General features: G+C 35.8%; 2 protein-coding genes, 1 long non-coding RNA gene and 2 pseudogenes across 6 annotated transcripts; 3 read left to right on the top strand and 2 right to left on the bottom strand.

The window, feature by feature from the left end:
• The first annotated feature begins 4,082 nt into the window (after positions 1-4,082).
• Ube4a (Ubiquitination factor E4A) lies at positions 4,083-10,378 on the top strand. Its single transcript, XM_072894015.1, has 14 exons — positions 4,083-4,779; positions 4,903-5,295; positions 5,374-5,703; positions 6,143-6,336; positions 6,416-6,526; positions 6,604-6,801; positions 8,325-8,442; positions 8,515-8,691; positions 8,846-8,991; positions 9,095-9,244; positions 9,380-9,623; positions 9,690-9,852; positions 9,965-10,169; positions 10,237-10,378. Exons 1-14 carry the CDS (start codon positions 4,255-4,257, stop codon positions 10,376-10,378), a joined length of 3,096 nt encoding a protein of 1,031 aa, XP_072750116.1. The 5' UTR covers positions 4,083-4,254.
• On the bottom strand, positions 9,095-16,237 carry Aay (phosphoserine phosphatase). Of its 4 annotated transcripts, none has more exons than XM_072894017.1 (8): positions 15,833-16,235; positions 15,011-15,027; positions 13,652-13,807; positions 13,312-13,451; positions 13,065-13,199; positions 12,842-12,987; positions 12,609-12,770; positions 9,095-12,459 (listed from the first exon to the last, which is right to left on the bottom strand). In XM_072894017.1, exons 3-8 carry the CDS (start codon positions 13,661-13,663, stop codon positions 12,371-12,373), a joined length of 684 nt encoding a protein of 227 aa, XP_072750118.1. In that variant the 5' UTR covers positions 13,664-13,807; positions 15,011-15,027; positions 15,833-16,235; the 3' UTR covers positions 9,095-12,370. The 4 variants fall into 4 exon arrangements, with proteins under 4 accessions (XP_072750118.1, XP_072750119.1, XP_072750120.1 ...); XM_072894018.1 differs by having other exon boundaries at positions 13,672-13,807; positions 15,833-16,232; XM_072894019.1 differs by lacking the exon at positions 13,652-13,807 and having other exon boundaries at positions 15,833-16,233.
• A 2,645-nt stretch (positions 16,238-18,882) lies between these two features.
• On the top strand, positions 18,883-29,116 carry LOC140667065 (uncharacterized). Its single transcript, XR_012046934.1, has 3 exons — positions 18,883-19,039; positions 27,493-28,201; positions 28,287-29,116. It is a non-coding gene; the product is annotated as an uncharacterized lncRNA (long non-coding RNA).
• Positions 29,117-30,960: 1,844 nt separating this feature from the next.
• Positions 30,961-39,458, bottom strand: LOC140667184 (uncharacterized; annotated as a pseudogene).
• A 15,409-nt stretch (positions 39,459-54,867) lies between these two features.
• LOC140666895 (uncharacterized) lies at positions 54,868-57,829 on the top strand (annotated as a pseudogene).
• Positions 57,830-72,089: the final 14,260 nt, after the last annotated feature.

Raw genomic sequence — 72,089 nt, forward strand, 5'->3', positions numbered from 1 at the left:
ACTAACGCACATTGCATTGAGAATTAGGAATAAAGAATTAAAATAACGGAATATAAATATTAAACTCGTACTATCATGGCGGCATATTCCAAATCTTACTAAATCCCTCAGAAATACGAAGCCAATCTCTTTCATTAGATTGTTTTAAATAAATAGGTGACAATCTATTGATAATAACTGAGCATGTTTCAACAATTATAGCACGAACAGTTGATTCACCCACACGATGATGTTCAGTCGGACCTCTATCCTACGACCCTCTTATGCTACGAAACCTCTTGTCCTACGACAAAAAATCCTCTCATACTATGACCGCGAAAGGGGAATTATACCCCCACTCTCAAATTTTTGTCGTAGGATCAGATGAGGTTTAAGAGGAAGATTCCGGACCGAAAATGTCGTAGGATAAGAGATCCGACTGTAATGCAATGGAAAAAATTGATTCTCCACTAGCTATAAATCTAATAATAAATAAAATAAATATATATTAGTCAAACATGATTTTATTTTTACAAAGTATGTACATTAAGTTACAAAAAAATAGAACATTTTCAAAAGAAAATTAAAAAATATTAATTTTAAACATCTTAAAAGTGTATCTATTTTTTTTGTAAACTATTATTGTAGTAATACAAAATTTTAAAAAATTAAATATACCTTAGTGTAATTATTAAATAGTAGTGTGAAGAACATACTAACATCGAAGTTTAGAAAGAGATATAAAAATGAGTTTTTGTGTTGTGTATAAATGTAAAAATCGCAAACACAAAAATAAAAAAAATGTTGAAATAGAGATGGAACGTGTTCAAACATATATTTTATTTTATTTACCCTTTTATAAAAATTAAGTGCTAATATATATTAGAATAATAATCTACCCAGGTAGCACTGTTCGTTTTATAAACGTTTTCTAAACGTATCTAATACGAAAAGATACGTTTAGAAAACGTTTATTAAACGAACATGTGCTACTTGGGTATATAACATATATATATATATAGAATATTTTATAAAATATTTATTTAATAATAATATATACAATAAAAGATATAAAAATATTTAAAATGTGATTGTATCAGTGGGTCTAAATTTTTTTCGTATTATAATTTTTTTACGTTATATTTTTCTTGATTAGAAAAACTATTTGATTTTTTTAAAAATTACAAAAAAGACTTTATAATATTTATTATCATGTACAATATTTGAAATGACGCAAATAAAACATTTAATATATTAATTATAAATATTTTGATTAATAAAGTTAGGTTGAGAATCAGTAATTATATATAGAAAGCCAAACACATCCGATCGGTTACGAAAATGGCCGACCTGGCACCGATGCCCCCTTTACCGCGATTATCAGATGCCCCTTGTAAAACGCTCTGTCTATAGAAGTCTATGGTATGTACTTCTAACACAGACTTCTATATAATACTAGACTGCTAACTCCTTATGTATAAAGCAGCTCTAATTTTATGTACAAACAAGTATGTATGACATCCCTTTCTGCGCATGCGCTGTGAAGGCGCGTGTTGCACGCATGTATATACATATTAAGTATGATAAACAAGTTTATATAAAAGATAACTGCACATTTGTATTTCATAATTTAATATTTATATTTCTTACTTTTTTTTTACTAACACGACATGTGTTCTGACAAGAATTAGAGACCGAAAGCAGGTTAGAAGTACATGTACTGATCATAATGGCGTCGACACATGTCAGCGCATGCACAGAAAGGGTCACCTTAGCGCTAATAGTATCTCCCCGAACGCGCTCTTCTCATATGTATAGTGTGTGGTGGCTATAATTTTAAAGTAACAAAAAATTATGATTCTTTTTTTAAAAATGCTAATCAGCTTGTCATCTCAGAAAATAATACCATTTTGAGAAGAAATATTTTTTATTGTATTATATACTATATGTATGATCACAATTATTTTCAGTCAAATTTTTTAAACAGTTCTTTTGATTTTTTGAAAAAATTTATGATTCTGTTTTTAAAAATGCTAACCAGCTTATCTCGGAAAATATGATCTTGAGAATATACATATATACAGGGTGTCCCAGAACAACCTTCCGTCCGTAAAATAACGTATTCCTGACACAATTTTAAGACAATTTTTCCTTTACCAAAGTTTGATTTGAAGCTTAGTTTTTGAGTTATAAGCAAAAATAATTAGCAAATCACACGTCGAGTACAGAAGGCAGATAGGAACGGCACACCGCGAGCGCGGGCGCAGCTGACCGTTCGACGAGTGATTACCGCCGCATGAGTCGGACGGTCAGCTGCGCCCGCGCTCGCGGTGCGCCGCGCCGCTCCTGCCTGCCTTCTATACTCGACGCGTGATTTGCTAACTATTTTTGCTTATAACACAAAAACTACGCTTCAAATCAAATTTTGGTAAAGGAAAAATTGTCTTAGAATTGTGTCAGAAATACGTCATTTTACGGACGGAAGATTCTTCTGGGACACCCTGTATATTGCAAAATTTATAACTTCTTCTATTACTTTCTTCTTTTATCATTTTATTATTTCACACTCGTAGTCACTACTCTAATTTGCTCATGTAACAAAAGATTAATTGCTTGTGATTGATTACATACCTCACTCGCGCATGTGCAGCTTAGGCTGAAATCACATGGTACGAAATAGAAGCATAGTATAACTAGTAGGGGCACTCCGAGCTTTTTCGGGGTTTGTGTCGATCCGTTCTGCGCATCCGCTATGTTTTTGGAAGGAACCAATCAGACAATTGTTGGATAGTGTGAAATCTGTGAGAGTGCATCACAGAGGTAACACTATAATATATTTGTGAATATAAAACTATAAATTATTTTTATTTCTTTTATTTTTTACATAATTTTGTAACTTTTTTTAATTTTTTAAAATTTATAAAATTTTTATACATTCTTTTCACGGCATAAATGTAATGCAGATTCCTTGAGCGATTGATACGCCACTGAATATTAGTCCAAAAACATGGCGAAATACCACGTGATCAAAGACAAAAAATCAAAGTGCCGACAAAGAGCGCGTTCGCGGAGACACTATTAGCACTAACAGTGTTATTCTATCATTGTTCAACTTTTAATGAGTAACAAAGATAGAATGACACTGTTAGCGCTAATAATGTCTCCCCGAACGCGCCCAAAGAGTGCCCTACTAGTTATACTATGATAGAAGTACGGAATAGATAGTGCGTCATAGAAACAACCAAGTAGAGATTTGCCGCAGTGTCTATTTAAGCTCTGATTGGCTGTTTCTATGCCATACCCTCTATTTCGTACTTCTATTTACACATGTCGATATCGAGAAAAAATATCGAATATGAATATATTCATCAATTTAAAAAATATTTATGTTAATATCGAATAAATACTCAATACATCAAATAAAATATCGAATAATCGATATTTTTTATAAAAGTTATAAAAAACTGTATTATGAACATTTTATTATAACTTTTATAATAATTAATTTATAATAATTTTTTATAATAAGAAATGTAAGAAAGTATTTTATTTTATTAAAATTAATTTATTAAAGTAAAAATATATTTCAAATCGCCTTACGCAATCAAGCTAAATAAAAATATATTTAGCATACATTAAAGCATATAATTAGAAATATTGCATATAAGTATTCCATATAAGTATTGTATAAAATCACAGAACAAAAATCACATTATGAAAATAATTATGCATATTTTTTGCACTAGAATTTAATTTGTACTCGATATATAATATATATATACTACAATACTACTGTACAATAGAGCATAGACCTAAAGGTCTATGCAATAGAATAGTTAAAAAGACTGCAAATTGATTGGCTAAACATTTCTCGGATTGAGGACACGGACTTTGGACCGAACTCTAACACGTTAAAACTGGGCTACACTTTTAAAAAATATTCATTTTTTATGACTTGTTTAAATAGTTCAAAAGTATTCATTCGATAATTTATTCATATTTTTTTTATATCGAAGTGTAAGAAATATCGAATATTCGATAATATCGAATGTCGATAAACATCTCTACTTCTATTCCGCACTATGTGATTTCACCTCTATTTTTATCCACGCCGAAATTACCAGAGTTGCGCTACTGTATATACTGTGTATATGGTATATACCAGAAATATTGTGAATCGTGAAATAGCTTTTGAAACAATGATGAAAAGTGTTAATTTGCTTGTAGTTTAATTATGTTAGTTACGGAAATCTTGTTCTAAAAAAGAATTCAACAATGTGTGACAATATAAAAGATAATCCGTTCATTGGATTGTTTTCCACGGATAATGATGCTGTCTCATTCTCTTCTCAACATCAGACGATTGATGATGAAAGTAACAATACTAATTATATGAGCAAATTGTTGGCCACGACTAATAATAAATCTGAAAAGACAGAATCCAAAATTTTAGATGACAAAGTTAATCAGCTCGTGGCACATGTATTTGGTTTAACGCTCCATCGAGATAATTATGCACAAGGATCTCTGGTGTTCATAGAAGCTGATTCAATTGAACATGCTGTCTTTGAGCGTTTAATGCTGTCAGATCTTAAATCTACAGTACAAAATATTGTACAAGATCTTGATGGCCACATTTTTCAGACAGAGGTCATAACTTACCTTTATGAATGCTATTGTCGATTAAAACATTATCAGATTACCAGTGACTTGAAACATACTATAAGAAACGCCTGCCAAATTGTACTGAGAAATGTCAACACAGCTTTACAAGAACCAGATTTATTCCAATGTCAAGAGGTATATTTTCTTGATAATTCAATATAATTCTATAAAAACCTTTTTTTTAAAACCTATTACTGTTACAACAAGATATATTAGCAGGATATATATTATAATAATTATGTATTATCATTTGTCCAGGTTTACAATCAGTTTGTTGCTTTATTTATGGGTGATATATCAGAATCAGATTTACCATTATTTGTTAATGATATAATAGAAGAATTGATAGCAGCAAATAGAGAAAGTGATGTAGAAGATATAATTATAAAGTCATTTGCTCCTGTTCTTGATATTATTAAAAAAAAAGCAGATCATAGTAATTTGTTTACTTTTCGTCAACAGTGGTTTGTTTTACTGCATATATTTTCTACTATTGAACCATTGGCAAAATTGATAATTTATCATAGCAGACCAAAAAATAATCAAGGTTGCGCATATTCGGATACATTATTAGGTACATTCTTCAGTATAAGCTGCTTACCAAAAACACCTAAAGATCCATATGATATGTTTGATAAACCTATACGGCAAGTACGACAATTTTTTTACTAGTAGAATAAGATTTTAAATTATAAAATTTTTGCTTTATACATTATTGAAATAACACAGCCAAATACACTCATAATGGAAGGTACCATATGGACAGCTATGAATAGTCTGAATGAACAGTTACACAAGGTTTTTCATTCTTTACTGAAGTGTTCGACAGAAGTTCGTCATTTAACTTTGCAATGGCTGAGTAATTGCCTTCATACAAATGCAAATAGAGGAAAATTTTGGAATTCTCATATGGAAGTAGGACTACTTGGAGTATTGTGCGTGTCGGATGGTTTCATGCTGAATGTGGGCAATGTATTGCTACGTCTTTGTCAACCATTTTGTGTCAAATTTAATGATACTAAAATACCAAAAATAGATCCTACATATTGTTGTGCTGAGGTTGGTTTTTTAAAAGCTTAAGAAAGACTGCATATGATATTTATGTACACTGATACCTCATAATAGCAAATCCAAATAAATGGATGAAATGATATTATTATGGTCTTGAATTTCATACTTTGAGAGTAAAATGGGGATAATTTCATTATTACATTCAGAACCCTGAACCTCGCGCTATTAAAAGGTTACAATGTATAATGATTAGTGCCACAGGCACTAGTTTAAATATTGAATCTATAATATATATATATATATATTATATATATATATATTATATATATATATTATATATATATATATATATATATATATATATATATATACACTGATTTAAGTAAATAGTGTTACTAACTAGTGTTACATATATTTACATTCTTTTATATATATATATATATAAGAATAAATATTTAATTAGTGCTACTATATATATTTACATTAGGCAAAGGATGAAGCTGAGAGTTTACAACGTGGTATACATATGAAAGAATTGAGTTCAGAAACTTGTTTGATACCAACTCCAGAAGGAGAGAGTCGACAAGTAGCGGATTTATTTGGATTTACAACAGAATGTTTTTTCCTTACACATCGTGCTTTAGATCTTGGCCACAGAGTTATACTCGACAAATTTTTAAGGTATAAAGAAATAATTACTTCCTGCAATTTTTTAAATAGTAATACATTGTAAAAAATTTTGTCATTTTTAATTCTGTAGAACAAATCAAGATTTAGCTAGGATACAAAGAGCTTACAATGATGCTCGTTTTGGTGGTAGTTCAGAAGTGGTGGAACTCATAACGCAGCGAATGGAGACCGAGATGATGAAGTATATACAACCACATTAATACATACATTTTTTATTTTTTTCCCATACATTATCATAATTTGTGTTATACTATACAGGTACTTGTCTCTTAAAGCGAGCCTTCTAGTACCAGAAATGTTGGAACACTTGGCAAAATTTCACGCAATGACAGCATTTTGGTTAATACAAGTAAATTTACATGTTGTAACTGAAAAAGAAAACATGCAAAGCTTTGCGCCAAAGCGATATATACCTGTTACATTCCCATTACCAAAGACTGTTCCGATTACACTAAGGTACTATATATATATACAGCAGGGTGGCCTATTTTAAACAATACGGTCAATTTTCTCGTAAACTAAGCGAAATATCGAAAAATGGTTCAGACATGTGTTGCATAGTTTCGAAGGGGCTATAAGATGATGCCATTGGTTTGATCTTGGATAATTATTTGAAGGTCACCTCAATATTTTTAAATGGCACGCTCTATTTTTTATTACATATTCTTGTAGCTTACCTCGAGAGCTTTCCAAAACACTTATGATAAAGTATTTTTCATTAAGTATTTTTTGAGTTATGAGACTCGAAAGTTGCAATATTTTGACATAAAATACAAGATATCTCGTAAAATATTCATTTTTCGATTATCTTACTCTAATACTTTTATACGCAGAATAATGAGACGAATCAATTGGTGTAAAGAAAACACATAATTATGTTAAAGTAAAAATGTGTAACTGAATGTGCTAGTTGCAAATTCAGATTTTTTCTTAAAGATAACTATGTGTTTTCTTTACACCAATTGATTCGTCTCATTATTCTATGTATAAAAGTATTAGGGTAAGATAATCGAAAAATGAATATTTTACGAGATATCTTGTATTTTATATCAAAATATTGCAACTTTCAAGTCTCATAACTAAAAAAATACTTAATGAAAAATACTTTATCATAAGTGTTTTGGAAAACTCTCGAGGTAAGCTACAAGAATATTATAAGTTAGAGATTAAAGTCGCTAGTATTTAATTATAAACAACGGGTTAATTAAAACGACCTGACTAGCCAAAATCATTCAATTTATTCACACGACGTTTCGACCATATGGTTGTGGTCCTTTTCAAGTGTAAACGTAAATTAAGAAAGAGAAGAAAGAATCCAATGAGACATGTTTAAAAGTAGAACTTAATTATGGAACAATTAAATATGTCACTTAGTTAAAATCAACGGTTATTAAATTTGAGATAAACACAAACAACGAGACACGTCATGTCAGCATGAGTTTTTTAAACGAAACTGTCCTACACAGTCCTAGACAGTTTCGTTTAAAAACTCATGCTGACATGACATGTCTCGTTGTTTGTGTTTATCTCAAATTTAATAACCGTTGATTTTAACTAAGTGACATATTTAATTGTTCCATAATTAAGTTCTACTTTTAAACATGTCCCATTGGATTCTTTCTTCTCTTTCTTAATTTACGTTTACACTTGAAAAGGACCACAACCATATGATCGAAACGTCGTGTGAATAAATTGAATGATTTTGGTTAGTCAGGTCGTTTTAATTAACCCGTTGTCTACAAGAATATGTAATAAAAAATAAGGGGTGCCATTTAAAAAAATTGAGGTGACCTTTACGTGACCTTCAAATGATTATCCAAAATCAAACCAATGGCACCATCTTATAGCCCCTTCGAAACCATGTCTGAACCATTTTTCGATATTTCCCTTAGTTTACGAGAAAATTGACCATATTGTTTCAAATGGACCATCCTGTATATACTGTAAATATAACAATGAACTTAAGTTTATTTTCACAGATGCATTCCCGAATTCGTAATAGAAAACACTATTGGATTCTTATGTTTTTTACGTCGCTTTAGTCCAAATACATTTGAAGAGCAGGGTTCCAGTTTTCTAAATCCGATTTTGACAGAAGTAAGTAAAGACTGAAAATGAGTTGTACATCATCTTTGTGCGATTATTAAGTTTATACATCGATTCCTTTAGATTATAGTTTTGATGGAGTCTCAACATCGTTTGTACAATCCACATTTACGTGCTCGTTTAGCCGAAAGTCTGGAGGCACTTTTGCCGACTGTAGATGAGAGTATTGTTCCAGCAATACCCAACTTAGGAACATTCCATAGGGAACAGTTATTTCTCTTTCATCCACACAAACAACAGGTGAGCAGAATTGTATGTAGAGTTCATTAATAAAAGATGCAATTAATGCCTCTCTTTCTTTCTCTCTCTCTCTCTCTCTCTCTCTCTCTCTCTCTCTCTCTCTCTCTCTCTATCTTTTCTCTCTCTCTCTATATATATATTGATTTTGAAATAGATAATCCCTAATTTGCTACATGTATTTGTAAGCATCGAAATGACAGGGCAAAGTGTACAATTTGAACAAAAATTCAACTATCGTCGTCCGATGTATATTGTAATGGATTACCTATGGAAGCTCGATGAGTATCGTAATAATTTTATGTGAGTAAAATTATGATGTTTAATCATTATATTTTCATTCTATATTCATAAAATTCAACATCAGAGAGATAAAGCATTTTATTTAATTATAATAATACGTCAGTACTTTAGCTAAAGAAGCGGAAAATAACATGGAAGCAGTTCAGCCACCACTATTCTTACGTTTCATTAATTTATTAATGAATGACGCTGTATTTCTTCTGGATGAGGCCTTGTCAAATATGGCACAGTTAAAACAAATGCTTCAAGCTAGGTATTGCTAAAATTCCATGATGGGATTTTTTCTATTGTACATTATCTTTTCTGAAGTATGCTATAATATAATCTAAAATGCTTTATAAAATATCTGCATTAAATAAGTATATGGCTCTATTTTTTATAAATACAGGGAAAACGGAGAGTGGAATAAATTGCCACCAAATGAACGCGAACAGCAGGCAGGCTATCTTCAACACATTGGTATGATTGCTCGCTTTGATAACATTCTGGGCAGAAAAACTATACAAACAATAAAAATGTTGACTACCGAAATAAAATCAATCTTTTGCCATCCAACCATGGTGGATCGTATTGCTTCTATGCTTAATTATTTATTATTGCAATTGGTGGGCCCAAATAAAAAAAATCTCAAGGTAATTTTAAAAGATTTGTAAATATCATTAAAAATGATGTCACATTATCATAATTTCGCTATCTAGGTGAACGATCAAAAAGAATATGCATTTAATCCAGCAAATTTGGTGCTGAATATATGCGAGATCTACATTAATTTGAGTAAAAACGAAAGCTTTACATTGGCCGTGTCACAAGATGGACGTTCTTACAGCCCGGAACTTTTTAAACTTGCTGACAATGTGCTTGGTAAGCATTTCTACACTTTCTTAATTTTATCTGTAATTTATCTGCTGGCGACTAAAAATGGCGAGTAAAAATGTAAAAATATATTTAAAAAACAAATAAATACGTCATATAGTTCGTATTGGTGGTGTGGGAATCTTGGGAGATTTGGATCAATTTGCAAAGAGTGTGGAAAAGGCTGCAAATCAAAAGCGAGAGGAAGATGAAATTTTGATCGGTATTCCCGACGAATTTCTGGATCCAATTATGTCAACTGTTATGACAGATCCTGTAATTTTACCATCGTCAAAAATAACTATTGATCGTCAAACTATAGCAAGGTTAATATACGAAATATTAAAATAAAATATTAACGTATAAAATATTATATATGTCAATATATTTCAGACATTTACTGAGTGATCAAACTGATCCTTTTAATCGATCTCCTCTTACTATGGATATGATAAAATCAAATGTCGAACTTCAACAGAAGATACAAAAGTGGATTTCGCAAAAAAAACAAGAAAAATTAAGTGTTAATACATAATTTATCGTCAATTATCACATTATGGAACAATATATATTAAAACATATGTGATCTTGGAGATCAACATTATAAGACATCAAAACAAAACATATCGATGATAACTAAAAGATTGTTGAAGAAAATCCGATTTTACGGCAATCATCAGTTTGAATTGATAAAAAATAAAACTTATATATGTATTTCATTGCCTTTTATATCGTTGCATTGGGATTTTATCGTTCGCTGATGTTCGATTTGTTGATAATATTAGATAACTTTGTATACAAGCTTGGCAATGTAATTATGTACAGAGTTGTAAACTATATATATATATATATATATATATATATATATATATATATATATATATATATATAGAGAGAGAGAGAGAGAGAGAGAATTTAAAATTACAATAGCAATTCATGATTGATATAAAATGTTATATATATAGATGTCACATAAAGAAATTGCTATATCAAAAGTTATTGTTTATCATATTTCATGTACTATAAATAGAATAAAATATATTGTTTATAAATAATGTTCTTTAAATTATGTTCAACTTTAATTTATATAGTTTAATTCCTAAGCACACTTTGTTCACGATAATTTTTTTAACTCGAGATTCTTGATTTCTCACTGATATTAAATTATACAATCAAAAGAAATTGTATGAAATTTTTTCCATTTAAATGTATTAAAGTAAATTATATATATGCACGCATTTGTACATGAATTACAACTAAAGTTTTATCATAAGTCCAATTCATTTTCAGAAAAATGTAAAACACAAGTTTAATTATACATATAGCTTTATTAACCCTTTTTTCGTAGTCTTTTTATTGTTTTAACTACTTTTTTTTATCAACAAATACCGGATTTTTTGTTTCAACAAAGTCTCTAAAACATCAATAAGTGTAAAAAAATATGAACAGTCATTAATTGTTAATTGCAAAAATACCATATATAAACAAACAGTCAAAGTACTTTTTTACAAAAAAATGCATTTTCTACTAATCTATTATGACAATAAATACGGAAATTTTTTTATAATCTTAGTACACTCTAAAGTATTTCTCAGAATTTTTTTAGAATTTTTCACTGTGTTGTTTTTGTTAAATCCTTTTTTGATAAAAAATATATAAAAAACAATATTTTCTGTTCTAAATTGAAAGTAACAGTTGTATTCTTTTTTAAATTTTTTCTCTGGAGGTTTTTTTAGATCGCAGAATCTGAATCTAAAGGAAAAAAAATTTAATTTCCAAAATTTAATATAGGGATCCAATATGGCGGAAGTAAAATTTTGAAAATCTCGTTTGCCATATTGGATCCGCCATCTTGAATTTTAAAAATCTGACAACGGATTCGTAATCAACGACCCCAAAAACTCTTATATACCAAATTTTATAAAATACTGACAATTAGAAAAATTCGTGACTCAAAGGGTTAAAGCAAAATAAAAAATTAGTTTTTGTAATAAATATTTTATGAATTTATACTGCATATTTTTGAAACTTTATGTAGTTATGTCTTTTTTTATATTAATCCATTTATTTCATACATGTATATATATGTACATACATACACACACTATATTTACATATTATGTATATTATGTATATATACAATATATATATATACATACATACATACATACATACATACATACATACATACTAACACACACAACTTAACAAAAGGTCCGAGCACACCCTGTTTTCTAAATTAAAAATTAGACAATGAATAATAAAAATATAAAAAAAATAGGTTTGCACAGACAAAATAAATTTATACAATAAAAAGTAGTCATATGCAAGCCACCACTGGACATTGCAGTACGTTTCTTATTAAATTTATATTACGTCAAAAAATCTTACATTAAGACGAATGTTTCCAGTCCTCTTTTGAGACTTTCTTCATTAAATTTCTTTGTATTCCTTTTTCGTTCAACACAATTTTCGAGTGTGCTTAGACTTTATTCAAGTATATACAAAGACATATTCTATTTTACACTTATAAACTTCTCCTAAGATCATCAAAGTTTATCACAAACCATTCTGCATGTGATTTTACACTTTCCCGAATGACATTACCACCAAATCCTGTATAAACAAATAAATATTGAATATGAATTTATTTGTGTTTATTGTGTAATTAGTTATTTCAGTATAAAATATTTTTAAACATTTCTGGAAGATTCTAAAATAAAGCAGTTTTTGAAAAAAAATTCCTAAATGAACATTCTACATACCTATAAATGCATCTGCTGGTGGTGATGCTTCTAAATCTGTTGAACCATCACCAATGTGTACAACAGTTTTATATCCTCTTGTTTCTTTAAGATGCTGTATTACTTCTGCTTTGCCACCACTTCTAGATGTTGGTTGATTCTCATCAAATCCAGCATATTCTCCTAAGCATATAGTTATGTGTATATATATTTTTTAAGAAATTATTATATATATATTATATATATAGTCTTACCTGTGAAATAAAATTTCAACCTATTAGCATAAATATTCTCAGATGGTATTTTTAATTTGGTAGCAACTGGCAAAATAAGACAGTGGAAACCGCCAGAGATAAGAAATACATCTTTCCCACGAGTTTGTAAATCTGATATCAATTCTCTGAAATATCAATACAACGTATAATATATTAAACTGATATTTGTTTTCATATTAAATTTAAAAAATAAATGTCTTACTTGATACCATTCGTTAATTTAGATTTATGTGTATCCAAGAACTCTTTCACTTGAGTTAAACTTGGATTTATTATCTGCAATCTCATTGACAAAGATTGCTGGAAAGTCATATCACCTTGCATTGCCTGCTTTGTCCTAAAAAATGTCGCATTAATATTTTGCATTAGACGAAAGATTTGGAATCCATGTTATAGCACTATGAACAAAATTGAATCGTGAAATATAATCAATCAAAAGAAACACATACAATTCACAGATCTCTTCTCCTTTTCCACAAAAATTTGCAAGTTCATCAATGCCTTCTTCTCTAATGACAGTTGAATCAACATCAAAGGTCACAGCATCAGCAGCTTTCCATATGTTAATTATTTTGTCTAAATTTACCATCTGGAAAATATATGTTAAAATATTAATATAAAAAAAAAAATTATAAAAATATAGGATGAAAACACAAAACAATAAAAGACAGATGTAAGTAGTAGCTATAAGTTTTGCATTCTTCTTTTATAGTTTTTTCTTTAAAATAATAATTAAGATTTGATCAAAATTGTGAAAATATAATTTGTATACATACATATGCAACTTACATTCAGTTGCATACACTTACATTTACAGCTTGTCACGTATTGTCACGTGTCATATTACGATAGTCTCGTGCAGACTTGCAGATTGATCACGCGTACGCGTCAATTGTGACTCGTGAAATCCTCGATAAAAGTCGGTCATGCCGCAATAGCAATAACCTATTATCACTTTTACGTCATTATCATAAAAGATCATCAAAAGATCAAGTAATTATGCCGAAGTAAGCAAAAGCCTTCTCATTATTATCATTTTAGATACAATGAAATGCAAAGCTGCTATTTTTGCTAGTTTCTTTATTGCAATCGTAATTGTGTCAAAAACGAGAATTATATAACCTTTTATCAAAGATCGTACGATACATTTACGGCTATTTATTAATCAATAAATTCAAAAAATTTTCGTTATATTTTATTAGTCTATATTATTACATATAAAAACGTGAAGAAATTAATTTACTTCAACGCAAGAAAAACAAAAAAATTCATGTAATTTCTGATGACATACTTCAATATAGCTGTAGTAAGGAAAAAAACACGAAAAATAAAAGTCGAGCATAAACTGTGACAGAAAGAAAGATAGATCTACATAATTATAGACATACACTACTCATAAACGGACAAGACATAACACAACAAAGAAGATAACGATAATTAAGCAGGAACTGGATCAGCTACATCAAAGTTAATAAATCTATTTTGAAATTTATTTGACATCTACGTTTATTTAAAAAAGGATAGTGAGAGTTTCATTAAATAACTCTATATACTTTTACTCGTATACTTTTTGCAAATTGAATAGCAGTTATATTTCCTATGATTATGTACAAAACATATATATGAATACTATTTAATTAAATTCTCATTTGCGTCATGTGTGCATAAAATAAAATAAAGTACAATAATGTAAACCTAAATAAAAAAGTATAATAAATGTATAAAAATGAAAATTTAGTTACATATAAAAGAAAATATAATTAATATCATTAATAAACAAAAATGCATTTATTTATTTTTTTTAATTCGAATACTGTCAAAATTAATAAAAGACAGATTATATTTATGTGATTATACCTATACTTGCGGGATCACTTATTGTTAAAATAGAAACTGCACTTTTGACTATATGTTTTTTCGAAGCAAGTTATATAAACTATGTTCTTAACTATGCTATATTTTTTCAACTAATTAAATAAAAATAAATTTATTCAAGATATAGTACGCGCAACAAAAGTTATTATTCATCAAGAAAAAAATAAAATTCTTATCTAACTTAACATAAAAAAAATAATTTACACATAACACTTGCCAACTATAAAAAGATCTTAATCTAAACCTAAAAAAATTTAATGATAGAATGAATACCTGTTATCCGTTTTACTCTGAAAAAAATTATCACAATTAACTTTTAAAAATTATTAGATTAATTTATAGTTTATAGAATAAATAAGATAAAAATTTCGAAAAGACATTTCGATTAAATTTCGATTAACTTATTGATAATTAATTTTTATCAATAATATTGCAGTATTTTTTTAATATATGAGTAAAATTATTAGTATTTTATTGTTTTAACCGGGGAAAAAAGACTAAATTATAAATGACGAATTATGTATGTATATTAAAAATTTTGTTGTAAATAGTATTGTGCTGTTTGAATTAATCGAAGTAATAAAAAATGAAGACAAAAAAGACTAAGTATAACATCATTATATTTTTATAATTTTTATTTTTATTTATAGCGATAAACTTTGCTGCATTTATATTTTATGCGACTTTAAGTTTTGGTTCTTACCGTTTTTTGTCATGTTATTAATCGTTAATTATTTTTGTTAGATTAAAAAGGAAACAGAAATCGAAACGTTTGCTGACTTTATATTATAAATAATTATTGATGTAGTTTAGCTTTCTACCAATATATTTACATACACTATAATCTGAGATTGGTTTATACTTTATACTCGGTTTTTATCTTCATTTTTAATCGATCTAGTTCTAAAGATGAGTTGTATTCTGTTTGGAAATACATTTGTAGAAACTACAAATATATATTTTTATTTGATTTTACAATATTCGCGATTTAATACGGAAGTAAACCAATTGTGATAAAACTATGAAAGTCGAAATTTTCATTTGAGAGTTTTTAATTGAATACTACAAGATACAATCGCGAGAAAAGATAATTACCTTGTTTATACTGTAAAATCGGCAGACACGACGGAAGACAACGGTGAACAAACCAGAGCTAACTGCATGTAGCATCGTGCGAAACTAGAATTTATGGTCGTGAAGAAGAGGGCGGTGGAAGTCTGATGGCGGATTTATTACTCGGTCGACCGCAATTTCAAAAGTCGTTGCGTAATCGCATTATTATTTACGACCGCGACCGCCACGTTCAAGCTCATTGAAACTTATTTTTCTATTCATATGATGGATTCTCATCAATATGACAGACTTATTTGTTTTTTGCTGATAAAATTACATAGTAGTGACTTGGATATTTGCTGATAAAGTTACATAGTAGTGACTTGGGTATTTGCTGATAGACTTATCTATTGTCAATTGAGAATCTTGTGTTTATTCTAGAAAATTTGAATTTAAATATAAATTATTACATGGAGAAATAAAGTCTCTTTATCCAAATGTGCCTTTTATGCATTTTTTTATAAAAAAAATGAAACAAATATAAGATTATAACAAATACACGTATAATTATAATGTTGAGAGAATATGACACGTAGGCTGAGTTCGTTTTTGGCGCTCACGCGCTGTGTCATTCTATCTTTTTTTCTCATTATATGTCAAAAAAAGATAAAATGCTTCAGAGCGTCAATGCCTAAAATATAGCTATAGAAATAAATAAGCATCGAATCTCTTAATAAAAATATTATTGATTGTATCGAAATGATAATACTTGTACAAAATAGAACTGTTCAGTTGCATTACAATAAATTACAATTTTACAAGTTGCAACGGATTTATTACTGCAATGCAATATAAACGATATCATAGAAATATTGTAATTGCAATGGGATTAATAATATTGCACCAATATTTTAAAAAACTTAAAAACTGAAAAAATAACGCTATAATTTATGCTGAATTAAAAACAAAATGGTCAAATTCAACTTCATATATCTTTGCGAAAAATGGTCGTAGAGCGATATTTAAAAAATTTTAAACCTTAAAGAGATGCTGGACTACCGACCGAGTTCTAACCTAACATAACAATATATTTGTTTAATATAAAAGTTGCAATTTATACACATAAAATAGGTGGTTCCGGGACAGAATTGCATGAAAAAATATTTTTGAACTTTTAGAAATGAGCTTAGAAGCCTAGATAAAAAAAATTTCGTTGCAGAAAATGTTGTGCGGCAACTAATTCACTAATTCTGAAAAAAATGATTTATTAGAAATCATATTTTTATATCGGCATATAATTGAAAACAAACTGACTAAAAATACTTTCTTGTAAATATTTGTCATATTCATCAAATAAAACATTAATAATTCTGTTATATCTCTTTTCTCTACCTCTTCACAATATTACACGAAAAGATATATGAAACCACTGACAATGACATACTGGACATACTCTATAACATACTGGAGCGAGCCTTTCCTGTTTTAAACAAAGAACATCGTGTCCGTAAATTAAAAGAGAGACACATATAGCAGTGGTAGAGTCACTAGATTACAAAGTACCGCAATCAGGGGAAAAAAGCTGCCATTTTGGCTCCGCGTTACGCGGCCATTTTGATTGTATGAATGTATTATAACATAATATTTTGTAGGAAAGAAAGAAAATAAAACCATAAATTATTATGTGAATAAGTTTTTTAATTTATGTTTTTATTGGCTACAAACATTTTCATTACTACACTTCTGCTACTATAACTAATTGCATTTTTAAGGGGATACCGAACTCATTTTTTTTATCGACCGAACCGATTATTTTTTTGGCATCGAAATGTTGTTATTGGTTGTACAGAATAAAAAATCCTTTTCCACGATTAAAGTACACATAGAAATAATGCACGAACATTCCAATTTTTACGTAAAAGACGAAAAAAATTAAAATTTTGTTATCGACTTTTGACGTCATCTCATAACAACATTTATTTAATATAAAAGTTTAGCAGCTTATATGTACAAACTAAGAAATGTTCGTGCTAGTATAACGAATTTCGGTGCTCAAAAATTTTCGTGCATTTACACGTGCGAGATCGAGGCAAAAGGGTAAAATAGAGCCGTAGATTAGTTGCCTCATCTCGCGACGGCGCTACGATCTGATTCTTGTCGCGTATAGAGTATTAAGGCCGCCGCACACACTTTTACATAACGCATAATGCACATACATAAGGAAACTGATTGGTCTATAAACACATGTATAAGGAATTCAACCAATCGAATTCCTTATGTATATGCATTATGCGTTATGTAAAAGTGTGTGCGGCGGCTCTTATACGTCAGCATACATGTGCGTGTGTGTGTGTGTACATATACTGATATACATAGCATAAAAGTATAGATCGAACAATTGTCTTTGTTTGAAGAGTGGGGATAGGACTTACATAGAAAAAGACAGATTGAAAAGCGTGACCGTGAGTTCTCTCACTTGATCGTGCGTTCTCTCTCATTTGTTTGCCGAATGAGAGAAACGCGCGATATCAGTACGTGTGTACCGCTGAGTAAGTCGAGTCGTATGCTTATGCGTATACGGTGATGCCAAACCGGCTCACGGCCCGTATCCTCTACTACCCATGGAGTGCAACGAGCACACCGCGGATTTTGCGCAACTAATCACAAGTCTTTATTTCATAAGGGTTAAAATCACATTAAAATTTTTTTCATAGATTTTAACATCTTTAGTCAATATTTCCAATAAAAAACGTATTTTATTTAGTATTTATGTACATGATAATAAAAATGAATGACATAAACAATATTTAAAGGTCATTTTAGGGACGTACTATTCGTTCCGTGTTATACTTTTCCGCTCCATGGGTAGTTAGGGGTCAGGTTTCAACGCAACGAAAAACGCGGAACGCTCGTGATTGGTTCCGTTCTCGTTCCGCGTTACGCTATTCCGCTGCATGGGTTTGCAGCCTATGACGCACACACAAGCGCGAGCCGTTTACATGTGAGCTCAGCACGTGCGCGGCGCCACATATACACTCGCGCTTGTGTGTGCGTCATACGGAGAGTGAGCCACGCATCTGATTCGGCATCACTGATGCACGCTCTAATATCATTTAGTGTAGTTTTGTGTAGTGAAGTTATTTGTGTAGTGTTAGTTATTTGTTTCTAAAAAAATGGGTCAACAGCACGATTGGAAACATTTGTCTTCTGTCAACGTAGAATTTTCTTTAAGAAAGGCTAGATGAAAAGGTTAGTATTTTCATTTATATAAAAGGAAGGTAATTATTTACTATAGGGGAGACAGCTCCAATGACCCTGATCTTAGTTTTAGCCGTCGCTCGTTATTTCTTAAAAAGTTATTAACAAAGAAAGTTTGACAAATAGGATATTATTATTCGTTCGTAGGAGTACTTATATAATATCTTATATTGCATATTGTATAATTTTATTTAATTTATTTCGTTTATTCATTTACATTTTCACTTTGAGGATACTTAATAGCCATTACTTCGAAAAAAACATTTAATCGTTTTTCAAAATCAAATCTCTTTTTAAATATAAACTCTGCCAAATAATGATTAAAATGTTCCTCTTTACGACTATACTCTCAGTGAATAACAATACGAAAGGATACAGTTTATACACCCACACCCATATCCACCCTCCCCCCACACACACACGCACGCACGCACGCACGCTTACGCACACGCCTTCGGCCCCCCTCCCGACCCTTCCCCGTCCAACTCGCTTCGAATATACGTTGCAAGACAAAGCAAAGTTCACATGGTTAGGTTAGGTTATGTTAGTTTATGTTTATTATTTATTAAACCCATGTTTGCAACTTTCCACACGAAGCGAGGTGGAACAGGGTGGGTGCGAGAGGGGGGCCAAAGGCCCTTCCTTGCACCCCCCCGTGTGTGTGTGTGTGTGTATGTTATGAAAATATTCCTTGGTCCATATTTATATTATTCCATGCAAAATTTAAAGCACGCATTACTTAGGAGTGTACCTTCTACAAGATATATCAAGATCGTTATTAGCGAGGTGTCCCTTAAAGTAAATTTTTTTTACATGTATGTATCACTCCGCTCACGCGATTGATTTAATACACCTAAATAAATAAACCCACTTTATTAAATATATATGAGGTGTGAAAATTATGTTCTATTTATGAAACTTTCTTTGTTAATAACTTTTTAAGAAATAACGAGCGACGGCTAAAACCTTTTGAACATTACTCAGGACAGTGATCTTGACAATATATGTCAAGCTCAAGGTCATTGGAGCTGCCTCTCCTATAGTAAATAATTACCAATAGCAATTGTTTTAATGTTGTTATGTCATATGTTATTTATTATATTGTTATCCAATAATGTTGTCATATCGTTTTCGAATGAAAGATTTCATTACTCAGAGAGTGATCTTATTTTCCAATGAATTTATATTTTTGATCGAAAATGAATTTTGACTCATAAGTTATATATAAATAATATATAAATATAAAATATAATAATATATAATATTATTTAAATAATATAATATATCTAGAGAGAGTTATAATGTCCCATTTGACACACTTTCACTTTTATAAAGCACATGATTTTTTATTCTCTAATAATCAAATTATCAAAATAATAAAATAATGTTCTTGAAATTGTTCATTGATCAAATCCAAATATTTCTATTAACACAAGACGGATTTTTGACGTCATTAATTACACTTTTTGAGTGATGATTTGTATCATTTGAAAACGATAATATTTGGTAATTTGACTTCCATAAAGTTCATTAAAACATTAGTATTATGAAAATTGTTCTAGATTTTTTTTCAAATTATATCTTTAATTCCCCTGCGGTTTAACCCGAGTCTGACTCGGGGTAAGCGGACTGTGCCCAAACGATTAACGCCGAGTCAGACTCGGGGTAACATTTTCTTTCATAACTTAAGAACCAGACATCGTAGGAACATGAACCAAGGTGCAAATTAAAGCTAAAGAATTGTACTTTTCAGTAATTAGTTATATTAATGGTAAAAATTACTATTTGCAAAGTTGTGCTTATCTAAAAATTGTAAAAAATATGAATTTTTGAAAGGTACAAAAAAATGTAAAAAAGCAGTTATTAGTTACATATATTAAGGATCGACAGGACCGACAAGCAAACTCCGAATTGATATTGGAGACCTCGCGCGGTGGCAATGCGAAACTCTGGTTTCAAGATTGCCAACGCTTAAAAATGAAACCTGAGTTTCATGTATAGGTGCGTGTACGTATACGTACAAACACCACTGTATTGCTCGCGCGACACATATAAGATAGAAAAGGATCGCGCAATCGCGCTGTTCTTGTTCCTCCTCAAGCATATCGAATTATCGAGATGCCTGAAAATCCTTTCTGGCCTTTCATAATAGAAAGCAGTAATGCAACAAGATTAACGGGCGCCCAGTTTTTGTAAATTTTATATTTACATATGTAAATACCTGTATATATCTGTCCAAATTGTAAGTTAAAATTACATGTACGATAAAATATTGTATGATGATAAATAGTAAGAGTAGGATAATAAGTAACAAAATGAATTAATATACAATACGTAAAACACGGGCCCCTATTAGACTTGGCAATTTACTGCTTTTTCGTTATCAATATACTTTATGTATTATCTGCACGATAGAAAGACAAGAATAATACCTATATTTCACATTTACTTTTGATTATAATGATATTGTGTGCCAATATTTACTCCACTAATAGCGTTAAAATATTTATGAATAAAATATATATATAAATATATTATTGAGTACAATACATTACCTTTTTTTTTTAAGAGGAAAATGCTTTATGCATACTCCACCGGCCGTTCCGGAAGGGTTATGTGGGACTCGCACCCACTAAAAACCCCTTTCAGCGCTTATCTAACAAAATTTTTCGCGCTACTTCCCAAGCGATTCAGGATGTCATTGACCAATATAAATAAAAATTATAATTTTAAAAAATAAACTATTTTTAATTTAATTATAAAATATATTTATATAAAAATATTTTATATAACAATTTCATTTATTATCACTCAATGACACTCTTTCTTTTTCTGAGCCGCTTTCTGCGCTTCGATGACATACTGCGGTTCCTGAATTGACATATTTCTTTCCGCTCTACTATCAATTATTTCAGGAACCAGGCAGTCCTCGTAAAATCGTTTAAGCAGTGGTAACATTTTTGATTACCAAAATCTGTCATCACGCTCGACAAACGTATACTTCAATCCAAAGGGTGTCCACATAGCAAAAATACAATATTTTCTTTGCGTTATGTGGAGCTGCCCTTGTACTTGGAAGTAGTACGTATGTCTTTGATTCATACGAGTGTCATCCATTTTATCAAATATTCGATGAACATCTGCAATCTTATTGAGCATTGCATCGGTGGGGGACACTTGTCGTGCTGCATAAGGACATTTAATCTCAACGATAGTATCGTCTCCGATAATGCCGTCAGGCGTTGCAGCAAGATATGGAATTTCTTCATCAATAAATAATCCACAATCATTTATTTCTATTCCCAACTCCACCTGCAATTGCTCTCGTGCCATTATTTCTTTCTCTTTACCCCATTCAACAGCCGCATTCGTCAGTCGAGGAGGATAAAGAATTGCTTTAACAAGATTTTGGCATGAAGTTGTTTCTCTCCTGCTGCAAACTTTTTCAAAGTTTGAAGCAGTGAGGAGATTTCGCCGTATGTTGTGCCACTCCGGGTTTTTATGCTGACCCCGTGTAGCACATTCCAATACAGCACGATTGCATTGTTGATCTTTTAATATTTGATAATGGTTAGATCTCGGCTGTTCGTACATATGATCTTCTATATCTGGTCGTTCCGCGTTTGGTCCGTAATCTTTATCGGCCGTAAAAGTTTTAGCAAAATATTTTGATGTACAAATAGAGAGACTAATTCTTTTGCCGCATGCGCGCGTTGCTGATAATTTTTATTTTTTAAAATATTTCTATTTTCTATTATTAGCGTACATGCAGGTGATTCTTTACCCATTGCGTGACAAGTAGAACTCAATGCTTGCCAAGTATTGAATTGTACTACGGATGCTTTCACGCGGGCATAAGAACCTCTTCTTGCAAAATGAATACATTTGCCGCCAATGAATTTACTAATAATTCCATTGCAACTTTCCACGGAATTACTAGTAAATTGATATAGCAAACTATCAGCATTCTCTATAACACGTTTCATCGCAAATTCAATTTTTAATAATAATCCAGCCTTTTGTAATTGGGGCACAAGATTTTCTTCACCTTCTTTTCGTTCTCCAGTACAAAAATATTTAAGGGAAGAACAACCTTTATGCTCACCAAATACATGGCTGGGTATATTTATTAAATCTTTAATTAATCCTGCGACCTTTTGGCCCCGGGATCCTTTGCAATTTCGACGAAACGTTACAGCTTTTACTACAGCATTCCGAATTTTCATCACGCTGTTCGTAACTACTTTTTTTAATTTAGAGATATTTCTACTACCACTACTAACCGCTTCGCGTATTTTATTACACATATTGCGGAGAAGATGATTCGTGCATTCAATCTTCTCCACAATAATATTCGGGTACGGTGGAAAATCTTTCAATTTTTTCAATACATTACTATCTCCATCACCAATATATTTACTATAAATTAACTCATGCATGTCTATACTATGTCGGAAGCCTTCAAGTATTATGTCACTTTCCATACTGATAGAACTCTGATTACTTCTCCAGTTTTTATAACATTTATGATCTTTAGGCTTTAAACAAAGTTTTGATGCTCTTGCGCAAATAATACAATATTTATTTTTGACACCGACAAATAAAACTTTTTTGGAATAGTACCCTGTAATAATAGCTGCTCCGGATGGAGAATCATAACTACCACTGTGACAGGATCTCTTCATTCATGAGCCGTCTGTTATTATAGGTATATGTGGAATATCATCTATGACATCTCCTCTTTCAATTGCTAATTGTCTCTCCTCTTCACCAGCCAAGCGCATTTCTTCTTCTGCGGCGGCGGCGAAGGTTTCCGACATTTCATTATGATATTTAACATACGTTTTACTACTCATGCATGGAACATCCACAGCAGCAAGAAGTTCTTCAAGCTGCTTATGACCAGTCCCTGTCAATATAGTACCGCATACGGCACCTCTATTGACATCCAATATTCTATCATCTGTCGGTTCACTCCAGAAGTTATCTCTAAAGTGACATTCGACAAAAAATTGGGTTTTCAGACCGTGATGCATCGTTTTAGTTATTATAAGATCAGTAAAACGACATTCGCCGATCCAATGAGTGGACAGTCTCTGCAATTCAGCAAAAACATGCCCGAAATCGACGATACGTCGTCCATTAATCTCTGCAGGACACAAACGACCCGCGTCGATGTTCTCATCAACATGCAAAGTAATATTTTCGATATCTTCGATATCATCCATATTATTTTGCAAAGCAATATTTTCGATATCTTCGATATCATCCATATTATTTTGCAAAGCAATATTTTTGATATCTTCGATTATTCATTATATTGCTTTGCATTGTATTTTCTGATTCCATCATTGTGCATGCATCTACAGAATTTTCAAAAAATGTATTTAATAACTGTGTCGGATCATTATCTATCGCATTTCTATTATCCGTATATGCATGCGTTTTGTTCGACAAATTTACATTTTCACAAAATTCGCGAACGTCTGACACAGATCCGACAGAATCATTATCAAAAATATCAATGATTTTTTCTGATTGAATTTCCTGTGTCGCGCATACATCGACAGATAACTGAGAAAATGTGTCTGCAACAGATAATGATTGTGTTGTCAACACATCATTATGTGTCACATTTTTCCCATCTGTATCCTCGCATACATGCAATTGATGTGACGTACCTGGAATTTCGTCAACTCCTGATCTTTCAATGTTTTCTTCATCAAAGAAAGACTTATTTATTATTATATTAGTCATACGTCGGATACAATGCATTTTTTTTGACAAAGAAATGCGTCTCTCCGATATGACTTTTTTCTTATTAGTATATTTAGGCATAGCTTCAATGTAAAAACTGATAATACCGTGGTGCAAACTACACTCAACAATACTCGATACAATAGTGTTGTCATACGATGCTATGATTGTTTCATTATAGAAACGCATCAATCGTGACAAAACATTTTTAGTGGTTGCGGAATACATATTTCTAAACGATGTGTTGCACTCGAATTGTACTCATCGATATTACCTTAGTGTTTACATGATGGCGAATCGCGAGTATGGTAAGTAATTATTCTCTTTATTTATATGTATGTATATGTATATATATGCATTAATATACAAATATGTATGATTATAATTGTTAAAATATTGCAATGAAGCATATTAACATATGTATAAATGATGCATGAAATACTTTTATATATGAAATTTTTCTACTTTATAACCTCTATTTTTTGTCAACTATTATATACATATGCGTACATTAATATATGCATATATATAATACACATCATGTATAATTATATATATATATATAATTAAATATTTTTTTATTTGCAGAGCATGTACTTCAAGTGCCACCGCCCGGCCATGTACCGCCCGGCTACGTGCCGGCCGACGTGCCCCCCGGCTATGTGCCGTTCAACGTGCCGGGTCACGTGCCATAGCCCCTATTTGGGGGCCAAATACCGGCCATGATAATGGGCAATGTGCCACAGCCTCCCTGCATTTTTATGATGCAGGCCCAACACCAAGCATTGCTAATTGTATGTGTCAATACATTTAACGTAGTCAACATTAATTTATATATGTGCGCATATCCAATTAACTCTCTTTTTGTTTATGACAATTATATATATATAAATTTTTATTGCATTTAAATATTAATGAGTGCAACATTTATAAATTATACAGAATATTTTTTTTCAATGATAATTAAAAGCTAGAGAGAGATAAAAAATGTATTTTTTTATAATATGTAAATTTTTATAATTAAAAAAAATGAAAATTAATTTTCTTTTCTTATTTTTTCAGAGGGAACGGCGGCGGCATTATCAACAACGTCGTCGTGAGTGGCGGTAGCAACAACAACCGCAGCCGCTACAGCAACAACCGCAGCCGCCACAGCAACAACGGCAATGGCCGCCACAGCAACAACCGCACGGTCACCACCACCACCAACAACCTCGCAACTGCCGCCACTACCGCCAACACCTCCCAATTTCCCTCCTTATCAGAGAGGAAGGCGGGGACACAAAATAACTAGTATTTCGCGAAGAGAAAGGGGAAGGGGGGCCAAAACACAAATAATAAATTTAAATATTTATTAAATTTATATAAATAACTGTAAAAAACAAAATGTAAAAAGAAATATATATAAATATATATAAATAAATACATATATACATATATAAAAATCTTTTGTAGCGACCTGCGAACGATCCTACTCATTACAAATATCACGATTTTATTATGACTTTTTATATATTTTAGCCGTAATATTGTTCTTGCGAAATCATAGGTCGCATCGTACAGATGATATATATAATAAAATAATAAAATATTGATAGCGAAAAAGCAATAAAATGCCAAGTCTAACAGGCGCCCGTGTTCTACATACTATATGTTAGTTTACTTTGTTAGCAATTATTCTATTGTTATTATTCATCATCATCGAACAATATTTTATCGTATATATAATTTTAACTACACTTGGACATATATATACATATATGTACATATGCAAATATAAATTTCACAAAAAGTGGGCGCCCATTAGCCTTGTTACATTACTGCTTTCTGCCACGAGAGACCAGAAAGCATTTTCAGACCGTATTTTGACCGATATGTTAGAAGAAGAAGGACAGCGCGATCCTTTTCTCACGCGATGCTGCCAACATAATTTCTGTTAGCTGTACCTTAGGTGCAGATAGCGATATCCGCTTCTACAATATTTAGCTCATAAAGAAGTTATATTTCTTCGTGAAATTTTTTTTATATATTCTTTATATAATAACGCAGGTCGCGACAGAGCCAGATTTTGCATTTTTGATTCTAAAAAATTTATAATAAATTGATTTCGAATTCAAGGCGCAGCTACACCTTACCGCGGTAACTCGCGATCAGCAGTACATTTTTGGAAATTTTATTTCAATCTTTTTCTCAAAAAATCGCTCTTAGCGACCTGCGAAATATCCTACTGATTACGAATATCACAATTTTATTAAGATTCTCTTTGTATTTTGATTGTAATACTGTTTTTGCGAAACAGTAGTTCGCAGTCGGCCGATAGGAGTCTTCACAGTGCCTCTTGTCGATTCTTAACTAAGAATAATATTTTGGAAGTTTTTGAGCATCTAATTTTAAATTTGTGGCAAAATTCAAATGGCATAGCGATAAATAAGATAATATAACAAGTAATTAAAAATTAAACTAAATTATAATTATTATAGTTTATAGTGAAAACATATTTCTATCAAAACATTCTCAAAAATTTATAGAAACCTACAGAAACTGAGTTTCACGCAAATAGACACGTATTTTAAGATTTATTACTTTTAAATCCGCCATTTTGAATTTTTGTAATTTTGATCACAAATTTGAAATTAGCACCATCAAAACCTATTATATAACCTGAAAGTAAATATTTTTCTTCGCAGGAAAAATTCAACCATTTTAATACGATTTCTGTCATTAAATAGAGCCGCAAGAGGGTTAAAACAATTCCTAAATAAAAAGTATTAATAGTATATAAAGTCTATTATTAAAATGCGGTTTGTATGTGCACATTAGTTAAAAAATAATCCCAGAGGCGATTTATTCGTGAGCTGGTTGTAATATATTATATACCAGATGCGGTTTGCATGTGCGTACTGGTTAGAAAGAATCCCAGAGGTGATTTATTCGTGAGCTGGTTGTAATATTTCATACCAGATGTGGTTTGCATGTGACATTTTGCGCTGCAATTGTAAAGAACATTTTGTTTCCTCCCTCTATCGATACCGCGGCTATGAAATATAGTTGCGAGAGGGAAAAATTGCAAAAAAAGGAATTAACCAAAATGCTGAAAAAGGAGATTAAAACTTGCGGATTATTCTTTGACGTTAAAAATCAATGCTTGAGTGCTTCTCCTGACAAGCTCAGAGATAAAAATGGCTTAGTAGAAATAAAATGTCCTTTATCAGCTGAACATTTAACAGTGGAAGAGAGTATAAAGACGCTGTCTCAATTAAAAGGCGTTTCTGATAAGAAAAATCCAGATAAGATGAATCCAAAACATCGATTTTTCTATCAAATTCAAGGTCAGTTAAATATACACAGCGAGATTATTGTATTTTCACTGTGTGGACGCCAAGAAGCTTAATAAAAGTACGTGTTAATAGGGACAATGTATTTTTGAATGCTCAAATGGTGCCTTTTCTAAGACGTTTCTATCATGACTGTATGCTTTCAGAAATCTTGGATAGCCGTTATAACGGACATATGCCTATTAGAAACCTACAATATATAATAGATGCTCAAGAAGAAGTGTTGAAAAGAAAAGTTATCCGCAAACCAACTGCGCACAAAATAATGTAGATAACATAGATATCAAACAAGAAAATAAACGATTAAAACTGAACGTTGTGCAAACATATATGGTGAACATTGCTGCTGTTTCGGATACAAAGCAAGATAGTGATTGCATCTTACAAGGAAAGGGTTGGAAGTGTTCCTCCCGATTTTAATGAGCTTTGACTTGTAGTCTAGGTCAAAATAGGAGACACGTATTTTTTATAAGTGCCCATACGCCCGTTAAGGGGATGAAACACCCTCTTGAGAAAGATCGATTTTTACATTTCTGAGCGAATACTGTAGAAACAATAAAATATAAAAAAAAATGTTTCAAATAAAAGTTTTATAGTTTTTCATGTACTTTAAAACCGTGCAATCAGATTTTTTAAAAATGTTATATTTTTCGAAATTCCTCCCCCTCCCTTTCAATTTAAAAAAAATTTTAAAATTTGTCTTATAGCAAAACTTATAGCTCATTTAAAAACAAATTCAACCATATATGATAAAGTTGTATTCTAAAGTTGCATTTTTCAGAAATAAGCTAAAAATATCTATATATCACTATACGTGCGCTTTATCCGTTTCATGATACTCGCTATTCACAGCGACGGTTTTTTGTTTGCAAACTCACAGAGGCAACTATAAATTATCAATAAATAATTTATGAGAATATACATTTATAAATTATAGCAATTATATTTATATAATTTACAATTATATAATATACAGGGTGTCCCAGAACAACCTTCCATCCGTAAAATGACGTATTCCTGACACAATTTTAAGAAAATTTTTCCTTTACCAAAATTTGATTTGAAGCGTAGTTTTTGAGTTATAAGCAAAAATAGTTAGCAAATCACACGTCGAGTACAGAAGGCAGGCAGGAGCGGCGCGGCGCACCACGAGCGCGGGCGCAGCTGACCGTCCAACGAGTGATTACCGCCGCATGAGTCGCTAACTATTTTATCTTATAACATAAAATTGTGCTTTAAATAAAATGTTGGTAAAGAAGAAAATATCTTATAATTACGTCGGAATAAGGAATAAGTGTTCCTTAAAATAACGTCGGACACTGCGATTAGCTGATTGCTACACGCGATGTGTCTCTCAGCTGAGCCGGAAAATCACTATATCGATCGGTCTGAAGTCGTCGACGACAATGTCGATGATAATCGAAGGAGCGTTGCCGTCGCGGAGGCGGTTATTTCTCTTTCTCTTTCTTTCACTCACTCTGTCCCTTTCTTTTACGCACTCAGACATACACACATTGCGTGTAGCAATTAGCTGATCGCAGCGTCCGACGGCCGGCGATCCGGAACAACTTTTTATTATTAAAGTAACATTATTTTAAGGAACACTTATTCTTGACGTAATTATAAGACATTTTTTTCTTTACCAAAATTTTATTTAAAACATAATTTTATGTTATAAGATAAAATAGTTAGTGACTCATGCGGCGGTAATCACCCGTCGGGCGGTCAGCTGCGCCCGCGCTCGCGGTGCGCCGCGCCGCTCCTGCCTGCCTTCTGTACTCGACGTATGATTTGCTAACTATTTTTGCTTATAACTCAAAAACTACGCTTCAAATTAAATTTTGGTAAAGGAAATATTGTCTTAAAATTATGTCAGGAATACGTCATTTTACGGACGGAAGGTTGTTCTGGGACACCCATGTGTATTTATAAATAATTAATATATATGTTATGTAACAATAATTATATAATTTGCATTAGAAAAATAATGTTTTTATACATTAAAAGTAGAACTAGTCCAACAAGGAAAATCTTTGACGCGATGCGGAGGTTAATAGATTAAATGATTCAGTTCTATGAATAAACAGATGCGTTTACACAACTGTGAGATAAGTTGGTGCAATATAGTGTAGTAGGAGTCTTTGTCCGTCTCGTCAGGATGTGTTTGGTACGGATATATAGATTTATTAGTTCTCAACGTTTTAATGAATATGTGTATTTGCGAAACGAGTGCGATGATTTAATAATGGTGATGTTCTTCTCAATCTTCTTCTAACTCCAAAGTATTGCGAGAGAGCCCTGAATTCTGTGTATCGCCTCCTTATATACGATACAATCCTAGTCTTTTTTCCCCCCTTCAAAAATCGGGCCAATTACCTATCTATTTTAGATGTCAGTGCGTTGGTGGGGGTTGACACCTCCGCATTTCGACTTGCACGCTTGAGACAATCGGTTCGAACAAGAGCATGCGACCGCTAGGATCGAGATGTAAACATAAGGAGATATAGACAACAGTCGCACGACTACAATAGTTTTATTAACAACCGCGTGCAGCAAAACATGTATGCATTATTGTGTCGAAAATGTAAATAAAAAAAAATATGTAAATAGCAAGATAACATTCTTGCTCATATACATACATTACATACATGAAAAAGAAATAGAGTATTTTATTAATCAGATATTCTGTTTTATAATATTTAATTTCTTAAAGTATAAAGAAAAATGTAATACGCATTGTCTTAATAAATCATATGGAAATATTACATAAATATACATAAAATAGTGTACATAATTATTGCGTACAAGAATAACAAATATTCATGGTTCATATCGGTTACAAAGATGATGATCGTGAAAGAAATGATTTATACAAAGGGACTTTCTACACCATGCGCAGCCAATTACAGCAACTTCACCACAAATATCGCATGTTGGTTTTAAATTATTTTTGAAACAAAAATCTACTGGTGTATCAAATTCTTCTGGTCTCTTTTCTAAATAACCACTTTTATACCATGCATATTTGAATAAATTTTTAAACCTCAGTGAAGAAAATTAATTATGTGTTAATGATTGTAATTTTAAAATATTGTTTCTTGAATGAAGCTTGACCTCAAGATCTAAAAGCATGACGGTATCCGAAAAATGTTTAAGAAAATTTTTCCATAAACGAAAACCAAATTGTTCAAGCGCGCAGCGCAGCTTGAATGTTGCCATATTAAGGGGCTGTTTGGCGGCGCCACTAAGCTGTAGAGGGGCATTGAGAGGGCCCTACTGATCGCATAAAAGAGGGAGAAACGAAAGGCTTGCAGCCATTGTTCTTAGTCGAGTCGTTGAGTTCGTACGTTCGTCATAGTATAGTCGTTGTTGCGCAGTTTTCAGTCTCGTTATATCTTGTTGTCCGGTCTCTTTGTGCACAATCTTAATAGCATACAGGTGCTTTGCAGCACATAGATGCTTAACAGTATACTCAGATGCTTAACAGCATACACAAGGTTCACTGCAAAGAAAGGTATGGTAAACGGTAACAGGCGTTACCATAATAAAGAGAACGTGACGCACGATTAGTAAGCAAACAAAGGGAAGCTGACTGCTTACTAATTATTGACATGAGAAAGCTTACACTGCCGGCAAAGACTGTATTCTAAACATTGAGATGAGAACACTTTTGGTAAATCTTGGACGCAATTAAAACTATATGCGTATTCGTTTAGCTGCGCAGCAAGAATTTGGTAACGTATTTTGTAACTTGATATCCTTTACCACGATTTCATTGTATGTTGTTTTGATTTGAGAGCATAACCTTTCTTGTGTTTTTTCATGATATTGTCTCATATATATTTTTGTGATTATTTGAAAAGATTATTATTATTATTATCTTGTGTATGATACTTTTTCTTGTATATTTTATGTTTTGCTTATTATGTTATAATACTTTTCCTGTGTATCATATGTGTCGCTTATTATATTAAGATGTAAAATGAAACTGAGCCTCCGTCAGATTAATTATATTTAACTTTAAGTACTAATTTATTCTAAGACTAATATCAATATTATAATATAGTTTCCTTAAAATATATTGATATTTATATTAAAATTATAAGAATAGTATAAATAAAAGAAAAGGAATTTTAGTTTGTATCATAAAGAAATTAGATTAACTATTATTTTAATTACACACTGAAAGAAGTTAAATAAGAGTTACAATAAATCCGATTTGCGTTCACCTTTAAATAGACAGTCCTCTTAATACATGATCATTTATTTTTCATTTTGATATCTTTACAAATTTGTTCTAACAAAATACATCTAAAGGTTGTATTTTTCTCGTTGTTCCAGCTAGTATAGTTAACAAATTGATATTTTCTATAAAATCTGGTTGTTTCTTTGAATTATATCAGGATAATGACCAGTCCAAGAATCTAATAATAAAGTTGATTTTGGTCCAACATTTGGAAAAAACACTTTTTTTATCTCAAAATGATACGATCTTAATTTTCCAGATTTTGTTACCATGACAAAGATATTATCTTCTTTAAACATTGTTTCTTTTACCGTTGGACCAAATGTTCCAGTAGGTTCTTTTAAAACAATAAAAAGAGGCGATAATAATTTATCAGCTGAAACAATAGGTTATATAGTATAACTATGTGTAGTTGCTGATATGGATTGTACTATGCGTTCTATTTTTTTAGTGCCAATAAGTGACAGTGAACGACCGAAATGAAATTCTATTTGAAATCCACTTTGGTCCGAATTATACAGGGTGTCCGGTAATAATCGCCTCACCGTTCATATACAGGTAGAGCAGGTCAAACTGAGTAGAAAAGTCGTCTACCATTTTTCGATTTTCGAAATGATTATCGAAAAATTAATTAACAAAGATTGACAAATCTGGGCGAGTACAAGCGCGCGGCGAGAAGGCCCATCCTACTGCTACGCGATTACTAGGCGCTCATTGAATGATAGGAGGAGCAGTCTACGACTGGAAATAGATGCGTACGAGTAGCGCGCCTAGTAACCGCGTAGCGGTGGGACGGCCTTCTTGCCGCGCGCGCTTTACTCGCGCGGATTCACCGATATTTTTAAATTAATTTCTCGTTAATTATTTCGAAAATCGAAAAATGGTAGAGGACTTTTTTACTCAGTTTGACCTACTCTATCTGTATATGAGCGATGAGGCGATTATTACCGGACACCCTGTATACATTTTCAATTCCATATTGTATAATAAAATATTTCACATTTTCGATAAATGACTTGATTTGTGCTTCTAAATTTTTATTTGACGTTAAATGTTTTCTTGTTATAAATTTTGTAATTTTTCTAGATACGATATTATGTGCAAGCTTAAAATTTTTTATCCTTGATAATGATGTTGTAAACCCAGGTACATTTACTTCCTTCTGCGCTCGAAGAGCCCATCGAGCAATATCAATGTCATGAATAATTATTCCATTTTCAACGGCTTTATTGAATATATTTAACGTATATGTTGAAATTTTTTTCAGTTTATCAAATCTGCTGCCACCTTGATTTACCTGTTCTTCCTATTTTCTTGACGAAGTGACATGACTTTTCGAAATCTATATTTTACAATTCACTTTCTTGACTTTTTTGTCCCACTTCTCCAAAATTCTACAGCATTGTTTTATATTGTATTGGTATACAATCCGCAATACATGTAATTTTCTTTACAATATATGTGTCATCTTTTCTTTCTTCATCAATTACTCGTTCTACTTCGGGTATATCAAATGCGTTTTCAAAATCTAATGATACTTCTTCATCAATTTTATACGCTTCTTCATGCATTAATTTAAGCATATTTTCAATCTTATTTTTTGTTTCTATTTCTTCTCTAGTAACAGGACTTTTTGGGAAATCCATAGTAATAAAAACTGCGTACAGCAGCATTATTACGTTTCTTGGATTAAACATTATTCTCTAAAAAAATTAAAATTATATATATTTATTTTATAAATATTAGCAACAAAAATATTTTATTATTTAATGCGTATTAACACTTTGTTATAAGTGTTTTCCGAGTTTCATGAAAAATAGTACACTGTTTTATCACATAATTTATACTAATTTAAATAATTTAATAAAATATTAATTATAACTTAAATAAAACAAAATAGATAAACTTAAATTTTGAATAAAGTTTAAATATGTAAGAGCAAAAAACAATAAAAATTTTAAAAAATAAAAAAAATACATACATAATGTGCATACACGCAAGACAGAACTGCTGCTGAATTCAACTAAACTACTGCTTGCTTTGATGGATGCTTTTGTAGTGTGGCGATAGTATCACCACACATGCGCAACCGGCATTACACGGCCTACGTGCGCACGCGACGCAACTTCAAAGCGCGCCGCTACGTGGCGCAAGCACGGAGCCGGTCCTCGAGAATTCCGCGAACGGGCATATATAAGCCGCGCGCCGAGCCAGGGAAGGTAGAGCGCCGCGAGCAGTGAATGTAAGCACATCTCAGAGGAAGCTCTAATTCGTACGAGAAAACCTGAGACCTGACGTCTCGGAAGTGCCGGATTCCACGTCCGCTTCTCACGCCCCGATCACCCGGGCCTACGAGAAAACCGCAGGAAGCGTAGGACGTTTAGATAACGCAGCCACCAAGGAGAGTAAAATTCGCCCTCCTACCGTGGAAACTTACCAAGATCGAGCTGCTACGAGTTCCACGGACCAGACCACCGAGGGGCCTGCTGACGCCTTGGGATATTTGAGTGAGGAGGTACACCTCTCCATTCTATCGTGGAGAGTACCCGACGCTGCTGTCTTCACTTCCACCTTCACCGGGAAGACAACCTCGCGTGGACAAGGCCACGCAAACCCTACGCAGCCGTAGCACTCAGATCTCGACAGTAATGGTACGCGGCTCCCGGCTCCATATGAGGCACACACAAGCGCGAGCCTTGTAGGTGTGAGCTCGGCGCCTCGGCTAACTTTGGAGAGTAGAGAAGAAGAGATATATGTTTTTTGTTATCCTCTTCTCACTTTCTACCGAGTTCGCGAGGCAACGCGGCATCACACGACGTAGCTCACGGCTCGCTCTAAATCTTATGTCTGTTGTGCCACTATCTGAGCGACACAGGTTCAGGATTTGCCGGAAGGAACGGGCCAGAGGAGTTCCAAGACGTGAAGTGGAATGACTCAGTCGGATTTAGCAAATAAGCGTTCTTTAATTCTACAAGGTGGGGTTACACGACTCTCTTCGCTTTCTTGCTTGGTTGTCGGATATTCGCTTTATCACTGTTGATTTTTGGTTGTTCGGTATGGCACTTGATACTACTAACTTAATTTCGCAACTGCCCGCGTGTCTAAGCGCGGGCGGGTCTTTATCGTGCTGTGTACTTGCGCAAAATTCGTACGGGTCGTTTAACCTACATCGGGTGCAAGCGTAGCGAGTCCAAAGGTCGGAATTCTTTGCTTGCACCCTGTCGCAATTGTCGCAGTGTTCCGGTTTTCACAATCGTTCCGCGCGAGGATCGCTGTGTCATTAGTTCGCGCGGTCAATGCTCTGCATTCGCGGTATGTGGAGCTTCTCGCCTTATTTCACAATATTTCGGTTATAGCTTGGGCTATAACATCCCTTCCCCCTAGGGAAAAGAAAAGCTTACGGGTTTTTTTATACCCATAAATACATAGTTTATCTATACCCGTTTTACTCTATACATCTATTTAGTTGTATTTTTTACAGTTTGGTTGTCGCGTTAACCTATATAAAATATAAAATATAATTATCTTACAATTAGAATCGTGTACTTATGCTACGTTTTAATATTGGCTTTGGTGAGCCATATACGCGTGGTGTGTACACGCACCGGCATAAATGGTGTCCGTCGGTAAATGTGTGTATGTACGTACGTGTATGACAACCGAGAGTGTCACATATACATGCAGCGCGTACGTACGTGTCACTTGAAGCGTGGCGGAGTTCATGCAGCGGAGGAGAAAAAAGTGGGAGGCAATCCGATGTTGCATCCTTAGCGCAAGCCGCACGATCGAGAGAGAAAGCATGACAAGACGTGATGCCGATTAGTGGTGTCCTGTAGCACTGCCTCACTCACTCTATGCTTGAATGCAGGAGGAATGAGCGAGAGAGCTATAGGACACCGCGTTGTCTCTATATGCGTCTCGTTCACTCTCGCGCTTATGTCATGCTTTCTTTCTTATTCCTTCTAGAAACGTGGCTGAACTCTGCGCATCGAATGCCGGCATTCGTAAAATTATAATTATATTATATTAATATTAGAAGTTCGGTTTCATATATAGCAAAAAACATATGATTATTCTAATTAAATATTAATTTATTTATGATTGCGTATTTTTTTTTCTATTTATGTAAAAAAATTTGCTAAAAAATATATATATACATGTATCATTATGAGTAATTTTGAGATTCACTAGAACAGTAATTGTAAACTTGCATCCGTTTGTAATTAAATTTATAATTACATATAAATAAATGTGTAGAAATGATAATTCGTGATATAAAATATTGTTACGTCCAGGCCCGTAGAAAGGATGGGTCAGAGGAAGGGCGTAACAGGAACTGTTCTGATGTCAAAAGTCTTATCGACGAGTGACTCGGTCGAGCGAGCTGCAGGTTAGCAAACAGGTAAACGACGGGTGTCGTTATTACTCTGTTATGCGAACGCTCTCGAGGTCCCTTTTTGGTAAGAGAATCGAATCTCTTTTACGCGGGACGGGACCTTGTGTGATCTTTCGCGTGGAGGGAGTGAGGGAGTTAAATAAGTTTACCGATCATTTAATTTTTAAATTAACATTTATTCAATTGATCCCTACCATTATACATATAACTTTATTGATATTATCAAATCCGCCTTAAAATTATTTGTATGAGTGTGTGTGTGTGTGTTTGTGTGTGTGGATCGCGGGTGTTACAAAAGTACGGAGGTCATCAACCAGAAAAGAAGGGGAACGAGTGCGAGTCTAAAGATTTTATTCTGGTTGGTATTTGTACAATAGTTTATAATAAGAAAAAAAATAATAATAAAGATTTACGAACAGTGTTATGTATGTTACGGCGCGATTTTGCACACGGTCGTGTCGTCCGATCTATGGTCTCGGTTGGCTCGCGAGAATCGGGGGGTCGGCGCGATTTTAGGCATTTTAAATAAAGAATAAGGTTGAATAAAGGGGAAAGGAGACGATGAGAGGAAAAAAAAACAAAAGAGAAGGAAATTAAACTTACTACTTAGGCAGATTGGTTGCGTCCTAGCTGCTGGTGTAGTTGTGGTCTTACTCGGCGGGTCGTCTTGTTGAGCATTGACTCTAATAGTTTTGAGACGTAAACGGAACTCCCGTAGTGTAGATGAATTGCTTGAGTCAGCGAGCGACCGAAATGAATCTGATGTACTGTCAACTGATTTTAAATTTTGGAATAATGGTAATGCGCGAGTCTTCCCTTTTTATATTAAATCTTGAGGGCGTGTTAACAATTTGGGCGGGAGTATTTTTGAGATTTTGACGTGTAAAAGCTGTCGTTCGGTGAGATCCTTCTCCTCCTTATTTTTGATTATTGCTGATTGGTGGGCTCTGTACGGCCTTTTAGGAAATTTGGAGATTCTTCATTTGGTTATCTCCTGGGATTATGCGGCTGTTTTTATCCGTTATTTATTTAGGGGATCTCGCTTTCGGTTCTTTTCGGTCATTTCTTTGAACATCGATTTCAATGTTTAAAACATATTTTTCGTTCCGCGGCCCTCTTATGACTGGTCGGGCAATTATTGCTTTATCTTTATAGAAGGTAAAGACGTGGAGCCGACAGGACGTAACAATATTTTTCGTAATTGTATTATTACAAAACTCAAATTTTAAATTCCCGATAAAAAATTTCTTATGTATAGTTATACAGAATTGAATATTATTATACAGGATTCAACACAATTGTGTAAAAATATGTATAATTATTATAGATGACACCGTATAAAACGTTACGTATATTTATATATAAATGGATTGATAGCTACAATTAGAATTATGTATATGTAAGCTTATACATACTTATACACAATGCCTGCAACATTTTATGTATAATTATTAATAATTATATATAATTATATATAAAATGGACAAATTTCGTATATAAATTTGTATAATTAGATACGACTATTTTTATCTGATTATGTATAAAAATTTTTTACCGGGTTTATAACACAATATCGATATCTGATCGAATTCATGGTTTGTCACAAATGAACCAACGAGCATTTAACTGTAAATTTACAATACTTATATAAAAATGTAACTAATTCAGGGAAGATAATGTTATGCTGCGTAATATTACAAAAATTTAGATATCTTTATAAAATTTTTTTAAATATTAATGATTAAATTATACATATATTAATATTAAATATTAATTTAAAGTAAATTAAAAACTCTATTTATTTTCTCTCTTTTTTTATTTATTTTCATAAATACATATATATATATTTTTATATAATTATATATAAATTATATATAATTATATATAAAATATAAAATAAAAAAAAAATATATATATATATATATATATATATAGAGAGAGAGAGAGAGAGAGAGAGAGATAGAATTTATATATAAAAAATATTATATATATATAATTATATAGAATTATATATACTGTTACGTTCGTGTCAGCTGTGAGGAAATCGATATATCGATCGGTCAAAAGTTTGAAAGAAAAACGAGCGTCGCAAGAAGACGAGTCTGCTTTCGGACGTAACACTATATATATACAGAGTATACGAACGAGTGAGACGCGTATACTCTGTATATATATATATATATATATATATATATATATATATATATATATATACAGAGCATATACATATATATATATATATATATATACTCTATATATATATATATATATATATATATATATATATATATATATATATACAGAGTATACGAACGAGTGAGACGCCTATAGACGCTTCTCCTCGCGGTGTGAAAGTTTTATTGGCCCTGAAAAGGGCCGATCGTGGGACAAGCGCGGAAGCTGCATTTCATTTAATAGTCTGTCCAGTATCCGTCCCGGTCAATAACTTGATTGAGTCGATTTGGTATCGAATCAATCAAGTTTGCGAGAAAGTCTGGTCGATGCCGAAGCCCTTCCCAGATTTCTCTCGCATGGTTAACTAACGCTGCTACCGTCCTCTCCCGTCTTGGTTCCCATCGTTGAACCATTTGTGCCCAGACATTTTCGATCAAATTTAGATCTGGTGAACGTGCAGGCCAGTTGACCAATTGAATCTCCGGATGATCCCGAAACCATGCCCGTGTTTCATGTGAGGTATGGACTCCGGAGTTATCCTGCACTAACCGGATAACTGGTACATCCTCTGCGGGATAGATTGCGCGTACTGAAGGAAGAAGAACATTCTCCAGTATGCGAATATAGTCCGCAGAGTTCATCCGCGAGGGAATTTGCACCAATTCGCCGATTGCAGTTCCCGAAATCCAGCCCCACATTCCACACGAAATCCTTCCACTTTTGTGAAGAGGCACAACATGGTTCGGATGCAACCTTTGATCTCTTGGTCGCTATACATGAGGTGTGCGGTCGACAGATGATACAAAGACCTTTTCATCGGTCCAGATCACAGCCTCCCACTCCTCACACGGCTCGTCACCAGGTTCTCCAAAGCGAACGCGATGCGCTGCTCCCGATGAACAGGAGTCAGTGCAATTTTGTGGGCTGGACGGTAACAATGTAACCCAGCTTCGTTCAGACGTCGCCGGGCGGTCCGATCCGATACTTGGACGTTCGCCGCGTTGAGAGCCTCTTGGACAGCGCCGAAGGGTTGCTCAACTGCTGCGGCAACGATAGCCTCGTCTTCTTCCGCCCTGGTTTTACGAGGCCTACGATTATGCCGACGATGATCATGCAAAGCATGATCACCACCATCGGCAAATCGTTGTATCCATCGTCAAACAGTTTTATCAGAGCACGGAATCGCAGCAGCGATTTCCGCTACTGTTCTTCCGGCCTACCACTGTCCGACGATGCGACCTCGTATCTCAGGACACAAGTTTTGAGGCATCGTAACACTTATTGCGATTAATAATGCGTTCTCCGCTATGGCACCACGATAAATAATTTAATAAAACAAAAATAGGAAATAAAAAGTTGAAAAACGCGGTCTCCTAGTAATGCATCAATAAACTGTTATAGCCCCAGAAAAGGCTACAGATTTGATAAATATATATATATATACATATAATTATATAGATGCAGGAATGCATCGCGAGCGAAGCGATAATCGCGCGAGCCGCTGACGCAGCGAGCCACGCGCGCCCGAGACCGAGCGCGAACGCGAAACCGGAAAGCGCTCTCGGAGACGCACCGGAAAGGTGTCGCTGAATCGTTAAAAGTACAAGCGAGGAAATTCGACTTTGAACGTCCTCGTCTGCACTAAAACGCGAATTCAGCAACATAACCATATTTGGTCATGTTGCTAAGGGACCCCCTCCGAAAAACCATGCAGTTCGGAGGGAAGCTCAGCACCCGCCGCGATGAAGCCACGGGCAGTCGTTAATTAGAACCGAACGAGTATTAATCGCCACGCGCAGCTACCAGATTCAACAAAGTCATACTCGCATGACTGAGAGAGATACGCGCGCCTGAGATAAGCCGACGCATATCAGACTACCTGTACGACAGAATATGAGAGATACCGCTCTCTCCCTTTAACCGACAATACACACGAGTATAGATACGTACGCTGGGAGTAGTGATAAAATACCAAACCTTTTGATTTCTTTTAAACTGCTATTTATTATAAAAAAAAATGGAGGAGGTAAACAATTAAACCTAATATTAAGACAAAAGGTGGCCACAGCCCGTCGTATCCCCGGCCTTCCCTAACGGATCCCGAAAAATCCTGTGCCCCCCTCCTGGAGGCACAACAATCTGGTGGCAGCGGTGGGATTCAGGGAACACCCCCGGTGGATGTCAAGGAGTTGGCACCTCGAGCGTCGTGCAAGACCTGCAATAAAATAAAAAGTGCTCAAACATGCAGGCACGTCAGAAAGTTAGCAAACACTGACGGACATCAAGAAGCCAAGAAAAAACTACATGCAGAGCAGATCGAGCTATAAAATATTGCGAATTAAGTCCCGCGAGTGTAGCCGTAGAAGCGCTCCGAGACATACGCGATAGTGTCCGACGGAACCTCGAAACTCGATACTCGAGTGATAGTGACACAGAGCTACCGAGCAATGTTATAACAGAACGCGAATTTCCATTTACGAGTTTCGACGCGAGTCTTGTTGAAAATAATCCGACTGACCCCACTGACGATTTACACGACTCAACCAGACGAACGAGACCGTATCTTAGTCGAACTCCAAGCCAGGTATCACTTCGGCGAGAATTTTCATTGACATCTTACGAGAGCGAGATTTTTGATCCCGAAGAAATCTACGCACGAACGCGCGAGATGGCAGAAGCTCAAAATCCCCGCGCGTCTACGTCCGCAAACGTGTCTAATGACGCGGTAGACGACGAGATCGCACGATTGCGACGAACAATTAATCAACCGGTACAACCGCGAGAAGAATCGACAAACGACTCTACGTCCGCCATGTTAAGAGAAATGCGCTATGCAATACAATTCTTAACAGAGCAAGTAGCTCAACTACAGCAACGCGATCAAAATACAAGCCGTCGAGAAGAACTTTCCGAAAGCATATATTACGGACGGACCGATCGCGACGTTAGAAGCCGACGTAGTATGGCACCCAATTTCCTGACGTTAAAGGAAGCGAGGCAAATGATTCCGGAATTTGACGGAATGTCGCGACACAAGTTGCAAGATTTCGTGAATTCATGCACATACGCAATACAAAATACAAATCCGGCAGATGAAGAATCTCTTATGCAAGCGATATTATATACAAAGTTACGCGGAAGAGCGCGACAAGATTTTGAAACACGCGATATACGCACTTTCGATGAATTTCGGACGCAACTCGAAGCTTGTTATCAAACGAAACAAAGCACGACACACTTGCAAGTCGAATTTAATTCATTAAAACAAAAAACAAGCGAAACCGCCTACGCGTTCGGACAGCGTGTCGATCTAGTAGCTATGAAATTATATGACTCTATGACCGAAGGAAAGGAGCATACTCTAGAACAAAAACGCACGATTCAGCAAACTATCAGAGACCAAGCGTTAATTAATTATCAAATCGGACTACGCGACGACTTGAAAGTACTCATACGGTCACAACGCTTCTCGACATTGCAAGAGGCGATAAACGGCGCGAGCTCGGAAGAAAAACTTATCAAGCCGATGGGAGCGAGAACAAATAGTTATCAAAATAAAAATAAACTCGACTCGAATTACTCGCGACCGCCTAGAGATACTAATGCAACGTGTTTTAAATGCGGCAAGATAGGACATTATGGACGAGATTGTCGAACGAGCAGATACGCTCTGCCGAAACCCGAAAGACCACGCGTCAATGTGGTAGAAAAATTTTGCAAGCATTGTAAAAAGCGCGGACATAATCGCGACGAGTGTTGGTCTTTAAACGGCCGACCGCAAGGAAAACCACAGGCTCGAAAAAATCCGAACAACGCGAATAAATTGAGCGATATTCAAATTAATTCAAAAGGAACGCGTTATAAGACGCGAGGAAAGAGTTCCGACTCCGAGCGTAGTAACGACGAAGAAGAAAGAAGCGATAGCAAGGCAAAGCGCGCGCTGGAATATCAGGTGACCCACGTACGACAGACGCGAGATAAACAAGGACTCGACGTCGTAACGATGCCCATACGCGAAACGAAGACAGGGCGCATAAACATGCTATACGATTCCGGTGCGACCATATCACTAATAAAAGTAAAGCATTTAAAAGGCGAAACATTGATATACAATAAAAAATTAGCGTTAATAGGAATAACCGGACACAAAGTATATACAATAGGGAAGATGCATGCAACAATTAATCTAACCGGACAAGACATTAAACATGCAATTTACGTAGTAAAGGACGACTTCCCCATGGAATACGACGGGATACTAGGAATCGATTTCCTAAGGAAGCAAAAGGTATCCTGCGATTACAAAAATAAAGAGTTAAAAATCGGTACGGATGTACTCAAGATGCGACCATATAATAAAATTATCTTGAAACCACGCAGTGAAACCATTGTGCAAGCCGCGACTAATCGAAACGAAACGGGAATAGTACGCGCGAAAGAAACAGCCCCTGGAATATATATAGGAAGATGTCTAGTAGAACCGAAAAACTTTCTCTGCCCAATCAGCGTTATCAACACAACAGACGAGACTATTGAGATACGTACACCTGTTGTAACAATAGACGACATCGATAAAGATAACCCGCACGGTATCTACACAATAGCCGTGGGGACGGACGATAAAAATACCCCACGTAACGAGCGCATCTGACAATTGTTGCGAACACAGCATCTCAACTCTGAAGAACGACAGGCACTCTCAAGGATATGTGATGAATATAGCGACATATTTCACCTGAATGGAGAACCACTGTCGTGCACTGCGACGGTAGCGCACGAGATAAATACGCGCGTAGACGCCTCAACGGTAAATGTAAGACCGTATCGCCTTCCGGAGAAACATAAGACGGAAGTAAATAAACAAGTGCAACAAATGTTGGAAGACGGAATAATTCGTACCAGCGCGAGTCAATGGAACGCTCCGCTATTGGTAGTACCAAAAAAGACCGACGTATCAGGTAAACCGAAACTTCGAATAGTTATAGACTTTTGAAAGCTCAACGACTTGACGATCGGCGATTCCTTCCCTCTGCCTAATATTACGGATATACTGGACCAGCTGGGAAACGCAAAATACTTCACAACATTAGACCTAGCATCCGGATATCATCAAATACCAATGGCCGAAAAGGATAAGTCTAAAACTGCCTTTTCAACTCCGTATGGACATTACGAGTTCAACAGAATGCCCTTTGGATTGAAAAACGCACCGGCGACATTTCAGAGATTAATGAACTCTGTATTGACAGGAGTACAAGGACTCAAATGCCTGGTCTATCTAGACGACATCGTCATTTACGGACCAAGCCTCGAAGATCATAACAAGCGACTCAAGGAAGTGCTGCAACGACTTCGAACTAATAAATTAAAACTACAGCCGGATAAATGCGAATTCCTACGCAAAGAAGTAATGTACCTGGGCCATATAATATCGGAACATGGAATATCTCCTGACCCGTCTAAACTAACAGCGGTAAGAGATTTCCCGACGCCAAAAAAGGTGAAAGATATCCAATCATTTATAGGTCTAGCCGGTTACTATCGAAGATTCATAAAAGATTTCTCGAAAATAGCTAAACCATTAACGAAATTGACAAAGAAAACCGAAAAATTTGTGTGGACCGCAGAGCAACAAAATGCTTTCGAAGTACTTAAACATAAATTAATAACGGCTCCCGTATTAAAATATCCAGATTTCGCTGAACAATTTAATATAACTACAGACGCATCCGACTACGCGATCGGAGCGGTCTTATCGCAAGGAAAGATAGGCAGCGACCGACCGATAGCTTACGCCAGCCGAGTACTGAACCGCGCGGAACAAAACTATAGCACTACCGAAAAGGAACTATTAGCTATTGTATGGGCTGTAAAGCATTTCAGACCCTACGTGTACGGAACACAATTTAAGGTCATTACAGATCACAAACCTCTAATATGGTTATTTATTTATTACGTGAACGATCCAGGATCACGATTAATTCGATGGCGAATAAAATTAGAAGAGTACGATTATGAGATCATACACAAGGCCGGACGTGCGAACGCGAACGCCGATGCGCTAAGCCGCAACGTAACACGAGACAACGACGAGCAAGAGAGAGAAAAGATTCTCACCGCCGAAGACGAAGAGATGGGCGATATCAGCGGCGAAGAAAGAGATAAAGAAGAGAACGAGAAAGATAGCAACGATGCGACACGTGCCTATAGCGCAGAAGAAAAGAAACAAATATTATATGAATATCATGATGCACCCACAGGAGGACACCAAGGTATCGAGAGGACGATAAACAGAATTCGCCTCACGCACAATTGGACCGGGTTAACGAAAGACGTCGAGCGATACATTAAAAAATGTGACACTTGCCAAAAAAATAAATTATCGCGACGATTTAAAGCACCTCTCGTTATCACCGACACACCGAGTAAACCGTTCGAAAAATGTGCATTAGATATAGTCGGTCCATTAACGATAACTAATACCGGAAATAAATACTTACTAACTTTTCAAGATAGTTTGACAAAATTTAGTAAAGCAATACCGATACCAAATCAAGAAGCGAACACCGTGAGTAAAGAATTTACCACGAAAATAATTTTAGAATACGGAATACCGGAAAAAATTTTAACCGATCAAGGCACAAATTTTTTAAGCGAAATCTTTAAAAATACGTGTAAATTATTAAAAATAAATAAAATTCAGACGACCGCGTATCATCCTGAAAGTAACGGCGCGTTAGAACGATCGCACAGAACATTAACAGAATATCTACGACATTATATTAATAATGATCAGACTGACTGGGACGAATGGATTCCGTTCGCGATGTTCACCTACAACACTACGCCACATACAGCTACAGGATACACGCCCTTCGAGCTAGTATACGGACACCAAGCCGAAATACCGACAGCATTAACGAAACCACCACAACATACAACTATGACGATTACGCGCAAGAGCTAAAAGAAAGACTACGCGCCACGAATCAAGTTGCAAGAGATAGTCTCACAGAGAAAAAACTGAAATCGAAGGAACACTACGATCGAACCGCAAAAGAAACAAAGTTCAAAATCGGCGATAAAGTACTCATTTATGATGAAACGCTACGACGCGGAAGATCGAAAAAACTCGAATCTCTATGGATCGGACCATACATAATAATCGAAAAGCATTCGAATAACAACTACACGGTGAAGAAAGGAAGGAAAAACACCCGCTTACACGCAAACAAGCTTAAGCCATATATAGAAAACTAGTACTCACCTTCTGCAAGGATCCATGTCCTAGTCTTCCTCCTCCCCCCGGCGACATCTCAATTCGTAAAAATCAAATTGGTCATGGACCTTTCTCATCTCCAAGCGGACGGGATGCATCGGGTCCAAGGCCGGCACCACTGCCCGCACAAATCTCTCACCAGGCACCGAGAACGTAACGCGGAGGGACAAAGTACCCCCCGCGACCCGGGAACTTCGGAGGACGGCGTTCCGCGCCCGCACTACACGGTCCACAGGTGGCGGTAAGCCCACAACCGGTAGGCGCCCCCGCAAACACTCGCGGCAGATATCGGGATGAATACCATCCCGATATCCATCGCACTGGCGACAAATTGGCAGGCTCCATTGAAGCAAGAAGCGCAACATCTTTCTAATAAATCCGCTAGATCCACCTCAACCAAAAGTCGTTGAGAGACTAAACCCACATTATAATATTACCGGTGTATCACCCGCTGGATTAGCGCGAACCCCGCGAAGTCAGAGAAGGCGAGCGACACCCAAGAGATAAAATATAATAAAATGAAATATAATATGATATTACAGGACATTCGCCTGCTGGATCAGCAAAGGTCACATGAAAGACGACGAAACGAATCTCTCATACCAGATACAAGAGTTTAAACATAACCCAGGATTATTCTTCGAAGAAATCGGACAAATCCACTACGCAAAGGAAAACTGGAAACTAGTAATAAAATTAGACTTATCACACTTAGACGAAAGATACGAGCAAATAAACGAATATTTAAAACAGACCGAAAGATTATGCGAAACTATGAAATTTCACGCCCATTATCTTCGAGATACATGTGTGAACCTAGACATTCTAACAAAAAGAGAAGCAAAATATTTAAAAAATGTCATAATACAAATTAAAACGATATACAAAAAACAGACAAATAAACGACGAGGACTCATAGACGGAATAGGTTCCTTATCAAAGTCTTTATTTGGCACAATGGACGTCAACGACGAAAAACGAATTAACGAACAACTTAACATATTAGAAAACAGTCAAAAAACAATACAGCATGCCGTACAAAATCAAATTAAAATAATAAATACGACTATCGGGCATATTGATAAAATCGAAAATACAATACAACGTAACGAATACCTCTTACAGAAACGAGTAACTGAGTATATCGAACGCAGCGAGATAAACGAACACTTTACCATAATTACCGCAGTAATAGCAGAATTAATACGCGACGCGGATAACATTATAGAATACCTAACATATACAAAAAACGGAGCAATGCATCCGAGATTAACACCGATAGATAGCATAATAACACACTTAAAGGAAGCAACACAGCAGTTGCCACAAGGACTGTACTTCCCTTTTCAAGTACACACCGAAGATTGGCTTACTATAGAAAAATACGCGAAAATAAGCGCATTCAGCGATAAAGCAATTATTTATACCATTCTAATCTTCCCATTAATTGCGCAACCGAGCTATACCATAATGAATGTAATTGCGTTACCTGTATTCAGTTATAACAATATATTCGCAGTAACAGAAATTAACAATAAAATAATTGCGATAGACAAAGAAAAACTAACATACGTTTTAGTAACAGAAAAAGATTTAAACGATTGTATTAACATTAACTCACAATACACATGTGAGCATGCGACACCGACATATAGAGTAAATTTAAATGCACCATGCGAAATACAAATTTATACACAGCAGCGTCAACGTAACTGTAAGACGAAATACATTATATCAATGCGTACCACATGGATCGCCTTACAACAGCCACAGACATGGCTCTACTCGACTGCTACAGAACAACAATTAACAATACAATACGACAAACGACAAGAATACAAAACAGTGATTAAAAACACTGGAAAAATTACGCTGAAGGGAAAATGCAAATTAATAACTCCAGACATGACTATACAAACAAAGCAGACAATCTATGAAACAGATATAGAAACGTACCTGCCTGAATATAACTTGACACTGATACGAGAACGCAACACGATAACACACGATAATGACACGATACAAGACATAGGTCAACACCGAATGGAACTGACAAAATTAAAATTACAACTAGAAGAAATAGACAACAATTTAAAAAGTAACGAACAAAATTTCTTCGCGAAAAAACAATTCGTATATCCAATGGCGACAAGCGGAACAATCACGATAACAATAATAATAATATTAATTGTACTTTACATAATCATACGAACACCCTATATATTTTTACATATTCTTGTAGCTCATCTCGAGAGTTTTCCAAACTACAATGTCTTTATCTCTCACACTATCGGCTTGTTACATGCACTAACAAAAATAAAAGAAGGAAGCGACCATTAATTAGGATATACGACGAAGAGCGATCCGAACCGATCGATCGACTCCCAAAACCAATATTAAAACGTAGCCTAAGCACACGATTTTAGATAAGAAAAACGATTATATTTAAATATTGTAAACGCGAAAACAAACAAAATTGTAAACTAAAATAAGAAAATAATATAAAAGAAAATATATAGTATATATATATATAACTAAAACAGAAAACGTTGTACCTCCGTTTTCTTTTCCAACGGGGGAGGGGTGTTATAGCCCCAGAAAAGGCTACAGATTTGATAAATATATATATATATACATATAATTATATAGATGCAGGAATGCATCGCGAGCGAAGCGATAATCGCGCGAGCCGCTGACGCAGCGAGCCACGCGCGCCCGAGACCGAGCGCGAACGCGAAACCGGAAAGCGCTCTCGGAGACGCACCGGAAAGGTGTCGCTGAATCGTTAAAAGTACAAGCGAGGAAATTCGACTTTGAACGTCCTCGTCTGCACTAAAACGCGAATTCAGCAACATAACCATATTTGGTCATGTTGCTAAGGGACCCCCTCCGAAAAACCATGCAGTTCGGAGGGAAGCTCAGCACCCGCCGCGATGAAGCCACGGGCAGTCGTTAATTAGAACCGAACGAGTATTAATCGCCACGCGCAGCTACCAGATTCAACAAAGTCATACTCGCATGACTGAGAGAGATACGCGCGCCTGAGATAAGCCGACGCATATCAGACTACCTGTACGACAGAATATGAGAGATACCGCTCTCTCCCTTTAACCGACAATACACACGAGTATAGATACGTACGCTGGGAGTAGTGATAAAATACCAAACCTTTTGATTTCTTTTAAACTGCTATTTATTATAAAAAAAAATGGAGGAGGTAAACAATTAAACCTAATATTAAGACAAAAGGTGGCCACAGCCCGTCGTATCCCCGGCCTTCCCTAACGGATCCCGAAAAATCCTGTGCCCCCCTCCTGGAGGCACAACAAAACAAAGAATAAATAAAAAGAAAAGAGAAACGGCATTGTTCGTATGAGTGAGACAAATATAAAGACCTATTTGTATATATATATATATATATATATATATATATATATATATATATATATATATATGTATATAATATTACAAAAATTTAGATATCATAAAATTTTTTTAAATATTAATGATTAAATTATACATATATTAATATTAAATATTAATTTAAAGTAAATTAAAAACTATTTATTTTCTCTCTTTTTTTATTTATTTTCATAAATACATATATATATATTTTTATATATAATTATGTATAAAATATAAAATATAAAAAAAAATATATATATACAGGGTGGACCATTTTAATCCATCCAGTCGAATATCTCGAAAACCAAGCCCGGGAGAGAAAAATGTTTCAGACAAAAGTTGTATGGTTTCGAGGGGCCATAAGATGGTACCATTGGTTTGACCTTGAAAAGCCATTTGAAGGTCACGTGAAGGTCACTTCAAGTTTTTTAAATGGAACACCCTATATATTTTTACATATTCTTGTAGCTCATCTCGAGAGTTTTCCAAACTACAATGTCTTTATCTCTCACACTATCGGCTTGTTACATGCACTAAGAGCGCGAACAACTTTCGTACCCGCGTACAATATTCTCTAATATCTACGCAACCGAAAAGCTCGCGAGCCCGCCGTGCACACACACTTTAGCTTCCGCTTCTTCTTTCTTCATCCTCTCTTTCTGCGCATGCGCGCTGACGTCATCATGGCTGCTAATTTGGCTGCTTTTGCCAAGGTAACGGCGCAAAACTAGCCTAACCTGAACTAGTCCAGGGATGGGACTTACAGCTCGACCATTTCTGATAATTTATTCGTCTCGAATGGCATAAATTAGACAATAGTTCACATTTACTAAAAAAATGGATGACAATGATTTCTAATAACGCAAAATAAACATTCGGAACATAATATAAACTATAATCGCAAACGCAACGTAAGATAAAAGGAATTAGTATAACCACGTAGTGTAAACATTAATAGCGCGACGAGAGTAGTAGATGCAAAATAAATAATTACTCAGAACAAATTGTAACTTAAAGTAAGTAGTAATATGAAGCAAGACGATAACTCTGACTTTATGTAAATTTTGATACTAACAATAAGTACAATTTAATGATTGCACTTAAAGAACACTTAAATTAAGCTTAGTCTAGTATATTATAACTATATACATGTTTCAACGCTTATTATATATTACTTAATCAAGATTTGTGGGTTTCACCTAAGGTTTGATCCTATCAGGTGAGAGAATGGAATTATACGGTCTAATGTTGAAGCCGGGAATGTCTTTAACAACATAACGATTTTCGAGTACTTTAGCTATTTTGTAAAGACCTTTAAATTTGGGTTTCAGTTATTTATCTCTGTCTAATTTAATAACTGAATCTCGAATAAGTACGAAATCATCTTGTTTATACACAGAAGGTTTTTTGTGTCTCTCATCATAATAAGTTTTGTTGTAATTTTTGATTTTGTCAGTAATTTGTATTGCTAAGTCTCGACAATAGTCTCTTTTCTCTTCCCAACTTAAGACGGTTAGCTATGGAATTTAAAAACTTAACTAATTTAGTGTCGCTATGTTTCCTTTGATCGTACTTGTTTAAAGATGTTAAATATTCCACGTCTATTGTCTGCTAAAAATGCAAACTAACAGAAAAATGCATCACGTACTGTAATATAATATTCACCACACAGATGTATACAAGCATAAGGTATATAATACTTGCTATAAGGAGAGGATAAAAAAAAGATAATGCATATGTATTTTGACAATAGTTTATTATAAATATGGATTGATCAAACCTTTATAATAATGCTTCGACCACCAATTGAATATTTTGAATACATTTTGTAAAGCACAATTTTTATATGTTTATTGCAATGCATAGTAGATTCGAATTTATTTTCAATCGCGTCCAATTTAAACAATATTCTATTTAACTTTCCTAAGATTAGTTCCTTAAATTCTGAAATAAATTAATATTATTTAGTTCATAGAATATGAATATAATTCCTGTATTTTCTATATTATACATTATTGCAACAAATATATTTTTGTATACTTCTTTATTTATAGAAAATATATAAAAGTATTAGTATTTTTTATACTTACCATGAAAACATAGATTTTCATTTTCTATACGGAAAGCAGAATTTTTTTTTATAAAAGATGTACTATCTGTAACAATTTTGTTGTTATTATTAATATCTGAAAAGAAACTAAGTATTAGAATTTTATTTTTACAAATATCATATAACGTTAATAAATTGTAGTTAATGCTCACCGTTTTTGCTTATTACATTAAACAATATGTTTTCGTCTAATATATTTCTTCCAATATGTTTAGATGTACTCTGTAGCTCTTTGTCATACGACACAAAATTTTGTTTCTGTGGAAGAGCGGGCAAAATTTTTCCTTGCGTAACACTATTTTTCTTTAAAGAAATCTACATTTTTTTTTTCAAAAGAGAAAGATAAATATTTTTTTTTTATTCTTATACGTCTTCTTTTTTTCTCGTTCTTGTAATTCATTTGAAGATAGAACTGTATCATTATTTGATGTATTTTCTGCCAAAATTAATTTTTGTATATCTTCTTCGTACATATCTGAATAATTTAAAATAAAAGTCTAAAAGAAGTTATAAAAATTATTAATAATATATGCAATATTACATGTAACTAATAATACATACAAATTTATGTTTTATATTATTCACTTACTTGTAATTCCAAAAATTTTTACTGGTAACTCCTTCCAATTTGACTTTTCTCATAGTATCTCTTTTGCCGTTATAGCTTTATTAATACGAAGCTTTGTTTTAAAGTGACTAGGCCAAATACATGTAAACGTATCTGCGTTGTACCAGGTATTAGCTGCAGACCATCATTAAATTCCGTAATGATGTATTTTTCGTTATCCATTTCTGTGTTGCGCAAAATGAACGAAGATCATGTAGAAATTATGTATAAATATTTTATTATAAAAATATGTATATTATGTTACGCACAAAATTATATTTCATGACATGATGATTTATATAAATCTTTTACATATTTCAATTTTGTACCAATAACACAAATTTTTTTTTTTTTTATGTAACATTTATAATCAGAATATATTTACCGTTTCATAATAAGCAGCAATTATTAGAAGAATTTATTTTAATTTTGTTGTTTGAATGAATACAGATTAAAAAATTGCGTTTCACCAATTGCGGCTGACTCGTTGCGATTGCCTCCTTTTTTCCCAAATTTATAATTTTATATTTTATATTTTTAATTTTAGAACACACACACACATTATATGTATACATACACACACACACACATTTTTGAATAAAAATTAGGTTAAACATGTATATTGCTTGCGCCTTCTTCAATCAATCTTATCCTAATTCCACCACATATTATATAATTAATAATAATAATAATAATAATAATAACAATAATAACAACAATAATAACAACAATAACACAACAACAACAACAACAACAACAACAACAACAACAACAACAACAACAACAACAACAACAATAACAACAACAATAACAATAATAACAATAATAATAATAATAATAATTTTACTAGCTCTTTAGGCCCGTAAGTTTGGCTACCTTGTATTTTTTTAGAAAACCAAGCATGTAAAATAAAAATTATAAGTTAGATATTAAAATCGCTAGTATTTAATTATAAACAACGGGTTAATTAAAAACGACCTGACTAGCCAAAATTATTCAATTTATTTACACGACGTTTCGACCATATGATTGTGGTCCTTTTCAAGTGTAAACGAAACAGTTTCGTTTAAAAACTCATGCTGACATGACGTGTCTCGTTGTTTGTGTTCATCTCAAAATTAATAACCATTGTTTTTAACTAAGTGACATATTTAATTATTCCATCATTAAGTTCTACCTTTAAACATGTCCCATTGGATTCTTTCTTCTCTTTCTTAATTTACGTTTACACTTGAAAAGGACCACAACCATATGGTCGAAACGTCATGTAAATAAATTGAATAATTTTGGCTAGTCAGGTCGTTTTTAATTAACCCGTTGTTTACATGTAAAATAAATTTCTTTTGAAAGGCAAGAAATATAAAATAATAAATTTCCAAGTTGAATACTGAATTTTGAGATTATAATTTAATATAATAAATTTAATATAAAAAAATTTATTTTCGGCGTACGCCTTTAGCTTCCGTCTTAATGCGCTTCCGCTATTCTTTCCCCTCATCGTCCTTTTTTCTCTCTCACACTATCTTTCTATTGTAATCTCCTTTTCCCACCACGTGCGTTCTCCTTGTCCTACGCTATGCTAAACATATATAGCGCTCACCTTTTCCCACCACATCATGCTCTCCTTATCCTATTCTATACCACACATCTATCGCGCCGTCTCCGTTTACCGCGTTGCAAACGGCTATCGTGCCGTCTCTCTCTATCGCGTTGCGAACACATATCACGCCGTCCCTCTCCCTACTCGCGGACCCATCGGTTACGCCGCGGACCTCTCTTCCCTCTCCGCAAACCCCTCGTCTACCGACTGTGTCGCGGACCTCTCTCTCCTCTCCGCTATCCCCTCGTCTACCGGCTGCGTCGCAGACCTTTTCCCCCTTCTCCGCAAACCCCTCGCCTACCAACCGCACCGTGGACCTACGGCTGTGTCGCGGACCTCTCTCTCCTCTCCGCTGTCCCCTCGTTCACAAACCGCGTCGCGGACCTACAGCTGTATCGCGGACCTCTCCCCCTCTCCACGTACCCCTCGTCAACAAACCGCGCCGCGGACCTACAGCTGTGTCGCGGACCCTCCCCCTCTCCGCGTACCCCTTGTCTACAAACTGCGCCGCGGACCTGCGTGACGTCACCCCCTCCCCCGCGGTTTCACCTTCCCCCGCCCCCGCACCCCCTCGAGCACCTGGGTTAGAACCCTTGTTATATCACTACTCGTATAGATTTTCAATACTGGCAGTGAATATTAGAATATCTTTAATAACGGCAAAAAATAACGAAAAAGTAATGAAAAAGTAACGAATCGTTACTTTCTTAGTAACGGTAATTGTAACGCGTTACTTTTTAGAATTAGTAACGAGTAACGGTAACGAGTTACTTTTTACAAAAAGTAACGGTAACGCGTTACTTTTATGAAGTAACGTATCTAACTCTGATATATATATATATATATATATATTTATTTATTATACATGTACTATTTATTTATTATATATGTACATATATTTCAGGAAAGACTTACAATACATCGTTATCGTCTACAAATTCTATTGTAACAGATCATTTTATTAATGGTGAAGATCCTGTTATATAGCAGTTATTGTTGTTGTAACCCGACACACTTACCTGGAAAGAGAAAAGTAAATATATAAAATAAAGAAATAAAAAACTAAAATTAAGTAAGCAAAGCAAAGCATTAAAAAGAATTAAATAAGAAAATTAAATAAGAATTAAATAGAAAAATTAAGAAAGAAAAATAAGACGTGACCAACAAGAAAGCAAGTCACGGTCAAGCTGAATAAGCATTACGACACCCGAGCACGGAGCACATTCCGCGCTCCGACCCGGAAAATCTCATCCTTCCACCCTTGAAATTAAAGCGATATATAAACCGATCGCGAGAACCATCGCGATCGCTCGTAAGAAAGTCGCTAGTAAGAAAGCCGCGCGTAAATAAGTTATCTACCTATTGACACAGTTCGCCATCACGACGACCGAAAACGCGAGTTAATAGTAGTGTAAGATAAGTGTAACAGTACGACAGAAATATATTCTTTTACTATACAAGTACGGAGTGCGTTCATTTGCTGCCTGAGTTCCAACTCTTTGGGCGAATATCTCAAAAGACTCTATCCTCATGGCACAGGCACAACATTAATTGGTGGCAGCGGTGGGATTCGCCAGCACAAGTGACGCAAAAGAAATAAAGGACGTCGCGATCAAACACATCCACTACAACGAGAAAGGCAACCAGGAAACTTCCCGAACACCCGGTACGCTGAGACGACAGCCGGACTGCAACCTGAGAAAGCACCGACCTACCTCAACTACAGACAACAGCGAGAGCGAGCGATCGAATAAAATGTTGTTCATCATATTAATGTAAGTCGAATGAAAAATTAATTATTGTAACGCGTGAATGTCGGAAGGACGAAACAAATGACCAAATAATAGAGCGAACGCATCGTGGCTACACAGCGGATCGGCGGAAAGAGCCATAGCCAATAGTTTCAGAAACTCGCAAAGAATCGCGGAAACCGCGTTTAGAGACAGTAATAGAGTGCGCAGACATTTAGAGGAATATTACTCGAGCGAAAGTTCTCCCGAAAGCAAACTCGGAGCGAACGTAATAGCAGAACGCGAACTCCCAGTCAACAAAATAGATCGTAGTGTAATCGCGAGTCAAGACGGTCAGTCATCCGACGCCGAGTCAGCGATAAGCACACCAAGCCGTGTGACACGAATTTTCATTAACGTCCTACGACTCGAGCATTTTTAATCCGGAATTAGAATACCGCGAGAGAAGAAACATGATCCGAACACTTCCGAAAGTTCAACCAAACGTCACTGCCGACGAGGTAGATAGAGAAATCGAACGCTTACACAATGAGATAGGCGAAGAATCGGCGGAGTCACGTGCACAGAGACACATCGAGCCGAGATCCAAAACAAGCGGTATAAACGATAATAGTAGAGAGATGATACAAATGCTGATGCAGGAAATTTGGGACTTGCACCTTGAAATAAATTATATTCGAGAAAGACAGGAAACGCGCAATAATAGAAACCTAACGCCAGCAAATCACAGACGCGAAGTTGAAGAAGACTACTCGCCCAACGATGTACGATACCGTCGAGGACGCGGAAGTTTACCCTTAAAAGAAGCACGAAGCCTAATACCGGAATTCGATGGATCGCCAAATAAATTACAAGAATTTTTAAGCGCGACAACATACGCGGTCGAAAATATTGACCCATTAGACGAAGTCACCCTGTTAGGTGCCGTACTATGTACCAAATTAAAAAACAAAGCGATGCTAGATTTTCAGACGCGAAAGATCCGAAATTTTGTGCAATTAAAACAAGAATTAGAAGCGTACTATGTTAGTAGAAAGAGCACGACACATCTGCAAATAGAGTTCAATACGCTAAAACAGAAAACCGGCGAAAACGCGAGAGCATACGGTCTTTGAACGGACAAACTAGCAATAGAATTATACGAGTCGATGCTAGACAGACAAAATTATGCGACGGAGCACAAGCGAATAATCTTTAAAATAATACAGCTGCAAGCCTTAGAGAATTTTCAAATCGGATTACACGACGATATTAAAATCGTGGTACGTTCTCGACATGACACTGCAAGAAGCGATATCAGCCGCGAGCGCGGAAGAAAAAGTCAAGGGATCGGCATGTGCCGGCGCACGACCAAAGAACGCTGTAACGTTTACGTATAATCACGATAATAAAAGAACCGCACAATGTCAGAAATGCGGAAAAATAGGACATTACGGACGAGAATGCCGTACGAGTCGATACGCGACGCGATTTTTGTTACCAAAACCGGAGCGACCCTCGTGCGTAAATACCGTTGATAAATATTGTAACCACTGCAAAAGGACCGGACATAAGCAAGAAGAATGCTGGATATTATACGAACGACCGTATAAGGGCCAGTCTACTCGTACGAAACAAAATCAAACGCCACGGGAAATTAAAAATCGGTATAACGATGAAAGAAGAAAAAGGAGATTTGATTCCGCTCGAAGTAGCAACGAGGAGGAGAAGGAAGATAAGAAGCAACATCGACCTGCCGCCGAGTATCACGTGTCACACATACGACGAACGCCTCACTCACACACAGGAAGACTTAGTTGCATTACCTATGCAAGAGGCGAAAGGAGAAAAAATAAATTTATTATGCGATATGGGAGCAGCCATTTCTCTTATCAAGGTGAGAAATCTAAAAAAAGAAACGATGATCACTGAAGACAAAATAACCCTCACGGGCGTGACGGGACACCAGGTATATACCATCAGACGGATAAACGTGACAATAAAGTTACGAGACGAAAAAATAAAACATAGATTTTACGCCGTAGAAGACGATTTTCCGATTGAGTACGAGAAAATAATAGGAATAGATTTTCTCAAAAAATAAGAAGCGATATGCAACTACTCAACGAAACAGCTGAGAATCGGACGAAATATACTGAAACTATATCCTTATCAAAAGATCACGTTACAGCCTCGGAGCGAGACGAGGGTGGGAGTCTATTGACCACGTTGCCAATTGGCCAGTTTAAAATGAGGCTGATTGGTTAATCGTTGCTGATGACCCTAGGCATCGGTCGATATAAATGGCTGTGGTCAATCGTGACGTGGTCAAACAGAACGTTCCCGCGAAACGATAGTACAAGTGGCAACGACAATCAACATGATGGGAGTAACCCGAGCAGAGGAAATAATACCAGGCTATTTATAGGGAACTGCCTAGTAAAACCCGAAAATTTTTTATGCCCTGCGAGCGTAATGAATACAAATGAAAACAAAGTCGAAATTACAATGCCACAGATAACAATTGAGAAAATTGAAGCCGAAGAAACAACGGAGATAAATATCGCACACTCGACAACGGAGGAGAAAAGCCTACGACGCACCGAGAAAATATTAGAAAAGCTCCGCACCGGACACCTAAATGAGGAGGAGGAAAAAACGATAAGAGATATCTGCGAGGAATACAGTGACGTGTTCCACACAGACGGAGTTACTCACATGTACGAACGCGGTGACACATCTAATTGCAACACGAGCAGATAGCGCACCGGTTAACGTACGACCATATCGACTGCCCGAAAAACATAAGACGGAAGTCAATCGACAAATGCAAGAGATGCTGAATAATGTAATGATTAGGGCAAGCGTGAGTCAATGGAACGCACCTTTATTAGTCGTTCCAAAGAAATTAGATGCATCCGAAAAACAAAAATTTAGAGTGGTGGTAGATTTTCGAAAATTGAACGACCTAACAATAGGCGACTCATTTCCTCTACCGAATATTACGGATATATTAAATCAATTAAGGAACGCAAAATATTTTACTACTCTCGACTTGGCTTCAGGGTATCACCAGATCGAGATGGAAGAAAGCGACAAAAGTAAAACAGCGTTTTCCACGCCGTACGGACACTACGAATTTAACAGAATGCCGTTTAGATTAAAAAACGCACCCGCTACATTCCAGCGATTAATGAACGCCGTGTTAAGCGGACTGCAAGGAATAAAATGTCTAGTTTATTTAGACAATATTGTAATTTTTGGAGCTAGTTTAAAGGAACATAATAAAAGATTAATCGAAGTATTAAAAAGATTACGGGAAAATCGATTAAAATTACAGCCCGACAAATGTGAATTTCTGAGAAAGGAAGTGACATATCTCGGACACATAATTACGGAGAACGAAATATCACCCGACCCAACCAAATTAAAAGCTGTAAAAAAATTTTCCGACGCCAAAAAAGGTCAAGGATGTACAAGCATTTATAGGACTGGCCGGATATTATCGGAAATTTATTGAAAATTTTTTCAAGATAGCGAAACCACTCACAAAATTAACCAAGAAAGAAAACAAGTTCGAGTGGACGCAAGCGCAACAGAACGCTTTTGAAATACTAAAAGATAAACTAACGACAACACCGGTACTGAAGTACCCAAATTTTACAAAAGAATTTATAGTGACGACAGATACATCCGACTATGCAATCGGAGCCATATTATCGCAAGGACAGATAGGACCGACCCGTAGCGTACGCGAGTTGAGTATTATCAAAAGCGGAACAGAATTATAGTGCGACAGAGAAAGAGTTACTCGCTATAGTATGAGCCGTTAAACATTTTTATATGACCATACTTATATGGAACCAAATTCACAGTCGTTACGGATCATAAATCGTTAGTGTAGTTATTTAATGTCACTGATCCCGGATCTCGATTGACCCGATGGAGACTTAAATTAGAAGAATACGATTATGTAATAACACATAAAGCCGGAACAGCGAACAGAAACGCTGACGCGCTGAGTCGGCACGTAGCGGATATCAACGCGATTAAAGAGGAAGAGACACGCGACGCGAGAACAATGCAAGAATATACGGAAGATAAGAAGCAAAAAATATTATACGAATACCATGACGCCCCCCTAGGAGAACATCAAGGAATCGAACGAACGATAAATCGAATTCGACTAATGTATAATTGGAAAGAAATAACAAAAGACGTCGAAAATTATACAGCAAAATGCGAACTATGCCAACGAAATAAACTGTTAAGAAAAAATAAGGCACCGTTAATAATCACGGGCACTGCCGACAAGCCATTCGGAAAATGTGCACTGGATATAGTCGGACCATTAACAACTACAATTAATGGAAACAAATATATCTTAACCTTCCAAGATAACTTAACGAAATTTAGTAAAGCGATACCAATAGCGAACCAAGAAGCCGCAATAATCGCAAGAGAATTTACAACGAAAATAATATTCGAGCACGGTATTCCTGAAAAAATATTAACCGACCAAGGAACAAAATTTCTAAGCAAGATGTTCAAAAATACTTGCAAATTGTTAAAAATCGAAAAGATACAAACAACAGCGTATCATCCGGAGAGCAACGGCGCGCTGAAAAGATCACATCGTACACTAGCCGAGTATTTACGACACTATATCAACGCAGATCAAACCGACTGGGACGAATGGATCCCATACGCAATGTTCACGTATAATACTACTCCGCACACAGCGACGGGATTCACACCGTTCGAACTAATTTACGGACACAGAGCAACCCTACCGACAACTCTATCGCAACCGCCAAAATCTACATACACGTACGAAGACTACGCAAGTGAACTGCGAGAAAAATTACGCGCAACGCAACGAGTCGCAAAGGAGCACCTACGCAATGAAAAAATAAAAGCGAAGGAAAATTACGACAAGAAAACACATGAAACTACATTCAAAGTAGGAGAAAAAGTCCTGCTACACAACGAAACAGTTCGTAGAGGACGATCGAAGTTAGATTCCCTATGGCTCGGACTCTATTTAATTACCGAGAAGAATTCAGACGTAAACTATACGATAAAAATGGAAAGAAGGACGATACATGTACACGTAAACCGATTAAAAGCGTTCATCGAAAATTAGAATAGTAGACGGCGACGCGCGCAGAGGAAAGCGATAGAGAAGTGAGGAAAAATAAATGTAAATAAAATAAATCTTATCTTAAAAGGAAGCGCCACGACCGTGGCCACGGCCGCGAGCCACGGAACGATAAAGGCTTTCGTGGTACCGAGGAGCACCCCGGACCCAAAGGTGGCGACCGCGCCCTGTTCACCAAAGCTGGTGAGGTAGCACCAAGGTAAACGGCGCGTCCGAAACTGGTTCAAAAATCACCTCAGAAGGCGTGTTATGGGTGCGAGAAAAAGAATAGAGAGGAAGAGCGGGAAGGAGAGCGCGTATGGTGAGAAAAGGACAGCGCTATAGGCGTAGGACAAGGAGAGCACAATATGGCATGGCAGTAGAAAGATAGTGTGAGAGAGAAAGAAGGAGGGTGTGGGGAAATGATAGCGGAAGCGCGATAAGACGGAAGCTAAGGCGTACGTGAGAAAAAGATAATTTGTGTATGTTAAGTTTTTTATAACATTAAATATTATCTTATATATCTATTATATATCTTATTATCTAATTATATCTAATACAGGAGGAAGAAGGATGGGCTAGATGAAGAAGGCGCAAATAAGTAATATATATGAGTTTAACATAAATTTTTATTTTAAAAGTGTGTATACATGTAAAGAGTGTGTGTGTGTGTGTTTTAAAATTAAAAATATAATATAATATAAAATAAAAAATGTAAAATATAAAAAGATATAAATTTAAAAATATAAAAGATATAAAAATATGAAAATTAAAAATATAAAATAATATAAAATCTAACGAAATATAAAAATTTAAAATTTAAAAACTAAAAATCCGTTGGAGCGAGGCGGTGGGGGAACTCGTGATGGCTGTGTCTGTAACAGAAAAGAAAATGAACATTTTTATTAGTACTTAAAAAAAAAATATATTTAAAATTTGCGCATACTTACAATACGAGGGGCTCCTCTCTGAATAACCTGCGGAGGCCGAATATATCCGCATACAAATGTGGAAACTCCGCGTCGAGATCTCGGGCCCCGGAACCATCGCCCCACAAATCCGCCCACTCAGCGCTCTCCTTGCGGTAGGCCCGCACCCAGCGCACCTCTTCCCTGTGCGCGATGTTAATCTACACTTACACAATAATAGTTTTCGTTATTTTCACACAAGTCTTATGTTATACAAATCGGACACATATTACAAGGTAATATTTGATATAACGGATTTCGACACTTGCTACAAAATAGTCCGAGAATTAATGAGTAAATATCAATTGTGTGTGCCCGCACAGCACGAATCTCATCAAAAAGTTACGCCACTCTCATAAAACATGATGTGCAGAAATAAGTACCATCTGTAGTTGCATAATAAAAATATATGCAACACATCCTTTTTAGTCCATCATACGAATTAATTTCCGGTAAGTCTATATCACGATAGATTCTTTCCGAAAAAACACTTTCGTCACTATTATAGTCACTGTCCTCTAAGGGTGGTACTTCAATGTCCGATCCCTCTTCGTTAGAATCATCCATATTATTATCACCATTATTTCCAATATCATCTAAACCGATATTCCCAATATTGTCATTATTTTTATCATCATCACTATCTTCTAAGAGTGGCACTTCAATGTCCGATTCCTCTTCGTCAGAAATGATCATTAAATAATCATCACTATTATCTCTGACATTATCAAAACCGTCATTATTTTCATCCATATTCTATTAATATTATACACAAAACAAGAAACGACCATCGAGAAAAACTGACAAAGCAAAGAATCAACATAGTTTGGAGAGACGGCAGTTGGTAAACGAACTGCACGCGCCAGCGAGAAAAAATTTTCCTCAAAGATACGTCATAATGCGGGGATACAATGATCTGTGGCAAACCGACATCGTCGAGATGCGTATGCTCGAGTCAACAAAAAATACAATTACATACTCACTGTTATCGATGTGTTGAGCAAGTATGCGTGGGTCGTACCGCTCAAGAGTAAAGGTGGAAGCGAGACGGCTGATGCGATTGCAGAGATAATTCGAAACGATGCGAGATGCCCGAAAAATTTTCAAACCGATCAAGGAAAAGAATTTTATAATGCAAATGTACAAAACCTCATGAAGAAACACAATATTAATCATTATTCGACATATTCCGTCATGAAAGCCTCGATCGTGGAACACTTCAATCGTACTTTGAAGAATAAAATGTGGAAAATGTTTACGCTCAATGGAAACTACAAATGGATCGACGAACTATCGAGACTCGTTGAAGAGTACAACACGCAAAAACATCACACTATCGGTATGAGACCTGTCGATGTTACTGCAGCCGTTGCAGATAAACTTTTAAATACGGTGTACAGCTACGTAAAGATTGTGGCGCCGGCGAAATTTAAAATAGGCGATTCGGTGCGCGTGAGTAAATTCAAGACTTTATTCGAAAAAGGCTATACACCAAATTGGACTACCGAAGTGTTTGAAATTGTTAAGATACAGAAAACTAATCCCGTGACATATATATTAAAAGATTCGCGCGGAAATCACGTCGCCGTCTTTTGATTACGTATACTAAGCTGGCACAACCACTTTAGCACAATCGAATAAAACCTACACAGAAATTTAGTGCTCTTTTGACCGATCTTCCGTAGCAGTTTTTGAATTGTTTGTAACCTTGAGTGTAGCCGTTAAGGACGTGCTCGTAGCCTCGTTCACATCCCTGCTTGAGATGCTGATAGCCTCGTTCGAAGCTGTTATTGCTGCTACTGCTGCTAGGTCGTTCACTGCCACTGCCACTCATTGTAGTTAGATAGCAATTCGGTAATTCTTCGTAGCTGTTCGATAATTGTTCGCAGCCGTTCGATAATCCTTCGTAGCTGTTCGATAACCGTTTGATAGCCGCTATTAACCCGTTCACTGATGCTCATTCAGGTTGATAACTGTTTCTGAGTTAGCGTTAGCCGCGCGTTGAAGTTTTTAGCACAATCTGTAATGCTCGCACGTCCTTCTCAAGCGAAGTAAGCTTCTCGTCTGATTCTTTCTGTCGATTCATTAATCTTTTAACGCAGGACTGCACGTACAATTTGTTGACGGCATCGGTGTCAGCCTCAGGTTGCGCTACACGGTGAATCTTACGCGACCTTGCATCGAAGTCTGTAACGACGCGACATAGAGCGTTTTCGTGCAACTTTTTACCAATCTATTCCAAGAGCCGTTTGTGCCGGTTGCATCATTTCTTGAATCAAATAAGCCAAATTTGTTGATAGGCATTTCTTCCGATGCTTCGTAAAGTGTCACGCGACGCTGATCGACTGATTAGTTTTGTCGAGACATTCAATTTATTATAAGACCATCTTCGCGAAGTTCTTCGATAATCGACATGATTTCATTGTCGTGAGCATTGTTACCGGCTCGACGCGAAGCATCCAGTAATCGCAGACGATCTACCAACTCGTTTGGATCGTTCCAATGCACGTAGTCGATCTTATTGTCGTTCAGAGTCATAGCGCGCGGTAGTATACCTTTTCCAGCTTTTCTGCTAGAAAATAACGGTGCAATTACATTTTTATACTTATATCCTTTAGTCCCTAATACTGGATTATGTGCTTTGTTTCCACGTTTATGCGCATTCGTCGCTAGTAATATACTTTTATATTTAAGCAAATCATCTTCGGTGTATATAGTATTTCATCGTCGGGGATTTTTTTGGAAATTAATTCATAGAGACCCGGCGTTCCCGTATATTTTACTTCATTGATAATTACATTATCATTTTTGTCTACGTCAAAATGTTTATCACCGAGAATTATTCCATCGTTAGAAAACTTAATGCCATACACATAATCCATAGCTTTATCTCTATCTTGATTCGTAAAAGTTAGTACATATTTTTGTCCGAGTGGACCTAAATGCTCTCGAAATATGTTTACACCTTCAGACGTTTGGAATTTACGTTGAACCGTTGTAACCAATGAATCGGGTGTAGTTTCAAAAATTTCTTCGGCAGGTGGTTGCTCGTACGATAATTGACGCGGTTGCGCAATTTCTATCTGAGTAGATGTGTCTGGTATCGTTCGTCTTTGATTCGGTGTAGAAGTTGTCGGCAAATCATTTAATGAGACATTTAATCGTTTTTGCTTTGAGCTCAAATCATTCAATGAGATTCTTGATCGTTTTTTAACTTTAATAATTTTTTATTTCACATGGTCTTTTCCGAGTATATCAAACGGCTCGATTTTCGATACGTCGGATTCTACATCGACGGTATTTTGAACAAGCTGTTTTAGAGGCTCACTAATCGGCTTAAACTGTTTCTCCAACGCTACATCTTCCTCAATTTTGCCAGTTTTTAACGCGCGATATTTTTTGCGAATTGACTCGCTCGTCTGTAAAATTTTTCGCGCAATTTTTTCACGATCACTATTATCACTCATGTTTTTTTTTTTTTTTTTTTTTTTTTTTTATGTAGACGTTGCTCTGTCAATGTTTCGATAGCAATTGACCACTTTACGGTACCGCAAATTCATTAAAACCTCTTCTGTAGCGTCCATTGCTCAGTGAACTGTCTTTGTCAATTACTAGAAATCCATACTTGTGCTGCCAACATTTTTGATATAACGCGCTAAAATCATCGTAAGACATGTCAGTATTTACATGATCGTTGTATACATGTCGCAAGTTTGTACCGTCTTGTTTAAATAAAATCAACAGATTAGTATTGTCGCGTATAAGATGCTTGGGTATCTTGGCATACGTTTGACAGAGATAGAAACAATCGACGCTTGAGTGTCGACCCATTGAGAAGTACTCTCTTATCGTATCTTGCTTGTCACATGCCACGTCATCAAAGATAAAAACAGAATTCGGAAGCGCCTCTCTCGATGGAATGACATCGCTGTTATTAGAGAACATAAAGAAACCAATTTCATCTATCGATGATAGTAAATTTTTCAAATATTGATATTTTGGTTGTTGAAGCGATTTTGAATATATGTATAAATTTTCAAAGCGTATACCGTTTGGACTTTCTATCAAGCTTATTAACAAGTTAGTTTTACCACAATTCGAAGGGCCGCAAATGAGACCGCGTATTGTATTCGTAACATTTTTCCATGTTTGTGTATTTCTTTTTCAGGCATTAGCCTATTGTCAAAATTTGATACTTTAATTACCGTTGGTTGTAGTACGAATCGCATGACTTGTCTAATCAGACTTTACAATACTTTCTGAGGAGGAGGAGGAAGAGGAGAGCCTATTTATAGATGCGCATCAAATCGAAACCGCTTAGTATCAAACATGTTTCTTTCACTGTCGGATGACTGTGATATTCTCTACCTCAGAACAGTTACGATATGTACCGAAGATTATTTTATTGCAACAGTTTGGTCGTTACGTGGAACGTCTGTGGGACAAACATCCGGAATACATAAAGGCGGATTCGGAGGTTCAGACATATCGTCGCTGTTTCGAACATTATAATTGACCGTGGCAATAAACGTATTGACGGTCCAGCGCCGATGATAAAAGATTGTTACAAATGTCAGCGAGAACCGTAAGAGGCTGTGGTCTGTTGAATCGCGCGATAAACGCACTTCCTATCGAATTACATATTCCTGGATATCAGTTTTGCGGACCGGGAACTCGTTTACAAGAACGATTGGCTAGAGGTGATCGAGGCATCAACCTATTGGACGTCGCGTGTCGTGAACACGATTTAGCTTACTTGCGAAGCAACGACCTCGGCGAACGACACGTAGCGGATCGTATACTAACTGCGAGAGCGCGAGAACGAATTACCGCGAAAGATTCGAATTTTGGTGAAAGAGCAGCCGCCACGGCCGTTTGGACGGTCATGAAAGCAAAGACGAAAATGGGTATGGGGATGAAAAAGTCGTCGACGAAGAAAAAGATTACGAAAAAACGAATACTTCCGGTAGCGAAACGCGGGGGCATATTACCGATTCTACCAGTGTTGGGTGCTCTCGGATCTCTGATTGGTGGAGCGGCTGGTGTAGCAAAGATGGTAAACGATAGAAAAGCTACACAACGTCAGTTTCAAGAGATGCTACGTCACAATCGCGCCATAAAAGGTCGCGGATTGTATCTCGCGCCATACAAATACGGAAAAGTCTCAATGAGAAAGAAGAAAAAAAACCATCAAAGAAACACTAAAAATGCCAGAGGGTGCAACTACCAACATACAACTGCTTCAACTAGCAAAATGTATGCACATTCCGTATTTTAGAGGTGTTTTTATGCGTGACTCATTACCGATCGGTGGTATATATCGAAACGAGAGCGGCATCATAAATTTGGATAACGCTAAAGGCTCGGGTACTCACTGGGTAGCGTATGCAAAGAGAGGGAATCGCGCTATATATTTTGACAGTTTTGGCAATTTTCGCCCGCCGAATGAATTGGTATGATATTTAAATGTGACAAAAATCGATTATAATCACACATCCTATCAAACTTATAATCACAGCATCTGCGGACAATTGTGCTTACAGTTTTTCCAAACGGTCGATGCACGCGAATTTAAATTTTAACACATACACATTATATGTATGAAAACACATTTTGAATAAAAATTATATATATTTTAAACATATACTACTGTAATCAAAAAGTACCGGGACTGGCCCAATAAAACACAAACGGTTAATTTATTAATCAAAATTTATTTGGTCGCCTTCAAAGTAATCCCCTTCGGATATAATACACTTATGCCAACGTTTTTTCCTGTCTTCGAAACAGTTGTTATACTCGATTTCCGGTGTGGCCTTCAGTTCCTTCAGCGATGCGGTTTTTATCTCTTCAATCGTGTCAAAACGGTGTCCACGGAGTGGCCGCTTGAGTTTAGGGAATAGCCAGATGTCAGACGGAGTCAAATCGGGCGAATAAACAGGTTGCGAAACGATATGAGTCGAATTTTCGGCAAAAAAGTCTCTGTGATTTTGGTACCAAACGAGATGCGACGCGTCTGAGACCCAAATGGTCTTTCAAAATCGTTTGCATCGAGCCAAATGATACGTTGATTATGTCAACAAGGTCTCTAATTGTTAATCGACGATTTTTGAGCACGGGCTTTTTGATTTCATTAACGTGGGCCTCGTCAGTTGATGTTGATGGACGACCCGGCCGTTCTTCGTCTTCCAAGCGTTCTCGGCCCTCTCGGAACTGTTTGTACCAATCAAATTCTCTGGTTTTCGACATGCATTGGTCGCCGTAAGCCTTCTGCAACATTCTAAAGGTGTCTGTTGCTGAAATTTCATTCCGCAAACAAAATTTAATAGCCGAACGTTGCTCAACACTTTCACTCATTTTTAAAAATCGCTGAATAAACTTTTCTTTGTTTACAAAAACATGTGTAACTCATCAACTAACAGAGATAATGACATGAAATTTGGCCCAGATGTCAGAAATAGTCCTACCAACATAAAAATAATTGGTGTTGCCCGATTGAATTACCTCGCGTCTTTTAAATCCACCAGTCTCGGTACTTTTTGATCACAGTAGTATATCGCTATGTATCTTCTTTATAAAATCATATCCTTCTTCCTATATATTATATAATAATAAGTTACATTTATATATATATATATATTTTTTAATCGAAATACGTAGTTAATCTGAGCTATTATATTGGAAATGTGTCAAGAATACTTTTATTATCTTAATAAGTTACATTTATATTTCTTTTACTCCAGCCTTCTCCTTTGCTCTCTCCTTTCCTTACCATCATGCTCTCCTTGTCCTACGCCAATAGCGCTGTCCTTTTCCCACTATCATGCTCTCCTTTCCCTATCATCATGCACTCCTTGTCCTACACATACAGCGCCTTTCTTCTTACACCACGTCATACTCTCCTTGTCTTACGCTATATTGTGCTTGCAGTTTCTCCGAGCGGTCGATGCACGCGAATTTAAAGACATATATTGCGCTATTTAACTTAGTATTCGTTAAACAGTTTAGTCAACATGTCTATGACATTCACGCTGACTGAGAAGAGCAGCGTTTTCGCGGCAAATTACTCTCCCACCGTAGATTTAAGCAATGGTGAATACGAGCTCGGTCTAGCGGATTTTGAGAGTTATCACACGATATCGGACGTGAATTCCTCGAATAATAAATTTTACTTTGGCAAAGACGATGCGGAAATTACGATTCCCGAGGGATCGTACGAGCTGCAAGCGATACATGAATTTTTGAAAAAAACAATTTCAGGAAAACGTTCGCAACACACAGTTCGTGATGGTGATAAAAAACACACTGACGACGATGGCTTTGAGGATGGAGAATGGCCGATAGTGCTCCGCGCTAATTACAATACGATGAGGAGCGAGATCAAATGCGCCTACAGAACAAATTTTAGCAAGCCTAACAACATTGGATCGCTGCTAGGATTCTCGAACCGTATACTACAGCCGCAAGCCGAAAATGGTACGAGTCGGACGTGCTGATTAACATTATCAACTTGACCATTATCCGCGTTGAATGTAATGTCACCGCGGGTGCGTACAACAACGGCAAACTCGTTCATACGATACACGAATTTTCACCGAGGGTACCACCAGGATATAAGATATCGGAAACACCGGCGTACATCATTTACCTACTGATCATCGTACGGAGCATTACGGATTTAACGTTACGCGTTGTCGATCAGGACGGACGATTACTCGATTTTCGAGGAGAAGAGATCACCATTAGAGTGCATGTACGACGGTAGCAAAATTAACGTGTGATGCTCGTGTTGAACGGATCGAAAGACGTGAGAGACAATACAATCTTTACGACGTCAGCGACAACAACATCAAGATTTGCTAATACGCAATCATCCGGCACTAAGAAAAAGAAATTGAACGCATCAAACGTTGCGTTTTTACAATCTTTGGGATTCGCGGTGCGAAACATTTGAACGATGACTGACATTCTCAATATCGGGGATGAACCAATCTTTGACGATCGCATCGTCAAGATTGAGACTCACGCCTACAACCCATTCGTCAACACAACGTTCGGACACAGTGACGAGATAAGAAAACCCATACAACAACAGGATCTGTATACATTGCCGTACGAAAGTTTCTTATAGGAGCGTCCCGTTTGACCACGTCACGATTGACCACAGCCACTTATATCGACCGATGCCTAGGGTCATCAGCAACGATTAACCAATCAGAGAGCTTCATTTTAAACTGGCCAATTGACGACGTGGTCAATAGACTCCCACCCTTTTTTATACATCGAGGGAGAATTGAAGATAAACAATCCAACTGACGGATCCAATGTGGTACTGCAAAATAATTACGTCGCATTCATGTTTGATGAGATTCGATACGAACTTAATGGCGTGGAGATTGATCGCAACAGAAACGTGGGAATAACAAGTATGCTCAAAAACTATGTAACAATATCATCCGATAGAAGCGTGATTATGAGAAATGCTGGCTGGAGTGATCCAACTACTGTGAATGGACACTTTAATTTTTGCGTACCGCTCTACATGTTATTGGGATTTTGCGAGGATTACAGACGCATAGTAATTAACGCTCGTCACGAGTTGATCTTAATACGATCGCGCAATGACAACAATGGTCTGGTTGGAGCTTCGACGGTGGAGCCTCTGTGATCAACATATACAATGATAGATACAAGATACAATGGCGAATGCCACATGTGCTGTTGAGTGAAATTAAGAAGCTGTCTATGCTGCGCGCTCTGGAAAGCGGACGCTATCTCAGCATGGGTTTTCGCTCGTGAGATCTGTACGAGTTTCTGCTGTTGCAGCGTACAACCAAGCATTCGTGGGCCATTAAGACCGCGACTCAGTTGGAGAAATCACGATACGTTATCTTTGCTCTGCAGACGGGCCGGAAGAATGTTATGCTCGAGGATATAAGTAAATTTGACGACTGCAAATTAACAAACGTGAAACTTTATCTGAACTCGGAATGTTATCCGTACGACGACATGAATCTGGATTTCGATAAAAACAGATGGTCGATTCTATACGACACGTACGCGCGTTTCTGCAAAAACTATTACGGATACGAGTACCTCGAACCGAGTCTCATCGTCTCACTGTTTCTACTTTACGGTCCGTTTGTAATCATCGATTGTTCTCGACAAAATGAATCGATGAAAAATGCTACCGTAGACGTAAGAATAGAATTTGATCGTAAGGAAAATGTACCGGCAAACAGTACCGCTTATTGTCTCATTTTGCATGATCGCGTTGTCGAATACAATCCTCTAACGAACGTAGTAAAATTACATGAATCAGCATGAGCAGGAACGCTCGTCTTATCAACCAACGTTCAAATCTTCTGTAAATAATTATCCCTTCCAATAATAAAACATAAAAACTTGCGATATTCGATGATTAACATCAGTCGTTCGTCGTAGTTCTCGCCAATATCTTTTCATTATAGTTGTGCCAACGTTTGTGGATCTTCAAGGATTTATTATCAATAAAAAATTTATTGTGAAAGAAATTGCAATTCTGACTAAAAGATCTGTACTGTTGTAATGGTGCACCTTTCCCAACGCCTCGGACAAGCTCGTCGGTGCCAGGATTCGGGAGAAGGGGGAAGGGGGAAGACTCCAATTGACGAGAACGGGTTTTCTAGTGACAAATGTTTATTCAGCGGGAGTATTTACATGTGGTTGTGATCGTGTGCTATTTACATGTGTAATTGTGTACGTGTGAGGTATGTATGTGAGTATGTGGGGGTGTGAGTGTGAGCGCAAGCGGGCGTGGTATGCAAGCGGTACGGTTGCAAGCGGTGCGTCGTATTACAAGAGGGTTGTGCGGGTTGTTACAAGCTAGGCGGGTTGCGAGCGGTATATCTGGTTATCTACAAGCTAGGTGGCGCGGGTTGCGAGCGGGTCGCAGTACGGTGCGAATATCTACAAGCTAGGCGGCGCGGATCGCGAGCGGTTCGCAATACAGTGCGAGTATCTACAAGCTAGGCAGGTTGCGAGCGGTACATCTGGTTATTTACAAGCTAGGCGGCGCGGGTCGCGAGCGGATCACCATACAAGGCGATTTGCAGCGCGGGTATTTACTAGCTGGCTGCTAGGCGGCGATCGGGCGCGCGCCGTCGTCGGTCACCCGGGAACACCCGGCAGGAGAAGAGAACACCCTTCTCCCGGATCGACGGTTCGTCAGGATCGCGGCCGCCGGGAACACCCGGCAGAAGGAGAGTACACCCTCCTTCCGGATCGCGTGGTCGAGAGCGAAGTCGGTCACCG

The sequence above is a fragment of the Anoplolepis gracilipes genome, chromosome 6, assembly GCF_047496725.1.
Source record: "Anoplolepis gracilipes chromosome 6, ASM4749672v1, whole genome shotgun sequence".
NCBI lineage: Eukaryota > Metazoa > Arthropoda > Insecta > Hymenoptera > Formicidae > Anoplolepis > Anoplolepis gracilipes.

Coding starts and splice junctions, on each gene's coding strand:
- Ube4a (XM_072894015.1), top strand. CDS start 4,255: ATGTGTGACAATATAAAAGATAATCCGTTCATTGGATTGTTTTCCACG. Junction 4,780..4,902: donor ATTTATTCCAATGTCAAGAG/GTATATTTTCTT, acceptor TCATTTGTCCAG/GTTTACAATCAGTTTGTTGC. Junction 10,170..10,236: donor GATCGTCAAACTATAGCAAG/GTTAATATACGA, acceptor AATATATTTCAG/ACATTTACTGAGTGATCAAA.
- Aay (XM_072894016.1), bottom strand. CDS start 15,907: ATGCTACATGCAGTTAGCTCTGGTTTGTTCACCGTTGTCTTCCGTCGT. Junction 13,200..13,311: donor GGAGAAGAGATCTGTGAATT/GTATGTGTTTCT, acceptor GACATTTTTTAG/GACAAAGCAGGCAATGCAAG. Junction 12,771..12,841: donor GTTGAAATTTTATTTCACAG/GTAAGACTATAT, acceptor CTATATGCTTAG/GAGAATATGCTGGATTTGAT.